The sequence below is a fragment of the Myripristis murdjan genome, chromosome 13 (genome assembly GCF_902150065.1).
Source record: "Myripristis murdjan chromosome 13, fMyrMur1.1, whole genome shotgun sequence".
NCBI classification, from domain to species: Eukaryota; Metazoa; Chordata; class Actinopteri; order Holocentriformes; family Holocentridae; genus Myripristis; species Myripristis murdjan.
In genome coordinates, this window is record NC_043992.1 from 18,626,291 (window position 1) to 18,698,379 (window position 72,089).

General features: G+C 39.7%; 1 long non-coding RNA gene across 3 annotated transcripts; it reads right to left on the bottom strand.

Moving 5' to 3' along the window:
• Nucleotides 1–25,596: 25,596 nt before the first annotated feature.
• Nucleotides 25,597–28,314, bottom strand: LOC115370583 (uncharacterized). Of its 3 annotated transcripts, none has more exons than XR_003929259.1 (4): nucleotides 28,208–28,314; nucleotides 27,655–27,796; nucleotides 26,086–26,176; nucleotides 25,597–25,873 (listed from the first exon to the last, which is right to left on the bottom strand). It is a non-coding gene; the product is annotated as an uncharacterized LOC115370583 (long non-coding RNA). The 3 variants fall into 3 exon arrangements; XR_003929258.1 differs by having other exon boundaries at nucleotides 28,184–28,227; XR_003929260.1 differs by lacking the exon at nucleotides 28,208–28,314 and adding an exon at nucleotides 28,184–28,198 and having other exon boundaries at nucleotides 27,655–27,834.
• Between the last annotated feature and the right edge of the window lie 43,775 nt (nucleotides 28,315–72,089).

Sequence of the window (72,089 nt, forward strand, 5' to 3'; positions counted from 1 at the left end):
TTTATTTGTGATACACGTTTTATCTATTTTTGTGACTCAAGACACAGGCCACAGTGCAAGCTCATGATTATATTTCATGTTTTTGGGTAACTTTATGACCAGAGGCTGAACCATTGACACAGTGGTGAAAGGGGCTGGATTAGGAAAAATACATGATCAATAGGGGTGGGGTGGCTGGCATCAGCCATGACAAATCTCCTTTACAAGCAATGCACTCCCTGAAATGACATACTGGCATTTTTGTAATGACTGCAGATTGGCTTTTGTAAAGATAAACTGATAATCTTGTCCAGGTGGAGCAAAAATATGGCACCCCATACATGAAAACAGAGCATCGCAAATATGAATATATAGTGCCCATGGCAAATGGTATCTCCTTTTAGAGTGAATTTATGGGGAAAGCCCAGTCACTGTGTTTTCCATGTGTAATGATGCTGATGTCATATTTTGGAAGACAATTATTCAGGAGATTTCAGCCTTAGGCCATCACCAGAGCATCGTGAAAAATGTGCCAAACACAAGCTAAGGCAATCCCTACTCCCCACACAAGTGAAGACAATCAGTACATGAACCAGTCAGGTCATCACCTTAGGAGTCATCAGTACTGGTTAACAAATGGCTTCCATCAATACAAAGCAACATATATGTGAAGGTACATTCAGGTACATAAGAGATGACCAATCAACCAATCACACCATTAAGCCCGTTTCCATTGAAGAAGTTCCTGGTAGTATTTGGGGGGCAGGAACTACTACCGGAACATCCTCTTGCTCGGCCCTCTCGACTGCCGTGTCTCCACTGAGAAGGCGAAGTAGGAGGAAGGCTCCTGTAAAGTTACCGGGCTCTGTAATGTAATCATTGCGCAACCATTTTGACTGGGGCGTCAAAATGCATGTTGTTAAAAAAAAGCGTGTTGTTAGCATTAGCTAACATTAGCTAAAGCTAACACTAGCGTCCCTAAAAATGTCACTTTCTGCTGGCACCACATCCCGCTGTGAGTATATCCAATCAGCACCAACTAAACCCCAAGCCCCACCGAGGAGTTTTTCGGGGCCGTTCAGAGTACCTACTCCGAGGCAGGCGCGTAGAATCGGGTAGGGACGCCAGGGACACGTCCCTACCAATATCCAGCCACTACTGTACAGTCCCTATCAATATAAACACTATCCGTCAGTGTCTAGTCAATGCATATGGTACACAAAGGGTTAACAGTCGGTCTCTGCTAGAAGTCCCGCCTCTAACCTAATATCGCTCATCGATTGGCTCTGCCGTGTCTTGCAAATGTGTGATTGGCCATCCCTGGAGTTTCTTTCGCTGGCTGGCCAGCAGCTACAGTCCGTGTGCATAGGGTGGCCATTTCCACAGCACCAAAAAGGAGGACACTTTGGGGCATTTATTGAGGAAAGCGGGTCGGGGGGTGGGGGTGGGGGTGGAGGGGGATACCACTGTTAAATTCAATTTAGTTTTAGTCTTAGTCTTGTGTCAAATGACTAGTTTTAGTCATATTTAGTCAACTTGTATTCTTTTTTGTCTAGTCACATTTTAGTTGGCGAAAAGTCTTGGCATTTTAGTCTAGTTTTAGCCAAAGAAAATCCAAAGTATTTTAGTCTAGTTTTAGTCGACTAAATTACAAAGTATTTTAGTCTAGTTTTAGTCAATAGTCTTTTTGTAGTCTTTGACCTGCATCATGTTGGCTTTTTTTATTTAACAATATGCTAAATTATTATTATTATTTTAAAAATGTAAATTGCTTATCAAACAGACCTAGCAATTCAGCTACCAATGAATGAGCAGTAGCCTAGCCTAGTATGCATGTGATAACATAGATTGAAAACTAAGCCGAAGTGATAACTCTTCTCTGAATAGACAAGCTAAGCCAATGTGCTGCTGTTAGCCAGGGAAAATAGACCCGAGTGGCAACTCTTCACTTTGTTACACAATCTATGTCAGTGCGCCGCTGTTTTAACTTTGTTCTTGCCGTGCTACGCTTCAGACAGCGCCGGTGTGTGTGTGCTCCTCACACACACACGCACGCACGGATGCACACACGCGCACACACACACACACACACACACACACACATGCACCGGCATGAGCACACAGCAGCACAGGAGGAGAAATACGCGCATCCAATTAATGCACTTTTTGGATTGTAATTTAGAAGTCTATGACGAAAAAGAAAAATCTCCCGGTTCTCCTGATGTACAGTCCAGGACTGCGCCGGACGCCGGACAAGGCATTTAAATTCCGGACTGTCCAGCCTAAATCCGGACGTATGGCCACCCTACGTGTGCATCTGCAACTGTAAGCTGTTCCATGTTGGGCGTTTGTTCTGCCTGAGTCACGTCAGCTGGATGGATTGGTATGGTATATATTGGTATATCAGTGGTTGCATTTACATTCACATTTGTGTCTGTGTGTGTGTGTGTTTGGTATACGGCACAGCCAGGATGGGTCCCAAAAAAAGAAAAGTGGACGTAGGAAGTTTCTTTAGAAGTCAAAGTGGAAGTTACTCAAAGAAGTAGGCAGACTTTATGTATTATATTGCTGATGGGTAGTTGAAAATAATGGTGATAACAATAATAGTCAACTAAGCTACTGATGTTTTTCTTCACTGTTTATTTTGTCAGGTAGCAGTTATAACAATAGTTCAGCATGCTTCTTTGAAATGAGAGCTTTTATCAGGCACATTGGCCTGTTGTGTCTAGGGAAGCAGGAATGATCCATTTTTACTAACCATGATTTAAAATGTCAAGCTTATATAACTGTAGAGCCTCAACAACACAGAGATTTTTCAAATAAGATTTTTTCAAATAAGAGCACCAAGAACACCAAGCTGTTTGTATTTAGGTATTTAGTGTCAAATATTAATATTAATTATTTATTTTATTTATATTTATGTATGATGTTGTTGATATACAGTATGATGCACAGTTGCAGTAAAGACGAGAACTCTGTTAAATTGCTTGCTTGTCTTTCTTTAGTTGCCTTTAACTTACAACATTACAGAATTATTAAATACTTGTAGTCAGTATAGATATTCAGATATGCAGGATAAACATTGACATAAACGTCAATCCCTGAATAATTTTTATTTTTTTCTGATTATGATCGTTTGCTTGTTTATTTGATCAGCTCTACATGACGTGAAATTGCAGTCATAAATGCAGAGCATCAACTGTCAGTGGTGCCGCCTTGGAGCACTTTTATGTCCCAATCAATGTCAAAATCAAACCTACACCCTTGAGTTCATACATAGTGCTTTGCCTCTGTGGAGGCTGGACCTTTTCAGTGCTGCAAAATTGAAAAGGTTTTGATCATGTTTTGAATCATACAATGCTATACACAACAGTGCAGTACCACAGTGCCATGCTTCAGGCGCTACTTTTTGGACACCTGTTTTTGAAGTTGCATTCCAGCAACTGGGCATTCTTGGGTGAAGATGTGGAAGGAAGATTAATCATGATTGGCACTATAGAAACTTGGAAACTGTGGATTAGAAATGAGAAATTAGAGAGTACAGCTGGAATGGCAAACCGGCAGTCCTTGGCTTTAAGCATTAAACTACAAGGGAAGCCTGTCACAAGCTGTTGAAGACAGATACTGGTAAAATCAGCTTTCCATCTATCCAAGAGTCCATCTTACTGGAATTACTGCCTTAATCAAAATAAAAAATATATATATTTTTGACATGCAAAATACCATGTAAAAAAGGCAAGAATAACACAGGCTATTTAAAGGGATTTTTTTAATTTATTATTATTTTTTTTATTTATTTTGGAGAGGTCTTCAAGAGTGTGCCTTTACCACAGGTTCAGGAGTCTGCTGATTTTCATTGCAACCAAAAATTACACAAGGTGATTTTACTGATTACCTCACTTCCAAGCAGAAAGTGGGAACTAATCAGTGAAATCATCAGGTGTAGTTTTTGGTTGGAATGAAAACTTTCAGACTCTTTTATGAGGTGCTAATGGCAGGTATTCAGTAGGCAACGCTCTGATTGATGGCTATGAGTGTTAGAGGGCTCCACCTATGCCTATAGAACTAGGGTAACAAAATTGTAACCTTCATTGTCACTGCAGACTGGCTTAACTTGACTTGGCTTATTTGATTTTGACATGACATGATTCTATGCAATGAATAAATAAATAACTCTCACTAGGAAAAATGTCGGCTCAACTTTGTTGTACAGAATAATAACATACATTATAGATGTGTGTACACTACCAAAAATAGCATATAAGCAATTAAATTGAAAATTATTTTCAAAATTAAATTATTAAATTAAAACGATATACCAGTAAATAAATTAAGCTGCCTAAAGCTCTCTTATTCAAACATGGCTTGTTGACCCTGCACTACCAGTATCCCTTCCCTTAAATGACACGTCATTATCACTTTTAATTACTTCAGATGCTTTCTTTTTCATCCACTTGCACATTTCAAGAGGAAAAGTACATAGGAATGAAAAGAAGCAGAGATAAACTGAGAAGGAGAGACAATCCCCTGCTGCTCATTGGTTCTTTATGTCCTCCATAGTCCAGGAGGAGCTCTGTCACATTTTTGCCTAAGAAGACAAGTGCTCCCGCAGCTCCCTCTCCTGGGTTTTCAACCCCATCCCTCTCTTTGAAGATTCTTTTTTCTGCAGCATCTGCTCTTTTTCTCCTTCCCCCAGCCCACTGCTACTTGCCTCCCTGCCTCTTTTCACACTTTGATTGCATGTATCTCTCATCGGAGTCCTCTGGCTAATTGCATCATTCTAATGGTCTTTTTCATGATCATACTCTGTGGTAAGTTGACGTTTTATGCAGCTTATTAATTAAAATTAGCTAGAACAAGAGAGAAAAGTGAAGAGAAAGTGCTGATCAGTAGTTTGGGTGTAGAAATCACAATTGTCTTGGTTCAGGGTATTGGGAGCACAAGGGGATCAGGAAATGAGGCTCAGATCCAAAAAGTTTACATCATTCTTGGCTAACCCCTTTATTTTAATCCCTTAACATTCCCAGTATAAATACCTGCTCATCTGTACACTCATACCAGTAAACAACTAAGTGTAGTGGTGCTATAATGTCTATTGACATCTTATCTCATTTGGCTGCATCCATTATCAGTGGTAGCCATGCAGCAATAGGACTTGGCCTGCTAGTGAAGAGAGTAGGTGTCTCCATCCTCATCTCCTCCTGGCACACATACACAGCAGTGGCAGTGAGGATCTTGGAAGCCTCCTCCTTTAGCTGGAGGGCTCACCTCTCTCTTCCTCTTCCTCTCTCTCTCTCTCTCTCTCTCTCTCTCTCTCTCTTTCACCCCTCCCCTCTCTCTCTCTCTTTTCCCACCCCCCCTTCTCTCTGTGTCTCTCAGTGTCTCCTTCCACTCTCAGTCACTCCTAGATGCTGCCACGTCAGTGCAATTTAACAGTTCTTTGATCCATGTCCTGAGAGTGAATGGCAACAAATTAAGCAAATTATCTGAACCACCCACGGGCCTAAGGCAAGAGAGTGGAGAGAGTGGAAGGGACTGGGTGTATGTGTGTGTGTGTGTGTGTGTCTTAATGTATGTGTGGGGGGTTGGCCAATACAATTGTTAAAAGGAGGGTCGAGTGTGACTGCCAACCTAGAGGGAGAGGGGGAGAAATTATGTGTGTGTGTGTGTGTGTGTGTATACATACACACACACACACACACACACACACACACACACACACACACACATACACACACACACACACACACACACACACACACACACACACACACACACACACACACATACATATATATACATATATATATACTCTCCACCTGTTTTCAGCCTGGTGCAGTAGTCAACTGAGAGCCAGCTGAGCTATTTGCACTGACTGCCTGTTGTGGCTGCATGAATACTGGATTTCTGTGAGCACTATCAGAGAACACCATCATCGCCACTTCTTATCTTTTGGTTGAAATCAATTGGGTGTGAAAGGAATTCCTGTCTTTTTCTCTTTCCTTTTCATTGCCTGAGCAAAACTTACTCCCTGATGTCTCACAGTGTTTTTAGACATATTGTAATCATAGTCCTGCAGGGATGTTGACAGTGCCTTTTAGGAAAAAGGGAGAAAAAAACGCAAAGAAAATCAATTCAATTGCAATGCCCCAAGTGTTGAATGAGGGACAATGTGTTTCAAAAAGCGCTTGTTTTCCCTGTGCCCCATTAGATAAGGTCAGAGATTGTCTTTTCAATCTAAGTGCAGACAAAATGTTGTTTCAAGGAAGATTTTGCTGCATCTCTACGTTTGATACGTGCCAGTGACAGAGATTGTGCCGAAGCCACTACAAACTTGTTAAATTGCTTGTAACTTCTTCTTGCGAAATAAAATAATGAAGGTGATGTAAATCCAAGTCAATTTTTCAGGGACCAGAACTCTTTCTCACTAAAGCAAACTGAGTGCACCCCGCGAGACGTCAATCATTCCCTACCATTACCTCTCTTCCAGTGCTTCCACTCCTGAAATAACTGAGCTCCATTATATTCACCATTCTAGCAGTCACGATTATGTCGCTCTCAGCTCTCAAAACTCTGAGAGCCTCCTGCACCATATCCCTCTACTCAGTCATCAAAATTTAACTTAGATAACTTGTCCTAACCCTCAGTGTCCTCTGCTCGGTTTCTCAGCATTAATAGGAGGCACTGGGAGGACTGGAGCTCTAGATTCTCTATACATAATGTAATTTCACAGTTCATTATGGTCCAAAGACCATTTCCTTCAGCTGGTCTCAGTAATGATACTGGATATGCACTACCTGCCAGATCTGGGTCATGGAGTATTTTTCAAATAATATGTCCAAACGTTAAGATAATCAAGGAAATATTGTCAGAAAGTTTAGAAAAGTTGAAAGTTAATTTATTTCACTTTTCTGTGATGGACAGTTGTCCCGCTGTATCAGCCTGGTGCTCAAAGAAGGTCAAAATCAACGCTACAATTATTTACAAACAATTTATTAACCAGGTTCTCTGATATATAGCTTACTCTCTTCCCTTTTAATGCAATCCAGAGCATTTTGTTTTTTGTCTGAGAGTAAATCTGACAATCCACAATGGTAAACTAATTAATGCTTAATGCACCACATTATTGTAATGAGCCTTAATGAAGCATTTTCCCAGAGCCATTAAGATAAAGATCATAATGGATTCAGCCACACAGGTGTGCTAACATTTATCTTCAAATCAATGGATTCACACTGCCTGAGCTGTAATTAGACTTCCAGACTCTGATACGCCTCTGATCAACGCTCTTTCATTCTTTATTCTTTATTCTAGGACCGTATGTATATTGGCGAGTGAGTGCATACAAATACAATGTGATTGTGTACATATGAGTGTTGGTGTGTGTGTACACATGAATACACTCTATGCATGCTCATGTTTAGGTATACTGTAAATGTCACCATCTGCAAATGCTTAACTGTAGATAATGCATCACTGGTCTTGGAATTACAATACACCAAACCAGTTTATTCTCCTGCTTTACCCTTTAGCCTGATATTTTCCAGTCCTGGCAGACAGGCACAAAACCCACACTATGCCATCCTCAGGGGGTTTGATCTTTACAACTTCTGCTTGTGCATGCACACACACCTGCTCAAATACAAACACACACACACAGACACACAAACACGTATGCACACACGGTCTCACACACACTCACTCACATACACACACACACACACACACACACACACACACACACACACACAGTTCCTTGTACCCACATTCTCCAAGTCCTGCTGGCGTTGCATGTCTGATTGCCTCCAAAGGGATCTCTCTATTATCCTCTCGCCAGATTTTTCTGGAGCAATTCTGCATGTCATGGCACAGGCTTTCAGCAGAGGTGGCTTTGCATCAGCCTATTGTAAAAATTATCCTATTAACCTTGGGAGACAAGGAGCAACCCTTGGTTTTTGCTCCACATGTTTGGGAACAATCGCTTCATTACACAGCATAACAATGAATTGAGAGCAGCGTCATATAAACCAGGGACAGCATGCTTGCCAGTGTAATTTGGTGAGGTTAAGGTATGTCAATAAGACATTCCTGATATTTGACTGGCTTCGTCTCTTTTAATATGCGGCCTGAAAGGAACCGCTGAATTAGTAAGGAAAGCTTGACTGATCTATTGATCTTGTGAGTGAAGTAAATCATATGCGCCACTGACAACAATACACCACTTGTGTCAAGACTAATACTTAAGAGAGTCCTTCTCAAACAGCTCAGCTGCAAAGTGAGGCAGCTCCATAGAGAATGCTATGATCAATGCTAAGATACTGAGGATGATACTGACATGTAACGGGCCAGACAAAAAGGATTTGTTCCATTACAAGAAATTCACCATTTGAGAAACAGTTGCAAACAAAAACATTACCGTAACTCTCTCACCTTCATCACTGAATATTGGATGTTTCATTTAACGACACCCTTCAAATGCTATTTTTTTGTCACTGGAAAATAAATTGGAGCAATAAGCATATTACAATCCATAAATTAATAAGATCAAATCTAAATGCTTAAAACACCTGAGGGTTTTATTTTAGAAACGTGGAAACAAGGAATGTGCCCCCAGTTTAGATTACTAAGGTTTCAATATCTATGTTTCCTTCAAACGCTCCAGCCAAGTTTATGCAAACTTCTGGAATGTTGCAAACAATACTTATAAATTATGTTGAAGCAAATAAACACATCCACAAGAGAAGACTTGATTGGTGTTGTTATTGTGCTACAGTGTCAGATATTGTTCACAATATTTCATGCTTTCCTCTGAAAACAAAAACTAAGAAATAGACTTGGCAATATTCTAATGCACCAACTAACAGCTACAGCAACAATGGACACATAGGAGTACATCTTGAGTTTGTATCCTGTTTTTGCTACAAGTAATAATGCATTTAAATTTTATATGACCATCTATAAATTAGGCTGGAAGGAGGGCTTACGTGACTCAAACAGGAGGTACTTTCCAATTTAAAAAAAAAAAAAAAAAAAATGCAGCACAAAGTCAGAGTGTGGAGGTTAGGGTGGTGGTTCTTCTTCTTCTTCTTCTTCTTCTTCTTCTTCTTCTTCTTCTTCTTCTTCTTCTTCCTGGAAGTAGAGGTAGTATTAGTAGTAGCAGTAGTAGTTGTCCTATTCCCTAATTGGTTACACTGATGCTTTCCTGTCTAAGATCATGCCAACACCTGCACATGTGCATTAACTCCAAAATTAGCCTATAAAAAATAGATGTGCAAGTACAATCAGATAACAAAACAGTAGAGCAAGTGAGCATTCAAATCCAAAACCAAACTTTCGGTTGGCACCATGGTTGGCGCATTTGGCGAGAGATAGTCCTACCTTCTGGTTGTTGCCAAGGTTTTGTGCCAAGAATACCAACATGTTCACCTTGTCTGGTTGATCCAGTGGGTCCTCTGTGGTGCCCAGGAGTCACTCTTGTAAAAAACTCCTTAACTTGTTGCCAATGCAAAATCTAAGCAGCAGTGAGGCAGGATTTGGTGCTGTTTTTTTTTTGTTTTTTTTACTTTTTACAAGTTCACAGTATGTCTGATTTTTAGCTAGAGGGGATGCTGCAGGAGCAGCTGCTGCTGCTGTGCAAATATTCCCACCATCGTCCCTGTTGAGACTAATAACCTCCTGTGTAAGCGCTTCCTTAATTTCTTCAAGGTCTTCTCTGCTGTTTCCACAGTACCTGGGGTCAAGTAAGGTTGCCTTAGAGAGAAGTTTCTGTGTTGCATCTACCTCATAAGCGAAGCGACTGCGGGGGCAGAGTGGGTGACTGCCCCGGGGCCCATGCTCAGTGTTTCAGGACCAAAAAAAAGAAAAAAAGAAAAAGCACCATAACACTTTACAACATGGCAAATGAATGCGATTTTTGATTTCATCATATCCTAGAATGGATCTGAGCTGTTGCTTTTATCAAGCTACAGTACATACAGCTGTGTCTTTCCCCTTGCTAATTTACATGTATCTATGAATGTCATGTTGTCACACACTGTCAACAATCAAGGTGATGTGCTTTTTATTTTTAATTTAGGTAAAATGGGGAGAAAGAATAACTCAGGTGCAAGAAAAAGAGAGGGAGAGAGAGAAGGAGAGGGAGAGAGAGAGAGAGTTTTATTGCATAGAATTTACAAAACCATTCCCATCAGCAGCACCAGTGTTGAACACAGTTTAAGCCGCCTGAGGCTCATTAATGTGTCTATCATTAAGCTATCTGCATTTGTGCATAGATGAGGCCAGACTATCCAACCTCACTTTTCTGTGTGTTGACTAGGATATGTAAACAAGGACAAAGACCGTCAAATGGCTGGGAGGTTTGCCACCACAAAGGAGAGCAGGGTGACGTTTTTAAACGGAATCGTGAAATGTGATGTTTTAAAAGGGAATGTTTGTATCATTTTGATCTATAAAAAAAATGCTGGAATACACAAATGGGTTACACTAAACTCCAGTAGGCTGAGCAGGGACAACAACTGGGGAGTGAAACATCCATAATCAGTCTTTATTAACTTAAATTTTGCTTATGAAGAAATCTGTCAGGGTGTTGAAGACCATATAGTATTGTAGACCATCATGTCTATTTTAGGTTTATGTTATTCCCGTGTAAGAAAGACATGGTACAGAGACAGCGCACTGTTTATTGGTGATGTTGGTGAACCACTCTTCAATCGATGCACATATAGCGCCGTGTGTCCTCAGTGCTAAAACATTTGAACACAACTGGCAAGCTGTCTTCGTATTTTGTTCTTCAGAACAAGCTTGTCTGACAAAGTGCCTTCACTGTGTGTTATCTTAGACATAGGGTTGCTTTGCTCGGTGACAATTTACATTTATGGATAGGATAGGACATATCAGCTAGTTCATAGCTGTGAATTTTAAAATGACTTTATCAGAGGGGCCCCATGAGAATGCTCTTCCCCGTCTATTTCTGAGAGCCTAGCTCCGCCCCTGATGTAACTGGGACTTCTCCTTCAACACTGACAGCATTTTAGACCTGATGATGGCTGTCAGCTCGCAGTCACTTTCACATGGCACCAAAATGTTCTCTTTGAAAAATCTGAGGACCAGTTTAACTGTTGAAATAGTAACGTAAGCCTCTCCTGACAGCACTTCAGGACAGCATTTGCTGATTCTAAAACATGTATGTCCTACTATGATGGGATGAGGCGGTGATGCTCATCACAGCTCGCAAGCGCCTCTTCCAAGACATGGTCAGTCATTTTCTACTTTGATCCCCACTGAGCAGGGCGATCCTGTACAAAATAAATATACCACATATAAATAATAAATAAAAAGAATCATCTGTGGAAATACTATACTTGTCTATTTAACCAAGAACAGAGGACTAATTGATGTTAGTTATGTTGGTAACTAATTTAGACTATGTTTTGTTACTATTATTTATATCTTCATTTTCTGTGAAAGGCATTGCTGCTTGGCTTTTGCTGGATACCTTTTCTTTTGTCAGTTTTGGGAGAAAGTGTTCACAAGATCTCTGCTCCCTTTTGTAAAAGCCAAGTACAGATTATGTCTGAAGCGTTTAAGCCACACTCATCGTAACTGTCTAATTGTGGACACAGTGTTTGACAAATTCCTTCTCATTTAGTCTTGAAATTGTGAAAACAGATCAGAGGTCATGTGCCGTTGTCGGGATTGTGGCAATCAGAGAAGTAGACCGTGTCCACGCATTGAGTGTTTATTTACTAGTTCAGTGTCACTGTCATGTGATGAATGGTCAAATTCATGAATGGAGTTATATTCATGTGAAGACAAAAATTAACCACCACACACTGAAATAACTTTACTGTAGCTTTATTAGGAACAAATACAGTTATATTTATGCATGCCCATTGGTTTGTTGTTGCAGATATAAAATATGCCATTTATAGGTTTCAGAATTTCCTCTCTGACTTTATTGCCATATTGGAAAAACATTTCTCACTCTCCCTATCTTTTTAAGTTGCATTTGTGATGTACATGTGATTTACATTGAAAAGTATATTTGTATTTTGTGCATATAAAGCCCCTTTCAACTGAACTTAACTTTATTCTCTGAGGAACCGTGTGCTGCTTATCAAAAGGTAGCATTCCTTGACCCCATTCTTTAAGGAGTCAGTTAATGTCCTGCACCGCACTCTGTTTTTCCTGTATTAGTTGGATTTTGCAAATGCCTCTGAAATTGTCATTTGACACAGCTCTACTGTTGATAAGGCCGACCTGGCTGACCTCAGGTAGATGACGGTGTAAGCGGAGAGGGTTTATTATATTTTTAAATGATTCTGAAGATTGGTTGTGCCTCCATATTTAGTGAAGTTTGCATGGTCTGCATTTGCATCATGCAACTCATTTGTGCTTTCCTGCCTTGAATTTAAAGGGAATGGCTCAACCATTTTGTAATAGCTTGGGTATCATACAAATTACATACTTTAAGGTTAGCCTATTTTGAGGACTTTTAAAGGCATGTACACAGATGTATTTATTTTTAATATTACATCTACATTTTTTTTAAATTAAATTTATTGTAATGCAGCTCACATACTATACTACTTCTTAGACCTTGACCATTTTTGTTTATGCCTGTGCCACGGCTTCAGCAGTGTCTCCTCCCGCCATTCACCCACCAAGCCCAAAAGCAAAGCCACATTTCTAAAATAAATATACTGTTAATTTAGTCCTGTGCAGGAGTAATAGCTTCTGTGCAAGTGAATAGCCATGGCTTAATTGGTTGCAATGTGTATAGTGCAGCAGTTGTAATTGTAGTTTCAATTATTAGCGAATGAAATGTGCAATCCTAGATGAAAACCGAGATTGGGTTCTATATCATACCAATACCTATAATATAAGACAATTTATGTTATGTGTGTGTGTGTGTGTGTGTGTGTGTGTGTGTGTGTATTTTTGCAATAATGAGGAAATATTTAGATTTTGCATTTCCATTCAGTTTTTTTTTATTTTTTTATTTTATTTTTTATTTTTTTTTCCAATTACTTGGATGAAAACCTAGCTACTACCCTGACTGAAGTTGAGACAAAACTTGGGAGAAAAAGAAAGACATCTGCCTACTCTTAGATGCCAGAGACACAGATACCCTCAGTTTGCTTTGGCCTTGATATTTCACTAAACCTATTTGTGTAGAAAAGGTGGGGATAAAAGGAGAGATGGCTGTCGGGGGAAACGAGTGCTGCAAAAGTGGACCTCAGACATTTTTTGAGTAGTTGTTTATCACTTCTAGAGACCATAAACTTTCTCTGGGTTCAACCCGGTCTCAGAAAATAATCCCCGATTCCTCCTCCCAGGCTCTTCAAATGCTAGCACCACAGGCATACTGCAGCTCATTGAAGTGAGAAGAAAAACAGAATCTGAAAAATCACATTCAAATTCCACATAGCTTTGAAGGAGCAGCAGTACCACTTCACTGGGTTGAATTTCGAGTGGCTTAATAAAGCAGCAGTGTTCACTCAGAAACGAGTTAGAAAGTATCACTACATGCATCACTTAGTGATCAAAGTACTTAAATGAGTTTTAAACCATTACAGTAATTTGTTTTTGTTGGGGGCAAACAAACTCAAACCTTCCAAGCTCCTCTCTTCGTTAACACTCACTGAGGCTTAGTCAAGCATTATGGGAATGGTAGTAATTACTGGCACCCATAATGAAGGCGTGCTAAAATATTCATTTGAATTCATCTTTACAACTACTGTAGCACCCAACGCTGCAGCCCCCCGTTTCCCCGTGGGGTTAAATGATGCAGTATTGTCCGTTTACCGACAGTGGCCACAGGTACAGTTGCATGCCAATGAGTGAGTTTCTGAGTAACAAAGCATCTCTAATTGTTCGTGACAGGAACTTCTGCTTGCCAGATTTGATCCATACAGCCCATACAGAAAATATTTATTGTTTATCCCACACTGCACTGGCACTGAAAAGTACACTGGCTTTAGACCTACTAGGAGGCAACCACCACTTGGCATCAGAACTGAATAAATGAAATAAATGAATTAAAGAATAAACAGATAAATACTCTAAACACATTTGATCTACTGGCTGGTGGAAAAAGTTCAATCCTGCCACATTGCTTTGTTTCTTCCTGTTTTATCTACTGGACTGAAGTCAGTAAATATACTGAAACACAAAGTTAGAAAAGCTTGCAGTGTGTGTGTGTGTGTGTGTGTGTGTGTGTGTGTGTGTGTGGGTGGGTGGGTGTGGGTGTGTGTGTCTGCAATGGGAGGAAGTCATCTTATTATTAGTAGTAATTATCTTACAAAAAAAAAAAAAAAAAAACACTTAATTTAACAGATGGGTCATGGTATGCTGGCATATTTTTAATGACTCACGAGACTAAACTTCATTAAATAGAGGGCCAGCCTACAATGAACTTACTTTATCACTTACATAGTATACATGGGGGATATTTACCATTACACAGACTGTAATGCAACTCGTCATTGTTTTATAATACAAGACAACTATTCATTCAGAAGCCTGGTTCAGTTTTTATATATTTCACTGATGACTTAATGACAAATCTATTATTTCAATTCCGATCTCATCCTCACTCATCCTTATATCAATGGTTGGATCAACTGCTGCATAATAATACATTCTGACATCTGGCCTCTCTTTAATTAGTCCTCACAGGCTAATATGCTGTAAAAAGTGAATTCTGAAAATTGACGTTTGAACATGGAAATGTGGCATTACATGGAGGAAAAGGTGGCATTTGAAACAGACACAACCTGAATAGGTAATAACTTCATTAGGAAAGTCAAATAATAGCTTTTTGAGAGACAGGAATTTTGGGAAACGAAATCAGCTCAGATAATGTAATGTCAGAGAATCCCTATCATTAGTGGAGATCTGGTGATTCCCCGTCTTGGCTGTACTTCCCACCACAGTTTGAGTGGCAGAAAGTATGTTGCAGTATGACAAAAGTTGTGTTCAAGGAAGGACTGGGATTTCACTCAGTGTTAGATGGAGGAATTGTATTTTTCACTGAAGTCCAGATATGCCCATATCTCAAGACTGAAATATCAGTCAATTAAATTTTTATATTCTTAGATGTGTTGTTCTCTTGACTTGCGAAATTGAGAATGATCAAGACATTTGTTTATTTATGGCCCTCATACATTTGTCATTGCCTATCATGCACTGTTTGTTATTGTTGCTGTAGGAGCTAGAATAAATTTTTCTCTTGGAGCTTCCAATCTCTTTCATTGTTTGTGAATGATCAAGCGAGCAACAACAACTGGGAGGCATGGTGGAAAGAATAAGCAAACTTTACGGTGTGTGAGGTTTGTGTATCTATCTATCTATCTATCTATCTATCTATCTATCTATCTATCTATCTATATGCCATACATATTTAGCCTCATTTTAAGTATTTTTGTGATTTTTAAAATGAAATCAACACACTAACTTTTCATCAAGCACACACGATGATTTTAGACACACTTCAGTCTGAACTACATGCATTTAATGATCCAGTGTGGCAAGTAGGGTAATAGGACCCTGCACTGAATGCTGCTTTACTCCAAATCAAGAAACAAAACATTCTTTGTTTAGCCACTGTGGCTATATTTATTTAGCTGCTTCACATGTTTGAAAAATGCAAATACAGTGATTTTAATACTGACAAATGATCACAACAACACGGTCTGTCAAACAGCAGCAAAGAACATTTATTCTCCTCTGTTACTGTTGTGCGTTTTATTCTCTACAGCATTATCAGTAAAGTCTGTCCACAGATCTATTCTTTTTTTTTTTTTTTTTTTCAAACAAAGCCAGTTACCTTGAACTGACTGCTGTTTGAATCACAGTGAACAGTGGCTGTGGCTGGGGATCAGGGTCAGAGGCTCCGCCCTCTTTCAACCAGTTCAACCATTGACAGGGATGCACGCTGACCTTCAACCAATGACAGGACGGCACACTATATGGATATATTTTGAGAGATGCACAATGTCTGAGAGTCTACTAAGACATCTCTGGTGATGTCTTGTCAATGATAACCAAACATACATGTCGTCATAGTTGTTATTATCTATGATCTATTTTTAGCTTGTTTCATCTTGTCTTAGTCATGGAAAAAAAAAAAGGTCGATGCTGATCGTTTATCGTCATTTTCTTCATTGATGAAATTAACACTGTCTACCTATCTATACATATGTATCTATCTATTTTTTTTTTTTTTTCTTCATTAAGAAAATGGATTAGAAAATGCCAAACATTTTGCCTGATGTCAGCGCTTTACTTCCTGCAGGCCCCTGAGCAGCATCATACTGCAGCAGAGAGGGGTTTCAATTCCCAGGAAGCAAAGAGATAGAGTGAGGGGAGTTTCGAGATGATGAGCTCTTGCAAATTGATGACTACTGAAGATCACTGACACAGAACTTCAAAGCCATGTGGATCCAGGTCACCTGCGAGACAGCTTATGCATTAATGTGTCCTGATTAAAGAAGAACCTGCATTGATCCCCATCCATCCAGTCAATCTGTCATTCCCCACTGTTAATATTATTAATAAAATTGTCTCTCCGAAACAAAACGCAGAGAATCACCCATTGAACATTAATTGATTGCTCCGAGATCAGACGTCAACAACCAGCCTGATTAGACAACACTTTGTTCTCCAAATTCAGATAACCAAAGCCTCTCTCCGTGACTCTCAGCGTCTTACTTTGCATAGTAGATGCAAATATATTTGTTTGCTCTGATGTCTGTCTTGCACTGGGAGTCCCATGATCCATCTAGTAAGCACTGGAGCAAGTGGCATGTAGTTTTGCTCTCATCTCACTTTCCAACAAGCCCTTGTACTTGGACCACTGACATTCTCCTACTGACACACAGCGGGAGGAGTTGTCATCTCATTGAAGTGGCGCAGAAGTGCAGCAGTGCAATTAGCATGACAGGGGGCTTCATTCCCCGGCTTTATAGAGTAGTCAATCTAAGCGTGACAGAAATTTTAAGAGCTGTTTCTCCTTCATCTACCTCCTCTACCTAGCATCCGATTTCAATGGAAAAGTAGGGAAGATAAGTTTGTGTTGTGATGCTGTGCTGCTGTGTCGTCAGTCAAGAATGACCACAGTTTGTGATAACTGTGGTCTATGAAGCTGTGCTTGATTTCTTCATTTTCCAGCAGTGTTTCAGTATAAAGGTTTTATTTAGATAATTTATGAGAGCAAGTTCTACAGCACCTCTGACATGACTGATATTGTTTAATCTGGTCTTTCATAAAGTTACAACATATTGGGAGTTTTAACCCTTGGTCAATTTACCCACCATGGAATGGCTTACTGGAATGCATCTAAACCTTCCAGGCTTCCAGTGATTATTTTAGCAATTAGTACAATATAAATTCAACATACTGCACCATTTTCACTGACCAGAAACAATACAAATGGCAGAATATGTGGGCTATATGTCTAGATGTCTGTAGTAGATTGTAGACTTCAAATTTGAAAAACAGAACAGAAAAAAGCACCAGAAATATGTATATCAACTTTTTTTTGTTTGTTTGGTTTTTTTTGTGTGTGTGGGTGTATTTTTACTTTTTATGAACTTCTTCTTTTCCTGTTGCCCTATGAGATGGTAGAGATGTTCCCATCAATGAGAAATGATTGGCTTATTTAAAATTTTCAAGGTGGGGGTAGCTCCTCCATGTCCACTATGTGCTGCACTGTGGGACAATAGCTGGGTTTCAGTCACGTGGTTATGATGACGCGCGAAGGCAGCGCGATTTCAGATGGAGGGCAGGAAGTAAAAATGGAGAGAACATCTATGGAGGAAACCGTTGCAGAGAGTCTGTATTGTACGGATTTAGATCCAGTTTCAAGACAAAGATACAAGCAATTAATTAACAAATATGCTGGACATGACCCGAATCTCATGAAGATGAGTGAGTTTTCGACAGAACTTAAAGATTTTCCGACAATCAAGGCTGTTGATATCACAAACTATCTGGTCCTTCAGACATCATACTACTCCAGACAGCAGATGAAAGCCTATAAAAGTCTGGAGGCATATAACTTTTTTGTCAGCGGGTGGGTCCACAACCTCGGTACCAAACGGCTCCACGATGATTATCGTTTGGTCTTCGCCAGGGTGAGTGTTTGTTCTTATATTGTTTTATGTGTTAAGATGCTAGCAGTAGCGGCTATAATGTCAACAAATCTTAACGACGACGTTAGCCTGACAGTCGTTTTAGTTTTTTGGTAACCGAGGTTGACCGTCGGAGTCTACCGACTCAATGTCACCCAAAGCGCTAGGGCAGCCTAAAAAGACCCAATGAAGTCCATATTAGACTACCGGTAACTTAATAATCATTACTAAGTAAATGAGCATTTACTGGCATCCCCCTTTTCACACCGTCTCAACCAGAGGTCAGTTTTCCTCATGAATGCTGAAACCTTATCATACATTTGAAGAACCGTTTTGTCATTTCCTTGCAAGCTCGTGTTCAACTCATTCAGACGGCCAAAAACATCAGCAAGGTAAGCCAGGTGAGCCAACCAGGTCTGGTCTTCAAGTTTAGCAGCCAGAGGATGTCCATGCTCTGAGAGGAAATTGCACACCTGCTCTCTCAGTTCGAATAGTCTCTGAGTAGTCTCTATGTAGCAGCAGCTGATGATGGTCACTGCCCGTTTCGTCACACAGCTTGTGGAACAGTCTTGCGTTGAGAGGTTGTGATTTAATGAAGTTAATCACTTTCACAGCGTCAGTCAAAACACTGTCCAGTTCTGGGCTCGTGCGTTTTGAAGCCAACGCCTCTCTGTGAATTATGCAGTGCATGCTTTGGATGTCGGGGTTTACCTGCCTGATGCGAGAGACAAGTCCGCGGTGCCGCCCTGTCATAGACGCTGCCCCGTCTGTGCATACATGTGAGCAGAGCTTCCAGTCCAATTCGTGCTCCGTGAAAAAACAGTCAATCAAATTAAAAATGTCCTCACCCGTGGTTTTTTCAGCTAGTGGCTTGCAGAAGACGATGTGTTCAACTATATCGTCGACTGTGTCATCTTTGAAACGAGCAAACATAACCAACTGGGCTTCTCCATTCACATCAGTAGACTCGTCTAACTGTACTGCAAAAGAACCCGCTCTTTTCAGTTTATCGGTCACCTGCTGAGCAATGTCACTAGCCATCTCATCCACCCTGTGGCATATAGTGTCGTTAGACAGCGGTACTGACCGGACTGCATCTGCAGCTTTTTTATCCACCATGATTTCAGCTAGCGCCGCTGCCGCTGGTGCAATTAGCTCCTCTGCTATTGTATATGGCTTTTTAGCTTTGGCGACTAGCAAAGCTACTTGGTAGGAAGCATGAAGGGCAGTTGCTGAAGTTTGACTTGCGGCACACATGTGATTTTGCGCTCCCCTGAACTCGGACAATTTACTTGTAAAGAAGTCAGCAGTCTTGCCCACTGATGATTGGTGTCTGGTGCTTTGATGTCGCTGCATGTGTGCCGGTTTCATGGCATGGTTTGAGAGTACCTCTCCACACAAGAAACACAGAGGCTGCTGAGGGTCCGAATCAGTTGATGTAAATCCATACATCATGTATTCTTCTTTGTATAGTCTCTTTTTGCTCTCTGTTTTCTTTTTCTTTTCTCGTGGCCCAGAGTCTGCTTCTTCCGAAAAAGGCGTTTTGTTTTTTTTTAATTTGAGCCATCTCTCCATGTTGTCAGCGTTTAAATGTCGCAGTCGTCGTCTTCTTCTTCTTCTTGTAACTGTACTTATCATTCTTCTTCTTTGTTTATTTGTAACATTAACTTAATTTCAAATGCTAACCTGAACCTTGCAAGTTCATGAGTTAGGGTTAGGGTTAGGGTTAGGGTTAGTACACTTCCCTGCAGATGTTTCACAATAAAAGCATTATTAAGAAATGAATAGCGTATGCCCACTGAAACGCTAGGGGGCTCATAATTTGAAAAGGATGCAGATCAAGTTAAGTTTGTATTAACAGCGTCATGCAGTTACGTTAACAATGCAAATGGGAGTGAGATCTCTTATTAAAATACAATGAATTACACTTGTGAAACAGATGGAATTAGAGAAAAAAAAGTCCTGTTACCCTCTGTAGTTTAAGTAGATAAAGTTCTCAGTCACATTTGAGTAAAATAATCTTATTTCTATAAATGTCATAGAAGATATTTTATTTTCACGGACCCCTTGCAATTACACCACGGACCACTAGGGGTCCGCGGACCCCCGGTTGAGAAACACTGCTCTATAAAACCCCTTTTCCTTTTCTCGGTTAGAACGTTTGGAGCAGCCGTAAACTACACAAAACATGGGCATTTTTTCAGACAGCAGATCCTCAGTAATTAAGCTACTTCAGTTCCTGCCCTCCATCTGAATTTCGCGCTCTCACGATGCAGCAATGTGACGTCATGTGAAAGCAACCTATTGATGTTTTTCACGGCAGCCATTTTGACAAGAAATAGCAAGATAGACACAGGTGTTACTAACGACTTTAATAAAGGTTTCACTCTATTTAAGTGCACCAGAGCCCTCCGGTGAACCAGCATGTACAATAGCACACATAGCCTTTTTTCCCCAACTGCCACTGCCTTTTTTTAATTTAAATGGAATGCTAGGAAAGTGATCACAGTAGCCACACCAAAAAGGACTGGACCTGGTGTTTTATTAAGTTGAAAACTCTTATTAGATATTACTAATACAGCTTTTTTTATCAACCAGCCAACTACTGCAAAGAGTGCCAACACGACACCATTGCAAACAAGAACTGAATGGAGCAGAAAATGCCATGAGATAGACTTGTTTTGTTAGTATGTGAATATCCCAAGTTGTATGACATATTAACAAAGAGGCAGAGTGGGAGATTGCTATGAATATCTGGTAAATGTTTAACAATAAAGTCTACTGTTTCATAAAAATGCAATTAACATTACTTCAGTGTCCACCTCAAATGCCAGCACTTAACTTTGAAGCCTTTTCCTTGCCATGTCTATATATGATTAACAGAAAACATAAACAATATAGCTAAGCCAATAAACCAATTATGTCAGCTGAGCCAAGGATACAGTGTGAAGGCAGGCTTCATCACTCAACCCAATGTCAAAAAAGCACTCTAGGTAGCACTTTTTCTATTTAAAACAACACAATGTGTCTTAATGTCATTAGCATCACATGAGTTTACCCTACTATTCATGTCAAAATGGCTGCTGTGGAAAAGGTCTATAGTGTAGAGCAGGGCACTTTAACTTCAGCTACAAGTGGGCCAGATTTGAACTTCACATGGGGTTTGTGGGCCACACAGAATAATTTGTCAAAGAACAGATACAGGTAATTTGAGTCACAGTCCACATCTACCCAGTCATTCCCTCAACCATACTCTGGCTTTCCACCTTTTTGTCTTTGTGTGTGTGTGTGTGTGTGTGTGTGTGTGTGTGTGTGTGTGTGTGTGTGTGTTTTTTTCCAGCACAAAATAGTGTAAACATGACAAGAATGGCAAGCTGCTCCTTGTTGCAAGGGTACATTTTCATCATCAACAACAACAGTCACTTAGTGTTTCAGCTTCATGCATGAAGTTTCGTGAGTAGAAATCTCAGATTCTGGCAGATCATGTAATTAGTGCACCTCATCACAATAATGAGAAGATGTAAAACACATAGTTTATTGCATAGTTTGAGCACAACAGCAATGTTGGGATTGCTGGAGCCGTACAGTCTGAGCCTGGCATAAGTGGCCAAACTCCTAAAATGTAGTTCTTTAAGTTTGGAACCATATGTTCAAGCCTCCCACACCTACCTGTACCACCGTCACAGCACTGCAGACTGGAGCAGTTGACACAGTGAAAATGAACAATATCTCTCATATGAGGTATGGACACTAAGGCTGTTTTTAGTGGTGTTTTTCATTGGAAGACACCCACTATTGGCTACTGTTTTTTGAAGTAATATGTGCAACAGAATCAATCATCACTGAGTTGTTGCTCATCAATAATTATCTGAAAAAAGTCATCTTCTCTCTTTAAAGTCCCCATGAAATGACCTTGCGTGACCTCTACATCCTGTAAAATAGAGTGTTTTAAATGGTGACATCATGCTGCACTAGTGGGTGTAAATTAAAATTTCAGCCTTCACAAATCTTTAAACATCCTCTCTCATCCACCTACCCCTTCAAATAAAATTGTTTCTCTGTCAAACTGATATGCTGTTGGTTTGCACTCGAGAATGACCCTTCCCTGCACCATGTCCCACCCAAACATGCAGTTTCAACTAGAAAAACATAAAATCAAGAAAGTAAGAGCCCATTTCATGGGGTCTTTAAACCTAAAACTCTGGTGTCCTCTCTGAATCATCGCTTTAAAGTATAAACTTATGAAGCTCTTCGCCCTGCAGACATTAATTTGATACAGAAAAAATAAATAAATAAATAAATAAATAATATCTTCTCAATTCTTGATTCGGAACCAATGTAGAGTGAAGAGCATTTTATGTGTGTCTTTTTGCAGCATGTTGCCTTTACCTAAGATCGTTGTGTTTTACTACTCAGGCTTGCTACGGGCTACTTTAACTGTACACTATGAAAAGTAGCCTGTGCAGACACAAAGATACACACACTCACACACACACTGTAAGAGAGAACGGGAGAGACACACACAGAGAGAAAGAGAGAGATGGCAGTTGTTCAGCTGGGTTGAGGAGTGGGACACTGAGAACAAAGCAGGCCTCAGCACAGATTCTGCCATGGGAGTTCACATTGTGAAAGGGAAGGAACGGTTAGTGTTTCCTTTTCCCCCATTACCCAGAGGTCTTAATTAGTTTAGGTTAATCATGCACCAATGTAATTGACTACTGTTGTTTCTCCTTTTCATCTATCACTTCACTGCCTGGAACCAACCTGCAATGGGGGACCTCATTTCACGTAACAGCGGTGATACACCCCAATTCCCTAATATGATTGTTGTATAGCTCTCTCTCTATCTGTCTTTTTGCCTGCCTTTCTCTCTGTCTCTTCTTGCTTGTTCTTTTTTTTTTTCCAAAATCGTGTGTCCTTATTTTGCTTTTTCCACCATGCACACCTATACACACACACACACACAATACTTTTCTTTTGCAGGTTCCACAATCACTCCGTCTCTGCCTGAGAAGAACAAGCTAAAATGGGGGTCTATGGCATGAGTCACATTGTATCATGGCCCAAAAATCAGTGCACTCTATAGTCTTTGCCAACAACTATTTGAAGAGTAAATGCACTACTGAATTGTGACTGTTATGTAGTAGTGAAATTTTGTACCACATCTTATTACATATTTTTTGTTTTATTAATTTACTCAGACATTCACATAGCTTTAACTCTAACCTTTTGTCTCTGTGCTCACGATTCTTGCTAAAACCATTTTCGCACACAGACCAATTTAGCAGAAGGCATTTGCAGTCACAAGGAGCATCTGAACAGTAATCAGATGTTAATTGCACTCAGATTTTGTTCTCTATTTGTTCCTTTGTTATTTTTCTTGTACAGCTCCTTCTTTGAGATTAATTTGATCTGTTTGGGGAGGGTGCAATTTTAAGGCTGTGTTATTAGTTGGCATTAAAGACAAGGGCATATTATCCTTTTTCCACCAGTAGGCTGCTGTTTCAATGAATTTTTTTTTTTGTTTTTTTTTTTTTTGTTTAATTGCAAAGTATTCCCCATGTGAATTTAGTATAGTTCAAAAGTAGCTGTCGCTGAAGTTGTTGAGACTGTGTTTGGTAAAACACACATACACAAACACACACACACACACACACACACACACACACACACACACACACACACACACACTTAAGGAAAGTCATTTTAGAGGACGGAATCATCCCAAATCAGCAAACATTTAATTTAGCATATGCTAAATTTAAAAAAAAAAAAAAAATGTGCGTCTTTCTTATATATTGTGCCCATATATGTTTATTTGTTTGTTTGTTTGGGGGGGATTTATTTATTTATTTATTGTAATGTGCAGTTTGCAGTTGTATCCACAGGCACCGCAGGTAAGAAACAGATCAGGCGGGTCGGCTGGGTCATAAAAATGTAAATTCTGATTAATAGTGGACGGGTTGCGGGTGGGAGAAATAATGCATCATTAATGAGGAAAATATTAATTACATTCTCTCTGCATTGTGAACACAATCAAGAAATCACCTGGAAAGCTTGTGCTTCTTGACATAATTTAAAAAGCAACATAGCCTGCAGGGACAGGTAGAGGTGCAGTGAAACGTCCAGGCAGGTGTGGGTCTCTAAATCAGAGCAGAACCAATCTGTCAGCCTAGAGCCGATCCACACATCACCGATATACACATATACATATGTATGTATGTATGTATAGATAGATAGATTTTTGTATTAGCAGTCCTATGAGTTGATCTCACTGGCTCGCCTGCCTCTTCATGAAATAAATTGCAGACTTCAGCATACTTATCTGTTAGATACATATTGCAGCTGCCATGCTCAAATACTACTTCTGCTGTTCAGATTTCTCCCATGCCACATCTCACTTATGTTGCCGCCCTTGCATCAGCTTCTAAAAAATGTGACCAGAGTGTCCACGTTGTGGCTGGACTCTAGTCTCCCATCAGAGGGAGAGGGCAGACATGTCTTGCAGTGTGTTCGACTCATGAGAGCCATCTGGCTTGTCAGGGTAATGTATATTGCATTTATGTGCATATTAACACATTTTAATTCATGTTTGATCATGCAAGTTCTTGTGAGATTAGAAGTCATGGCATTAATCATATATAAGGAGTCAGAAGGATTATCTCTGCTGTATCATTAGGTCTGTGATACCTCATCCTTTTCTAATCTCTGTTAAATCTGGTGTTATGTGTGTAATGCAATGTGATTTTCAACATGAGTTATGTTTAGTAATTAATCTTGAAAGCCTACTTTGTCCCTAACTTGTGTAGTTTTTTTTTTTTTTTTTTTTTTTAAGATTTACTACATCAAAATGTCGCTGCTAATTCTGAAAAGAATGCCAGGGAAAGCTAATGAACTGTTTATTTCCACAAGCTGAGGTTTAAGTATAGCTACAGAGAGAAATGCCACTGCCAGAAATATAATGGATGACATTTTCAAGCAGATTTTATCCAGTCTGCACATATAAGTCATTTTTGTATGAACCACAACACAATGCTGGGGAGAGCTTGCAAAGACAAGCTGCTGCCACGAGTCAGGAGCACCCCTGGAATAAGTGTCACTGCGATGGACAGACTTAGTGTAAACAACAGCTACACATCAGGCAGTTATGGATTCCTTTTGACAGCTAACTACAGTAAGTCTAGTCTGGGGAAAATTTACAGAAAGAAAGAAAAAAGAAAAAAGTTTGGAGCTGTCGAGGTTTATGTGGAGAATCAATAATATATTTCAATAATGTTTGCATTTATTAGTCTCACTCCAGTATCCTATGAGCATTTGCTCAAGGTATCTGGTGGATGATTTTGAATAAGGGCACCCTTGCCATCACTGTGCTGTTGTTGCTTTGGCATGCACTTTAAATGATCAAAAAGATAACCTGCACATTCTGAGCTCACCTAGTGCTGATACTAAATAAATAAAGGCATTTCACACCAACTGTGCAAAGCAAATGTGTTTATTTGTTGTTCTGTCATATTTTAATGGTCTCTATCCCTCAAGAGGAAGTCCTGCTGTGGGAACTTGTTTTCTGATTGAGGCATATCTTGGCAAGTTGTCATATCCCAGTTCAGTTGCGCCCCCAAAATGTGCACGTCTAATTTTGTTGTGCCACTTTCTGTCTGAATGAAGAGCTAACAGCTAGCCTTGGTCTTGAAATGGATGGCAAATCAAAGAGGTTGACACTGGACTGTCAGGGTGATGCCAGACCATCTGCTCCTCTGGTGCTTCCAAGGCAGAGCGAGTGGGAAGGATGAGAGGAAGAAAAGAAAATGATGAGACAAAAGGTAAAATTGTCTTTGGTGTTACAGTGTATGGGTGGATGCTATGTCTATTTGCACCATCCCTAGAAACTAATAAATAATAAAGATGAACATTCAAGTTATTTTCCTGGAGAAAAAGAAAAAGAAAAAAAAAAACATGAGGAAAGGATTTTTACCAAGTGAGGAACTGCAAATGTTGAATTACATTTCTTCTGGAGAAACGGAGGCCACTTGAACTGGAAGAAACTTTCAGCTGCTCTCGGCACCCTGCAGTGTATCCCAGATGGCAGCATGTCAGACTTTGGGAACAATGGTCATGTGTCATTTGGTGTGGGATGCAGGTCAGTTCACAAGGAGAAGAAAACAAACAGATCAAGAACAACAAACATACCCCATGGAGCCAATGGTTTGACAGTGAAACTACTGTGTAACCTTGATGTTTCATTTTGGTGATTTGTAAATTCAATAATTCTGTCAGTAAAATGGTGTGTAAGTCACTCCTGGGGAATTAGGCTCAGAAGGGGCTATGTTTTGAGTGCAATAACCATAAACAACACAAGTGAATTCAGTTACCTGCAACTACAGTTTGCCTATGAGCAGCAAAACAATGCAACTTGCAGTACATTTACAGTTCATGGATATGGAAAATAAAAAAAAATGGCCCCTACCCAAAGAAAATTGCCCTTAGTTGTATCAATTCTCAAATCATCTCTTTAAAGAAGCTTGGTTTGGTTATGTATTTTATATACCCTATATTTATTATATTCTATGTTTAGCACATTTTACATTTACATCTGCATATTTATGGTCGTGTTATTTTTTTTATCCTGCATCCTGTTTATCATCTATATTGCTATTTATTGACCTGCTGCTGTATCTAAGCAGTGCCTCCTACGGTGGCTGACCACTGTACCACTGTACTCGGGTGTGTGTTGTTTGTCTGTGTGGTTGTCATGTTGCAAAACAAATTGCCCCTTTGGGGACATATAACAAATAAAGTTGAAAGTTGAAGTTGAAAGTTTAGGTCAGTATGCGCATTTGTCCTTACGTCGAATTTCTCCATAGATTCAAGTTATTTCCAAGTCAGTGTCTGATGACTTGGTCAAAAATCAGCTTTGTTTGAGATCAGATCAGATCAGATCAGATCAGTCAGGCTCTGATGGGCCAGCATGCACACTTTAAGTATTATGTGTGTTTGAGTTGGTACCAATTCAGGTGACTGGCATGATTGTACCACAAGACAGATAGTTCTGTTTCAGTGGCGATGTAGATCTGGGTTCCTGGAAATCAAGCTGGGAGGCTCAACATCCACTGGAATCTTTGAATCTCTTCCCTGGATCTTCTCACTCAATAAAAGATCCAACTGAATCATGTGACGTGCAGCTAATTAAGATAAAACCGGTGGTCTCATGGCTTCTGTAGGGAACTTTTTACTCTACCATCTGATAACTGCTCGATTTCAGTCACCATTTTGAAAGAATAACCATTTTTTTAAACAAAAGATTTCATAGTTATCACAACTGTAGAATATATATAACATAAAGAAAAGCATTAACTTAAAACATAAGTCAGTAGTTCAGTTGTTTCTAACTTTATTCATTTTGTATTTTAACTAGTTTTTCTATAGGAAGAGGTATTTAGGAATTATGACTCATGTATCTGCAACATAAGAATATTGTAAACATAAAAACAATGACCTACAATGAATTGTTAATTTTACATTTTCCATAACCTGAGTCACATACACTTTCTGTCGCAGTGTCTCTCCCTCTCATAGCCATGGTGTGGTGTCCACAGAGAAGTAGAGACCCTGAGGACTTGCTTTGGTGTGCTGGGCTTTGTCCGTTGGTTTTAAGGCCTTCTCCACTAAGGCCTTCTTTTCATTCCCTGTGAGGAAAAGCAGCACTGGATGTTTTCCTCAGTCGCTGCAACAGATCATCATAGTGATGGAGGACCTGCAACACCTGGTTCCACTCTTGCCAAGACTGATTCATAATCAAACATTTATTTAATCAGGGATCGCCCTTGAAAGCAGGTTCTCTTGTGTGAGGACACCCAAAATACACTAAGCATAACATACTACAAATATGTATACAACACATAAATGACATTTTAAAAAATAATAAAATGCAATAGTAGTTTGGACTGATGTTGCACATTTCAATAATTATATCTGTTTCTTATGTCTTTACTACTGTCATGGACTGAGCTGGAACCTCCAGCTCCTCCTAAAGCTCTCTCCATGCGCTGTGTGTCCCTGCACAGAAACCTTACCTCCACACCTTCCTGTCTGCTCACCTGTCATCTGCTGCCAGCTGTTCCCTCCAAAACACCTGCCACGCCCACCTACACACCCTCTGCACCGCTCATCAGCCAATCATCTGTCAGCCCTCCAGGTTTTGTACACACCTGGTCCCCATCAGCTCATTAGTTTCACTTGTATTTATACCGCTCTCTGTATGACAGTAATCTGCTAGATTGTACTCTGTGCTTTGCCTGCTTCTGTCTGTTTGTTGACTGCCAATTATGACCTCTGCTTGTAAGTGTTATTCTGAACCTGCCTCAAGATTCTGCACCTCTGCTTGATTGGACTGACCTTTGGCATGGATTGTTTGGACTTGTCTGCCTGCTGCTCCCAATAAACTAGCTGATCTTAACATACTCCTGCCTGTTTCTGTACTTGAGTCCTTTCTGAGACAACTGCTGACATATCTCTTAAGTCATTTCTATGATATAGCTAAAAATACTAAGCTTCAGTGTTTACTTCTTCCACCAAGGGGTAGAAAATCAGGATTGTAATGGAAGGTAATTCATTTCCCCCTCTTTCAGCCAATTGGCATGAACACAAACACACCTTCACACACACTTGACCTCCATGCTAAGTTTCAGCTTCCTACAGTGAAAACTGTGGCTGCCGAAGGGTGGGGAAATTTTTGTGGACTGACTGACAGAGCGATCTATAGAGCAATTTGTTGCAGCTAATAAAAGAAGTTCTTTCTCCCAGCCCTCATCCCATTCTCTAATATACCTTCTCAATCTAGGCTCTGAGAGTGCCCGAAAGCCTCTCTCAACAACCCCTTTGCACTTCCTTTCCAGTAATTCCCATGATATCCGAAAACTTTCTCGCTGCATCAACAACTATCTCCATTCTTTTGGCTTTCCTTTCTGCCTCAGCAACACATTTAATCACTATGGCCAGAAATGCTAAGAATCTAATCTTGTCCTTACAAAAATAATATTCATCATGCTTCCTTCCTAATTTTCTCTATACCTTACTTCTTCAGTCTTGACTTTTCTAGCTGCTTCCTCATTGCTTAGCCTTCTCTTGGACCTGATCTGTCTTTCTCTTTGGACAGTCTGCTCACCGTGCCTCATGACTCCCCCCACAATGATTACACTTGGGTTCTTTTCTACACTTTCTGCCGTTGCACGTCTCATCTCCAAATTTACCACGTATCCCCCAATCAAGTCTACACTCAAGCATGCTGTGTCCAGATTTCCCACAGTGTCTGTACTGAATGGGTATGAGAACAAAATGTTTCACTAGGTAACAGTTATGATTCAAGAATACTTTACCAGGCATACTGATTCAAAATTCAACAAAACAAATCTTGTTGCTCACCATTCCCCATCACACATCCCGAGCATTCTGATTGTCAACAACTCTGTTTAACTCTGTTTAAATGCACTTGCGTCGACCATATACGATACTTTATCAACAACGCCCTTCACTGGAACTCTTCCATTACATGGGGAAGCACGACCAACTAACGAAGATATTTTCAATGCCTTCTTCAGTTGTGGCTGTGACACACATCCAACAATGATCAATCCACTTTTTTACCATCAGCTAAGTTGAAGTTGTTTTATTTTCAGACCGATACTGGTTTAAAGGGTCACCAAAAGCATCAGAAAAAAGAGCTCCAGCCCTAGATGAGGTTCATTTCCTTGGATAGCTTAAGTGGATGGATACAGGACCTGACTTACCTGTCAGTCAAAGCGAATACACCCCTAATTAGGCATAATTTTAAGCCATAATTTAAATAAATGGATCACTTCTATGAATATTCACCCCACACTCAGTCATCACTGTTCTGTAAAGTTGGACATTTTAACATGGGGGTCTATGTGAGCAGGCTTCTTTTTGCAGCCAGCGTCTCGTGGCTGGCTGCAGAACTTCATTTTTTTGGCACTTCTGCATTGGCTTCACTTTTCATAGCCAAAGGTTGCTGCCTATAAAACTATCAATGAAAAAAGTATATGGTTCACATAAAAAGTGGGTAAAGAAGAAAACTGAGGGATGACATCGCTAATTTTAATTGAGAAATGGCATTTTTTTTTTTTATCACAATCCTAAAAAAAACAAAAAAAAAATGTACTTGAAAAATGCTTGAGATGTTGACTGATTTCATTTGTACTGTTTAAAACTGTTGAGAGAATTTTCATTATTGCTCATTGCATTTGTCACTGCAGTATCTGAGGTCCTCCTGCAGTTGAAAGGTAGCAGGTTTCACTCTTGTAACAACCAGTATCTGTCTGTCAACAGCCATGTGTGTTGTTGGAGTCGAATCCCTATCTGCTCACTCGTTGCATGTTGTGCTGGATCATACTGTCAGCTATGAGTGGGAACATTTTATTTTTCAGGAGTAAATGTTAAAATTTAAATGAAACATTAAACATAAGGATGAGGTTGCTTTGAAATAGCACTGAGCAGTGGCAGACGTGGGGAAAGACATCACACATGAACACCATCAGCATTACTGGAAAAACAACAACAACAACAACAACAACAACAACAACAGAACAAACAGAACAAAAAGACCATTCTGGTAGGACAGAGAATTGCACTTAAATAATACTTACACCTTGTGTTACCCCTCTTGTTTGCAAAGAAACAACCATGCATGCTAACATCCCAGGTAGCTAGACATAAACAAGACTTGTTCAAGTGTATAGGCGGTCTTGTGGTTCTATTTTGGTTGCCGGTTTGTTGATGTGTACAAAGACTTGCACTTTCATTTCCTTAATGTCCTGAAAGCCAGTCACTGGCATGCAAAGCTTGGTATCAATTACCTCCATTGCACTCATGTCACTCTCTCCTCTCAGTTTCTTGCCTTTCAGAGGGAACAAACACTGACTTTCAGGCATCTGAAGTCCTGGTTCAATGATAGAGTGGATGACAGGCAATAACAGGTATAAAACAAATGCGGCAGAGTGGAACAATAGCAGACAGCGAACAGAGAATGTGACTACTGGCTTACACAGAGGAACTTTTTTCCATTGTTAAATATAATCATCCTCTGTTCTGCATGCACACTCAAGAAAAAAAATCCTTTGGGAGTTCATTTACATGAAACTTGGCAAATTTAGCAACTCCTCTTACACACTGTTTTTTTTTTTTTTTTTTTTTTTTTTTTTAAACAACCTAATACATCCTGCTGTAAGCGAGCCATCCCAAAGTTTTGAGAGAGTAACTATGTGAATATTGAGGTTATCACAGTTTTCAACAGGAAGTGTTTATATAATTTATACCTGATTGGTATTCATAATTATTGTTTATAGTCATCCCAATTGCAAATGGAGGCTGATAAAGTACATAGCCTATGTTTTAATGAATGAATAAAGTTATTAAATTAGAAATTTTGCATGAATGGCACCGCGCTCTGGTAACATGTGGACATTTTTCTTAAGAATAAGAATAAGAATACTTCTGTATATCTACACATAGTGAGGGAATGCATTGCAGGGAATGCAACACATTGATCTCTGACAAAATACTCTGCAGCAAGTGTTATCTGTCAGACACTTCTTTCCCCTGAGCACTCTCAAATGGCATGATGAGTAAACTTGTCCCATTTGCGCCAGTCTCAATTAATGCAAAGTCAAAGAATATAATAAACAGTTGTGACAACGAGATAAAGAATGTCCTCAGTGAAAATCTCCTGCTTCTTATGGATGCTGACAACAGAGAATAGAAATGTTATTATATGGCTTGTCTTTTTTCTATTCATGGAGCAGTAATGCAAAAGTAATAAATAAAAACATAAGGCATATTGAAGAGCATTTAATCTTGAAGGATATTCTGTGGTATTTGACAAGTTGTGGGAGTGCCATTTGCATCATTTGTCATATTACTCTAATTCAGTTAATTCATGTTCAAACATTTATGGATTATTCAAAATATATTTAATCCACATGACTGCAGGAGCCAACAGGTTGATAGGCATGTATGTGTCAAATTTATGTTTGTTTATGTCCACATAGAGTCTTTATAGTAAGCACTATCCAACTGCATTGATTTATACTATTTAATGCATACAGGGAGTCAATGTTAAATAGCACTACATGCGAGTTTATGATCAAATTTCAACATATAAACCACTACACTGAATTAACCTACTGAGTAGTTGGCAGTACATGATGGGAGAAGGCATCTTCTGCCCATGTGTTGAGTTTGTAAAGCTGTAAACAAGTCCGAAATCATGGTGCTTGCAGTGAAGTTAAGCGATACTGAATAAGGCGGAAATTTGTTGTGTAACATTTGTAATTTCCAGTACAAAGTTGTATAAAGTACAAACTTTTCATTTTACAACTCTATTTCATTAGCCACTCTCTCGCAGCTACGAAAATAAAGACATTGTCAGCCATCAGATACCTTTAATTAAAATGATAAGCATTGTTCTGTTGAGAGAATGCCCCCACTTGTTCATTTTGCATCCTAAGTACCTACTGTATAAGAGCAAAGAATAAATAAATAAATAAAACACACTCAAACACACACACGCACACACTCATGCACATGCACATGCACACACACACACACACACACACACACACACACACACCCTACTCGACTGATAAATAAAGGAATGCATAGGGTCATTACAATCATTGCCAGTATTGCATTAGTAAAATACAGTTGGGGTGAATCAAGGCTGTTTTGGTCATTTTGCTGTGCATCATGGGAAAAGAAATTAAATGAGAACACAGTCAAGGTGAACAGGAAGAAGTGTACTCCTGTTAAGTGGTGTGCTACAGCGATGAGGGGTGATGTGAAAAGCAATGCTTTTATCTTTCCCTCCCTCTTAATCTCATGTCTATCCTTGAAGAGATTAAAACAATTGATTCAGTAATTGAAAAACCAAAATAAAATGAGGGCAAAAGATTGCCCTTTGAGGTATAATGATTTTACCTCCCCGCCCGCTCCTCCAAATTGATGAAAAATGTACATTAAACAGGCTTTTTTTACACAGCATTGGAAAGCAGCGATTGCTGTTTATGTACAGGTGAAGGAGCGTGCACCACACAGCAAATTCACTAAGATGGAAAAATAATCTTTTCATGTTCTTGTTCAGTGTTCGATATTTTGAACAAACTGTCAACAAACTTAGCTGCCGTGACGTTATTTTTTCTCGAAATATTGTTTGTGTGGGGTATCATAGAAAAACATGGATCCAGGCAGTTTGTGCATTGTGTACTCATCCCCCTGTCTCTCACTCTGACTCACACACAGACACACACACACACACACACACACACACACACACACACACACACACACACACACACACAGCCCAAATGCATCCAGATCCAACTTTGCTTTTAACTCATGTGGCTTGACACAAAGGGGATCCATCCTTCCCCACACATCATCTGAAAGGAGAGGAAATCAAAATGACACAAAGAGCCTTCTCCGTATTCAATAGGGAGAAAACTCATTCTGTCATTGCTGCCATTCTCTGTGAGATTACAGAGGGGACCCATGGCCCATGCTGCCTTTTTATCCCTCTTACATTCCCTCATTGGTGGTTTGTGTGTCTGCATGATGAATGCTTTTTTAAAGGATGTGACAACACATATGTGCATGCTTACATTACTTTTCCAACACAAAATACAATATGTTGTGTCAGAGTGTTGCTCTTGACACACTTTGCTTAAAAGTAACAAAATGTGTTATGCCGTACAACACTCCAGTGTGCTCAAAATTATGCATCCTTTTTAAAGGCTCATTCCACTGATGAGCATTATTTTCAAGTTTCAACTGCTGCCATAAGGGATGTGGGAAATTAATTGAAAATTAGGCATATTGTTACCTACATATGTCACAAACCTATATGACCAGAACTTGTGGCATGGTATTAGTCTTAATGTATTTTTCAACAAGAACTGCAAAATTAGAACTGCAAACAGTCATGAATGGGGCTGGCCATTCATGACATTCATGTACTTTTACTGACTACAATTGTAAACGAACAATTGTAGTAAGTATAAGTAAGTAAGTAACTGAATAAGGAAGGTCAAGAAAGTAAATATAAGTCAGTAAGTTTAAGTAAGTGTGACTAAATAATATAAGTAACAAGTGTACATACCTGTATGTATAAATTAACAGGTACACAACTATGAGTAAGTACGTAAATATGAGTAAGTTAAAGTAAGTACAAGTATTAAGTAAGTAAGAGAAAGTGAAAAGGCAATTTTTTCCTGTATTTATTGGTTTAGGTGTTGATGAATGTTCAGAGTCCTTTGCTAAGTTTGCAGTGCTGTGATGATTATTGTAAAGTGAAAACAGTTGCTAAGTCACCACCAAAAGATACTTTTTTTAAACTTAGAAGCCACTAGCCTAGCCACAAGCCACAAGCCACTGGCTCTCTGCTACATGGTACAGCTCACTTGCATAGCCAAAATACACTGTATTTATGAAAGCAAAGATGTTTTCATTCAATTTGCTGCATTTATAAAGTAATTTGTCAATGGTATAAAGTGGAATTAATTCAAAGTAATAGGCAAAAAATGCACAGCTCTACTATCTTCCTTAGCATCTTGAAATGGAGCAGTCAGCTCCAAATATCCACATTTGCATGCACAGCACACAGTGTTGACAGTCATCATTCTGTGCATGGAATATATAATGAAGTAAGGAACAATTGTGTAAATGCATGGCATGTGAGTGTACTGTACATGGCAGCCATACTGAAGAGGCACAGTGCTGAAAGGGTAGACCCCTTCTTTGTTGTTGATCTCTCAGTTTCATGTACTAAAAAGTCTAGGTGACGGGTTTTTTGATAATTTATATAGCTTGCTTGATAACTAATATTTTGTGTATTTTCTATGCACAACATTTAATTACCAGGTCCACCTTTGAATTTATATCAATTAACTTTATGGTCCCTCTGTACAGAAGGTGAATCTGGGCCGCCTTCCACTTTCCTCTCACCTCTTCACCACATTAATTACTGACACAAATCTATTTCTACAGATCCATGACTCAGATGCACACCTACACATTCTTTTACTGATACATTAATGGACACATACCTAATTAAAATGATGCTTTCAAGCACCATCTAATTCATACTTTTGCCTCTTCAAAATCCTTCTCTGGAGGATGATTTTGTTTCATTCTGCCCATAAAATCCCTAGCCAAGTTTAGTTTTACGTTTATTTTTTTGTTTTGTTTTGTTTTTGTTTTTGTTTTTGTTTTTTTTTTTCAATTTGTGTGTTATTCGTTTACAGGATTGTTATTATTATTCAAAAAACAAACAAACAAACAAAAAAACAGCAGTGTGGCATACGCCTACATTTTTTTAAAATTTGTTTTTTGGAAATATAGGGGCAAAAAAAGGAACAGAACAGTTCATGCGCCTGGTCAAGGTACAAGGCATACAGGGGTCCGGCGGGCAACCGGCGTGCTAGGCTAACTGGCAGATGTCCAGCATATGGCTAAAGAGCTGAGTGAGCCGTCACAGGGCCGTTGGATGGCTGGATTGCAGGTGATCACTGGGAAGACGTTTGAGTGGGCGGCCAGAACACGGAGAGTCAGGGAGGCGACACTCAGGTGGGTGGCCAGAGTGCAGAGAGGTGAGATTGTACAGTGAGGACTCCAGGACGTTGGGCAGTGGTGACTCCAGGATGCCGGTCTGTCTGCCCTTTTGAACTACAATAGCAGTCACTCATTCATTTCTACAGCTGTTAACTGGAGCTGATAGTGAGGCTGGTGGAGCTTGTAGCTTGGCTGCAGGGCCATAACAGGGAGCTGAGGAGTCTCTGACGGAGCTGGCAGCTGCAGGCTGTGACCACTGGGCTGGGGGGAGCAGGCCAGTTTGACACCAGCACACTGAAGAATAGAGATCTGCAGCATGAAGCCCATGCATGTCCATGTCCAGTGTAGTAGCTTCAGCTGATTATAATGGACGCATTCTACTACAGAAGCCGTGTCTGTGCCTGGTGTATTTCAACTGTTAAACAAATGTTTCCTGCTCCCCTCTTTATTGTTAGCATTTATTTTTCATACAGCATGAGGAAACATTCATTAGTAAAGTCTGTCCTATTGGGATTTATACAACCTTGGGATCAGTAGACTAACATAACATAAAACAACCAATCAGGAAAGAGAAACTGTCAGATGGAGACATGCAGGTGGACGCAAACCAGGGGACCAGAACTGAAGCGTAGAGCCTTTCTTAACAAAAGGCAGCTTTGCACAGGAACTCTGGCACTCGGGAACAAGGCTAGACAGAACAATGGACCAACAACAGAAGTGAGACCAGGGGCTCTAGTTTCCCGGCGCAGCGCGGGGTGGCGCAGTGAGGCGAACCCCGCGCAGAGCTAGTTTCGACCGGCGAAGCGGGAGAGGCAGACAGTGTCCAAGTTTCGCAGGCGGAGGTTCGCCGAGATGGGAGTGGTGGCGCAGCGGGGGGAGGTGCCGACAGATTCGGCTTGGCGCAGTGACAGATTCGTGCCAAAAGGCTTCGCCGAGGTGCGCCAAAAGCTCGCCGTCTGAAACCACGTCTACTTTCAGCGCAAGGCGGAGCGGAGCTGGCGCAGTGGAAGTTTGGCTGTCTGGCGCACATCACCAAAACCTCACAATCAGCACAAACGGTGCCACTCTCCTTTGATCTGACATCAGCTGTGACGGGACAGTTGATATGGAGATATATGTATGTGCTGATTGTGATCGTAGCATTGAATAGTGTTTTTTTCGGTATTTATTGCATCGTTCATGTGCCTGACATTCCGGAAGCCTGCCTGTGAGGTTTTGGTGACGTGTCCGCACTGCTCGCCGGCCTCCGCTCCGCGCCTGTCTCCTGAGCTCCGCTCCGCCCGCGGCAATAGACCTCCATGTCAGCTGTGTAAACTTTCATTACGCCTTCACACAGCGCATTTTAAAGGCGAGGACAGGGGCTCATTTGATTGGTTATATGTGAATCGGCTGTGTCAAACCCACTCCATGCCTTCTCTCCTCCCCTCCGCCGGTAGGAGGGACGGCGGAGTACTTGCGCCACCGAGAACGGCGTGCCAAACTTGGAAAATCCGCCTGGCCACACCCAGTTGGCGAAGCGCATCTGCGCTACGCCCCCGCCTCGCCTGGTCTGCGAAACTAGAGCCCCAGGACTTAAATGCTACTGAAACTAAAAGCTAACAGGGTACAGGTGACGAGACAAGAGAACAAGCAAGCAGCTCAAAGGCTGAAAGAACAATGGGAACAGGGCAGGATGAGACTAACACAGGCCCAATCTCAATGTCCCCCCTAAGGCCTAAGCCCTGAACCCTCACAGACTTCACTGAGGTCACCTAAGTGACTGAGTGTGAGAGGATGCCAGGGCTCGAATGGTATAAATAGGAACAGGACAGCACGTTGCGACACATCACGTTACCTTGACGAAGAAATGGTTGATGAATATGTGATATAGCATATGCTTGCATTCCTCTGATTTCATATATATATATATATATATATATATATATATGTAACATCTTAAATGTTAATTTAGTATTTCTTTGTAAATTTAGGCATACATGTTGTATGGCATACATGTTGTTTTTTCTTGTGACATTAGTGCTAAGGTTGGTTGCTCCTTCCATGCTTATTTGTTTACTGTTTGGTTGTTGGAAGTTGTTTACTTTTCTCGTCACAACACTATGAACTGTGGGTAATTCCCTCAGGCAAAGTCTGATGAAACCCGGACCCATGGAAAGTGTGCATAAAGTGCTCAAAATGTCTGCGAGAGCGCCCTCATGCACCTGACGATTTGACAGCGGGACAGCCTTAAGCCCGCACGGATTTAGCGGGAACGTACCTCCAAATCCATGAGTCTGTGAGTGTGGACGTTGGGATTGGGCCACAGAGTAGGTGTATAGGGAATAGGAGGAAGGGCAGGGCTACAGGAACACAAGAGGGACACACAGAACAAGCAGACAAAACCAAACTACCAAAAACACAAGTGGAAAACAGGAAATAAACAGAGAGGATGGTGACAGAGTAATTAATGACATCAACAGCAATTTTCTCCTGAGTCCAATTAGCAATCATTTATCTCACCGCGACTTTGAGACAAACAGAAATAGGTGATCAAAAAAACAGTCTTGAAAGGCAGAGGTGCTTCAGTGATATCAGCAACTGACAAGAGTCAAATGAGTAATGAATGTTTTATTTGTGGCTTTATTTATTAGTTTTCAACATTTACAGGTTTGGGGTCTAAATTATTTCTCTAAGTATGGATTAGGAACTGAATATTTATGAAAGCCATAAACCAAAATATTTTATGCACTATTATGTTTACGATAGGTGTTGGAAGAACATTCACTTTAACACTTTCATATCCTAAACGAGTGTAATAACAAACAAATAAATAAATAATTCAGGACTGCTACATTGTTTTAGCAGAACACAATCCCCTACTTCCAATTCAAATCACATTTTTACTTTTATCCAAATACAAACACAAATATAAACAATTTTACTGCCTCAACAAATGCCAAACCATAGCAGCATCCCTGCACAAATAGATTGGAACAGATTTATTTATTTATTTATTTATTTATTTATTCATTCATTCATTCATTCATTCATTCATTCATTCATTCATTCATTCATTCATTTGCACAGACCAACTGATAATGGATGGCTGATGGATGATGACATAAAAAGTTAGTTGGTTAAGCAGGATGGCACTGAATGACAGTAATATGTATATTTGTTTGTTTTGTTTTGTTTTGTTTTGTTTTGTTTTGTTTTGTTTTGTTTTGTTTTGTTTTGTTTTGTTTTGTTTTGCTTGTTGTTTTGCTGTTTCTTTTTTTGAATGGAGCAAAGCACTAACAGCCTGTTAATGCCAAAAAAAAAAAAAAAACAGAAAGCATATTTTATACAACAGCAGCACACAAATCCAAAACAGCCATTAAAAAGCAAATTTTTCAGTTTGATTCCCAGAGTCTTGTGAGAAGTAATGGGAGGAAATTTCATAATGCTCATTTGCCAGGTCTACAAAGAAAAATGCAATGCAAGTTTATGTGTTAATGTGAAAGCATGCAGAAAATTATCAGTTGGTAACAAAGGGAGGACTTGCATTCAGTGATTGTCCACAGCTGTGCCAGTTCTTCCCTCTGTGTGTATGTATCTTTTTGATTAGATCCAGGCCATGCACCGCCACACTCATAACAAGGGGAACAAGGAAATATTTCAATCTTTCAATAGTAAAATTATAAAAGTATATCTATTAGAGACAAAATTAACAAGGTCAATTTTGCAACATGAGACAAAATAGCTTGCGGTGTGTAATTTGTATTTTTTTTTTTTTTTTTCTTATTCCATTCGGAGCAGTATAAAAGGAGATGAAGGCTCACAGCATGCCCTTTCAAGGCAAGAAAATGCTCTGCAGTACACATCTACATTGAGAAAATGCACACAGGTGGTGGCTTAACCATTTGTTGAGGCAAAGGTTACAAGCATCAAGAAAGAAGAGGAAATTTCCCTCAGTCATATGTAAGTTGATGTGATATGTGGAAGAAGTTTACTCCTGTGGCAAATATCCAATTCCTAACTTCTAATGTCGCACTCATGTTATATGAGATGTAAACATAAGTTGCCACATGAGAAAAAAATCTTTCATCTCAGCCTCCTAGTGGTAATTACAAATAGGACATATGGAAATTTTGTGGTAAGCTCCAACATCTTCCAATTGCTGTTATGAACTGCAGAAGTGTGTCAACACAGGTGCAAAACATGGCAGAAAAACTATAAATGACAGCTGTCCAAGGCAATCAAAATCCAAATTATATATTATTTAAACTAATATAAACAACTCTAATTGTGAAAATTGAGAAACATCTGCTCCAGTTTGTCATTGCCATGTGGTAGTGGTAATGACATGTCATCCCACTCTTCTTGGTCTTCCGATAGGACATAATCAGGGGATTGGCACAGAGCATACCATATCTTCACAGTACAACATATGAGATGCATTTGAAATGAAGACAAACTGGAAGAATCCATGTGAAAAGTGAAAGAAGAAGAAATCTAGATGAAGAGCAACATACTAATTTAAGTGGATTTTTTTTTTTTTTTTTGCCTTAGCCTTAGCCTTAGCCCAAATCACAAATGTTTAATGGCCTTTAAGGAGGCCACTTAATATTAGCAAGACAAGTTATATTTTGTACAGTCAGTGTATACTGGCTGGGACATGCTGATGTGTTGAAGTGATGAAATTAGAGCACTGAAACACTGAATGTAATAGAGAGAGAGAGAGAGAGAGAGAGAGAGAGAGAGAGGGAGAGAGAAACGTAGTAATGTACACTGATAAATAGGTCAGACCATACAGCACTAATATGTTTTTTGACTGTTTGTTCTTTTAACTTCGTAAGTGAGCGTAAGGCAGAAAATAGCATGTTATCACAGCCCCAAAATCCTCTGGATCTAGAATTAAACACCATGGAATGAACACCAGCCCAGCCTAAGCCATTTATAAGCCTGTTTACAAGTTTCATGTCCCCAGAACAACTATAATGTACAGCAGAAAATGAATGAAAAGTAATTTCCCTGAGAAATCCTTAGCCAGAAACTGAGCAAAGGGATTCACTTACTAATCCTCTTTCAAAATGTCCATAAATGCTTTGGCAATGCTGACAGTGGTCATGTATGTCTAATCTAAATGATACTCCTGCTGCTTGTTTTACAGGGCCCGCCCTACTCTCCTTCTCTGTCCCCACAGCAACATTTCCTCACTGGTAATCCCTCTAAATCTCACCGCCTGGTTATGCTCTGACCACGTGGTCAGAGCATAACCTGGTCTGCGCTGCGGTTATCAGCCATGGCCACATTGCACTGGATGTTCGCCACTGTATTCACTGTGCCAGAAACAAAACCTAGATCTCGGTTAGAACCATCCCACACAATCACCACGCAATATAACCTCTACCCATCCGAACAAACTCAAATAGGGACAAAATTGTTGTTTCAGGTAATCCTTAGTGTTTTTTTTTTTTTTTTTTTTTCAATCCACTTGTAGTAACGGCTGTTCCGTTTAACACATCAAGATAATTCAGATGGTTATCAGACATAGAAATGACCATTGCACCACCATGACTTTCAGATTATTTCCTAGGATGATTTGCTGGCATTCATTGTTTTGTCCAATAACTGGAAACACCGAATACTATTTGGGCTAGATCTGAATACAAGCCCCCTTTCCTGTTTAACTGCTATGCTTTTCTGCAAGTTCCATCCAGCCATCAATCCATCCGACCATTTTCCTCTCCCATCTACTCTTACTTAGGATCACTGTGGGCGGCTGAAGCCTGTCCCAGCATTCAGTGGGCAGAAGGTGAGGAAACACCCTGAACAGGTCACTGGTCAATCACAGGGCTAACACCTCAACAGACAAACACACTCACGCTCACATTCACAGCCATGGCTAACTCAGAGGTTTTAATCCACCGGGTCACTATCCAAGTTTCCAATTCTAACAACAACAACAACAAAATACCCTTCTCTGTGTATCTGTTAATTTGAGTCACTGTGTCACCTCAGAGGAAACAAAGGTTCATTACCACAGTGATATGAACTAATGCATCACTATCCATATGTACACCACTGTGTAAAAAGTACAAACCAACAAAATAGAAATATGATTGGGTTAATGCAATTATGGGTAAGTCTAACCTAGATGATATCACAAAATTGTCATATTTTATGGCTTTCAATATACCTATGAATAGGGCAAGAGTGGAAGGGAAGGCTGTTCTTTGATGTTGGTAGAGGGGGCCATCAATGATTTTCATTTCACAGCCTGGTGAACACATTCAGTGAAGTCTTGATAAGGATGGGGGGGTGGGGGACGAGGAGTGGAAGGGGTCAGTGTCACCCTCTGCATCTGATAAGACTGGAGACACCCGACATCCAGTTTGAGCCGACAACAACTGAAGTGAGGCTACACTAAAGTAGCTTAACCCTTTGTATGAAGCATCACACACAGCACACAGTTATTACATGCCACAAAACCTTCAGCTGATGTGTTTGTTATAAAAATGTGTGTGTTATAAAAGTGTTTATGTGAGGGGGGAAATTATTAGGGATATCTTTTTTGTTGTAGAGCTACATCAAGCTAAGGTGCCCCAAATGAATGCTGCAAATTGGAGACCAATTTATGGTTGAATACTATACAAACACCTTAATACAGTCTTGTTTCAACAACATACATTTGTCAAACCTGCCAGGAAAACAAACAAACAAACAAAAAAACACAATATAATTTACTTTGTGATCATCCTGTTACTGAAAGAATGACTTACTGGCCTGCTATTCCTAAGTAATTATGTTAACATTTGCTTTGATTGGGCCAACAAGGTAAGAGCCGTATCTCTTCAAATGGGAAGTTGCCGATGTTGGATATTCTGGCATATGTATTATCATTTGTTTGTTTTTTTGTTTGTTTTTTTGCTTTTCATATTTAGGAACACTGTTGAATTGTATACAAAGTGGAGTCAAAAGTCATGCGGTTGTACATATATATATATTTTTTTTTCTTACCACCAATGCTTGTGCAAAATCATGACATTCTGCTTTGTGGCAGCCCAGGTCATTTCCATGGTGACTAAACTGTCATGTCAGGTCTGTAATTGAACCATGGAGATACATTTGTTTTTTCCCCTGTTATCACCTCCTTCAAGCAGACCAACACTTGTCTTGCCTGTGTTTGTCTGGATTTGCAGCATTGCTGTCACTGAGCTGCTGCTGCCCCTAACAATTTGTCTCCATCTAGTATCAAACTGTCTCTGTGAGGAGCCGTGGTTTAAAGCGTTCTGACCAGGTAGACTTACAGTCACTCAGACAGCTGGTGGGATCCAAATAAAGACTAAAGAATTAGACATTATTTGGTGTTACATAATGCATTCAATCATTGAGCTTTGAGCTTTTTACAAAAAAACAATAACAAAAAAGTAAAGTAAATTTTGAAATTACCTGTGCCAAAAACAAAATCAAAGACACTAGTTAAGCCTTACAGAAATATACAATAACAGTATATACACTTAACTGTATATCTTTGAATGTTACAAATCCGTCTGAATAATAACCACAAAATGATTGAATTTGCCAATCTCAGTTGACTCTGCAATTCAAATGAACAGCCAGTTTTTCTACCCAGTAGTGGCTTTTGCTAGTGCAATGGCATGGTTATTCACTCTAATGAACTTTTGACCATAGTAGGAAAACATGATGTATTTGTTTATTATGGCCAAAAATGACAAAAAAAAAAAAAAAAAATGTCAGTGGCGCACATGTTGCCTTGAAACCGTGGATGGGGTGGTGGCGTGGGTTTCATCATCTTTCAGTGGATACTCATCATGTTTCACGATTTGTCTTGAGACTGTGTTGCAATTTGATAATGCTGATGTCACCGCCTCAAGTTTGCTTCTTACACTTCCTCAAAATGGGACACTGACCTCATACCACTGATGGCAGATGAATTACATTGTTTTCAACAATTTGTATTAATTTGTAGTGTTCAGAAACAGCTCTCATTCATTTGTCCATATGACTGGCTTTGTCATCCAACTTTGTATTCCACACTTTTGAAGATTATTATTTATCACATTATGCTCTGACCACGTGGTCAGATTATCGGGTCGGGTCGGCCTAAAATTTACGTTAATTGGGCGGGTCGGTTCGGGCTTCGGGTTCTGTGGGGATTTTTTTTTTTTTTAAATAAAAAATAGAATTATGTGTTGTGTTATTGATTATGACGTTTCATTTTATGTGTGTGTGTGTGTGTGTGTGTGTGTGTTTACCAGAGTGATATTTAGTTTGTAGTTTGCCAGTATTTATTTTGTTTACAAGACTGCACTGCTGCTGGCCAATATATTTTTAATAAAGTGTTGGATTATTATGGAGTTAAAGTATCGTTTGCTGTGTGATATCTGATACATTGCTTAATATTCAATCAATAATAATGACTTAGGAAAAACAAAGTTTCAAACAAAGCCTTTATAGTATTTATTTATTCCCAATACTGTCCGACTGAAGACGTGCAGAGTTCTGCTGGCCCTGGAGGACAAGAGGTGAGTTGGAAACTCAGAATGATGTTATGTAGGCTCAGGGGTTAGAATAAAATCTCTAATTTATACAGCGCTTTTCTGAGTACCCAAAGACACTGTACAACAGAGAAGTACAGAACGGAGAAATTAATAGCCTACTTTTATGTTTTATGAACAACTGAACATTTGAAGCTGCCTTTCACCAACTATTATGTCCGTTCTCTCACTGCAACTAGAATTTGAGCCACCGGCGCTGCTAAATAATGGCGAATTTGGCGATTTTTTTTTTGGGGGGGGGGGGCTTTATCGGGCTGTCGGGCCTAAAGTTCGGCTAATTAGTCGGGTCGGGTAGGGCCTCGGGCTGGCCCAGTCGGGCCCGGTTCGGGTCGGGTCTTAATTTTCAGGCCCGATGAGAACTCTAGGCCCAGGTAGTTCAGCCCAAGCCTTCTGCTTTTTCTTCTCTTGTCTATCTAAGAATCAGAATCAGAGGCCTTTATTGTCATTGTAAACAAAACGCATACAACGAAATTCGAGGTGCTACTCCTGCTTGATGTTTTTAAGAATATTTACATTTAAATACAATTAGATAAAAATAAGTATATTACAAATAGATAAAATAGTGCAAAAATAAAGTAAACTAAGAAAAGTAAAATAAATTTTTTAAAAAAGTAAAAGAAGAATAGTGCAGTGTACAATAGTGCAGTGTACATAAATAACAGGAGAGGATGTAAACAGTTATTGCGCTTGTGAATTCAATTGCACAGGAAGTCAGCTTATTGCACAGGTCCGGCCTACCTAAGAAAGTCCTATCTAATCTGGAGATTTTGCACAAAATGCAGCAGCACGCATGTTTACCAAGACCAGAAGAAGAGCATAAATTACTCTTGGGTTAACATCTCTTCACTGGTTGCCTGTTAGTTTCTTCCATTAGTTCTTAAGTCACAAGTCAGGTACGCACCCCTCCAGATCCCTCCGTTCCTCCAACACTGACCTTTTTAGCGTGGCTAACTTTCTCTCCAGACTCCTGCTTCACCAGCTCACCTGCCTTCAATCATCTCCTCAACCAAACAGTACAAGAACCACAGCACTCCCTCCCCTCAGCAGAGTTTTCTCTAAGCTATCTCTACATGTTGCCTTTGTGTCTCCTGTGTTAAGTCCATGTCTCCCTGTGCCCGGGATCCCTCCTGCCTTCTGGCCATGCCACTCCAGCCTGCCTGACTGCCTGCATAACCCTCTCCCTGGACAACCTGCCCTTCTGCTCAGTCTCTAACAGTTATCATACACCAGGACACCAACCCCTGCTTCTTCAGCCTTGCCATATTTCATTCTACAATAAATCATTCATCCTCACCAACTACTCAGTGTCTGTGTCTGCATTTGAGTCCAGCCAAAACCAATCTGTAGCAGTGTGTTCAGTTCCAAGAGTTAAGCTAGACTGGTAATAATGTTGCTTTTTCTACTACACTGAGTAAACTTTTTTTTTTTTTTTTTTTTTTAAACTGTGACGCAGATTACATTGTATTTGATTGTACAAAATGTACTAAACAGAGTTTGCCTTATTTTAGCTGTATTCAGTTTTCAAAGCAGTTTCTGCAGACCTGCCTGCTGCCTCACCACTGGCACAATATTGAATAGAATTTTAACACAAGCGATAGCCGGACTTAACTTTGTCAGCTCAGGAACACCTTCTCCAGTTTCAAGTTGGTGCCTTCTTTTATCCAGGAGTTTTTGTCACTTGACTGTAATAGAGAGACATATAGAGGCCCATACAGGTGTCACACAATGTTACAATCATGTTTCAGTTTCTCTGTCTCCAAGAGTCACATGTCATCTTCCTCACTTGCGGAGGCACTTGTGAACCAGAGGAACTTTTTCATAGGTCTAAGAAAAGTCAGAGGGACTACTCCCTTTTTAATGTGTCCATACTGCAGGAACTGGGAGCAATCGCAGCTCTCAGAAAGCTGTTTTGACTACTATTACTACTACTACTACTACCACTAGTACTACTTTCAGAGTAAGTACCCTGCGTTCCAAATCGCATACTTATACTTTTTACTTTTAGTATGTACTGCAGCTGCCCTTACAAAGTATGTAGTTTAGTATGAAATATGCATGCGTATGCATACTATTGGGACACACTACATACATCGTCCCTGAAGTCCGCCCCTCTTGCTCACTTCCGCCGTCGTCCGTAGCGCCACATTTGAATGTTGTTGTCAAAATGCCGGTGCTGTTTCACACTGCGCTGTCATCTGTCATATTTCTTATTTTCTGTCTTCCAGTCGCTGCTGCTGTCACTGAGCGAGTTTTGTGCGATATGTGTGTTTTGTTGTCGTCCATATGTGGGTGTGGCTTGTACACGCAACTCAGTCAGTGCAACGTAACATTCGCTGCGCAAAGGTTTGTGGGTAAGAATGGCCAGAGCAGCATGCTGAAATCCATACTGCAAAATCTGACCGGATGTAGTAGAACATCCTGGTACTCTTGGCATACTGCATCTGACATACTATGTATTGGGACATACTAAATCTTTTTTTTTCCCTACTAAATAGTATGGTAGTATGATTATTGGAACGCAGGGGTAGTCTCCAAACACAAGAGGGACCTTGAGTAATGTAAGTGTACGGTGATTGGTCCAGATGAAAGTGTACATTGATTGGTTAAATGCATGAGCCAATACAATACCAGCAACTACCATTTTTAAAACCTGTGTAAACAACAGCTCAACGTTAGCCTTTTGCTTGCACAATAGAACCAGCACAAAACACAGACAAATAGACAGTGAAGTCCTGGCTTATATGTGACAAAGGAAACAAAACACGATTTTGACTCAAACCAAAAAATAAAAACTATAGTTTTATACTACCATACCTTTGTGATGAATGGTCATTTCAAAGTGCCAAATGTCATATAGTGGGGCGGCATAGCTAAACTATCGTTCATTTTGTGATAAAAGCACCAAATTTGGTAGATGTGTTGGTGGATATATTTCAAACAAATCTGGATATTGGGCCATCACAAAAGCGCCCCCTAGTGGCCATAGCAGGCATTTGACTTGTTAAAATGAATAAAAAATATAAAAATGATTCATTAAAATATTTAAAAAATGTAAATACACATTAAATTAAGAAAAAATACAGTTATACACACTCAGTTTCTCAAACACTTTCTGCCCCCCCCCACCACAACCACCACTGCAAGCCAGCTAGCCAATGAGCTGGCTAGCATATAGTCAGGACCGAAAATTGAAAAAGCCCCTTAGAAAACAACATGGTAGGCATTTTTGAGGAAAAGCACTTTATCTGTTGTTTCTGTATGATTATTTAATGCTGAATCCATTTCTGCTGTATGCCAAGCTGTAAAAGTTACAATTTAGTCATAATTATTGATTAATTAGCATAATTATCGATTAGTCGCCCAAAGTCAGAAATGGCTATCAGTTTCCTATTTGTCAATATTCTATATATGATGTTTGGTATCATTGTAAAGGGGACCTTCTCAGCTTTCATTTAAGCCCATGGGTGTCTCTTTCTGACAAACACAGAGGTCACATGACCTCCTTAAATCATAAATTACACACATTTTCCCACATTTTTCGTCTAAACTATATAGTTTCTTTTATCCCTGTGGGATCAAGGGATATCAAGGACCCAAAAGACAACAACCACAATACCTAATGGACTTTGAGGATTCAGGAAATGTATGATATACCCATACTATTTCTTTGTGAGAGGTTATTGTGAGCCTTAAAATAGCAGTAATCGACTCAGGCCCATTCACCTCCATTCATTCTTTGGACCAGCATTACGTAAAAACGACCTCACCAATTGTTTACTGTAGATATAATGATATTATTACTAATACAAATGTAATAATAATCAAAGGCCAGGTAGACATTTTTCATCAATTTAATTAATTAGTAAAAATTAACTGAACGTGGCCACTAATTATTACAAATATGGATGATAATGATTGGATCAAAACAGTAGTGCATTACAATTTTTTTGTGATCACATTTTTTCTTCTTCAGTGCATTACATATTCATGCAAAGGTCACTTGACTTTCGGCACTGACAAGACCTGCTGGAATGTGTTTAGGCAGCCCAGTGATCTACTCAACAGGCTTGGTGAAGGTCCGGAGGTGAATGACTCCACCATCATGGATGCAGAAGTGTTCTTCTGCAAATTATATGGTGCAGTCAACACAAACAACATCAGTGAAGTCCGTTTGGGCATGTTTGTCAAGAGCATGACCATAGAGAGACTGCCACCCACCAGAGATGCTCTGAACTTTCACATCCAGCGTGTTCACTTCCAGACTTTGGTCTGGCGGCAGGCCCACTTACAGTACCCGGTGCTCCCACCCCCTGAAAATATGGGATGGAAGATGGAGGACAATGCGCTTGTTCCTGAACTCATGTCACTGCCTGCAGTTCCAGATGCCTGTGAGGAGCTAGTGACCTAATTAATTAAATTGATGAAAAATGTCTACCTGGCCTTTAATTATTATTACATTTGTATTAGTAATAATATCATTATATCTACAGTAAACAATTGGTGAGGTCGTTTTTATGTAATGCTGGTCCAAAGAATGAATGGAGGTGAATGGGCCTGAGTCGATTACTGCTATTTTAAGGCTCACAATAACCTCTCACAAAGAAATAGTATGGGTATATCATACATTTCCTGAATCCTCAAAGTCCATTAGGTATTGTGGTTGTTGTCTTTTGGGTCCTTGATATCCCTTGATCCCACAGGGATAAAAGAAACTATATAGTTTAGACGAAAAATGTGGGAAAATGTGTGTAATTTATGATTTAAGGAGGTCATGTGACCTCTGTGTTTGTCAGAAAGAGACACCCATGGGCTTAAATGAAAGCTGAGAAGGTCCCCTTTACAATGATACCAAACAATCATATATAGAATATTGACAAATAGGAAACTGATAGCCATTTCTGACTTTGGGCGACTAATCAATAATTATGCTAATTAATCAATAATTATGACTAAATTGTAACTTTTACAGCTTGGCATACAGCAGAAATGGATTCAGCATTAAATAATCATACAGAAACAACAGATAAAGTGCTTTTCCTCAAAAATGCCTACCATGTTGTTTTCTAAGGGGCTTTTTTCAATTTTCGGTCCTGAATATATGCTAGCCAGCTCGTTGGCTAGCTGGCTTGCAGTGGTGGTTGTGGTGGTGGGGGCAGAAAGTGTTTGAGAAACTGAGTGTGTATAACTGTATTTTTTCTTAATTTAATGTGTATTTACATTTTTTAAATATTTTAATGAATCATTTTTATATTTTCATTCATTTTAACAAATCAAATGCCTGCTATGGCCACTAGGGGGCGCTTTTGTGATGGCCCAATATCCAGATTTGTTTGAAATATATCCACCAACACATCTACCAAATTTGGTGCTTTTATCACAAAATGAACGATTGTTGTGATATATTGAGCTAAGCCGCCCCACTAATAGAGGCTTTGACTTTTAAGAAGTATTTGTCTGTGGTCCAGGTGTTGCTTCGTCTAACTAATTCACTATTGGGTGGTTTAACTCAGAAATACATGGGCAGCTGAACATTAGGCAAGCAGCTTTTTTTAACTGTTTTGAGCAGACTGGCTATTCCCCAGAAAAATCACTGAATGGGTAATGTTTTGATGCCTAAGGCTATATTGTCAGTAACACTTTTTAAACGTTGGGCAGTGGGCAATAAATTTATATTTTATCTTAGGTACTGACATTATTTGTTTTCATAATTAACCAAATGAACTGCTCCTACTAATTTGGTTATGTGTGCATACAATGGAGTTAAGCCACATGTTTAGTAGGACAGATTTTATGTAGGATAGGCTACATGAGCTGCAGTGTTGATATAATGCAATAAATGGTGTATTTTCTTGTGCTTGGTTGTTCTTTCCACAATGGTAGCAAACAAAGCTTCACATCCACCAGCTGATGTCTGCTAGGTCATGGGATGGCTGAACAAGCATGTCATGGAAGCTGAAATGAAAGTCGTCTACTCCCCATCAGCTCCACTTGCTGTCTGTAGCGGCCTTAAGAATGCATCATATTTTATCTATTTATTGTATATTTTGCATGTGAAAACATCCTTCAGCAATGTAACTAATAACTGCAGTTGTCAGATAAGTGTAACAAAGTAAAACAACATTTCCTGCCCAAATAGGGGGAATAATGGTGGAGTAAATTTATAAGTTATAAACTTATAAAGTTTATAAGTTACTTTACACCTCTGAAGGCTAGACACATGTTTCTGTCTTCTTAAACTGCAATGTATAAACCACTGGTTAGCTAAAACTTGAGGACCACCTGGGATGCTCAAAGAGGTTTGCTCATTGTTCAAGGCCAGGCATTTACTGTACAGGATTTTATAATATGACCTGTCTCCTTGAGATAGACATTTCTAAAATAGCACACAAACACATTACAGATATGAAAAATGAAACCATCAAGGATAACACAGTGCAACCAGAGAGGTTATTTCTGTTGTAGATAACACAGCCTGCAGTGAAATGTTTACTTTAGTGTCAAATACTTGAAGTGTGTGTGCGTCTGGTCTGTACTGATACTGGATGGTAAAAGGAGAAGAAGCCATGGATTGGTTTGAAAATAAATAAATAAATAAAAAGATATTGACACTTTGCTCATTACATTATACATTATAACACATACAATTTATATGAAATTATTGCCAAAAATCACCCAGAGACACATGCATACATATACACTCAGAAATGGAGGTGAATATATATAAATACACTCACAAATGGGCACATGCAAAGCCACACAGACACACAATCACACTTTTTTTTTTTCATTGAATATTTAACATCTTTGGCCCAATTAGTACCGCCCTCTTGCTGCATCAAATCATTTGTGCCATCTGTGTGTACTGTTAATGATTAAACAAAACAACCACCTACATCGCTCCAAAAATGGAATCTGGTCATGGATGATAGCTCACTTGCTCACAGTGGATCTCCAAGGAACTCTTAACCCCAGTTGCAGCAATCTGTAAATAAAACCTCCGTCCAGCGTTAATAATGTCAAAAATGGATGAAAAAGTAGAAAGAAAAAAAAAGGTATTTTCCTAACATAGTTGGATAATGTCTAGGGCCTTATGCTTCTGTGGTCCCTCTAGGATGGGTTGTAGTTATCTGCTGTTTACCGTGCTTAATTAGCCAAATTCCCCTGTCTTCCTCTCCTTAACAGCCACCTGTACAACACACCTAAGAACAGACGCAGATTACGGTAGCGGCTCCCGAGAGCCACTCAAATCAACAGCCTGTAATGCCTTCTCAGCTGGGACATACTGATATTTGCTCTGAACACAGGCAAAAACAACAGCAAACATCCACTGACTGTCACACGGCCACAGATATGAGTATGTGATGCACATTCCCACACAGGCACAGACAGGCACTCAAACACAGATATCCACACATTTTTAATGGGTGCCCATACACAAACACTCTAAACATACACACCTGCACTTTGGCGTACATACATACACATGCACAGAACTGTGCACTCACACACATAAAAAAAAAAAAAAAAATCAGCAACAGAATAGAATATAATTTTATTGCATAATTTTTGTAGCATCATAATCAAAATCAAACATAGTACTACACTGTGTGTAATGTTCATCACTGTGTAATCATTCATCGAACCTTTTTTTATACTTCACTCAGATTATACGGTTTTCAGAATTATAATTATAGTGCAACTGTAAACAACATGAAAGAAAGGTTTTTCTTCTTGGAGGATGAGGGAAAAGAGACTCATATGATATATAATTTGGTACTTAGTGCTTGGAAGAGTCACCAGTGCTGTAATATAGTCAGATTACCATCTGTTTATTTGATTTTCCTTGCCCTATAAACCGGGGGCGGCAAAGGCAGATTAAAGAGTGGCTAAGCAGCCTAAATTGCACGTCAAGGAGTCCATTAATGGGCAGGAAGGAGGCTTGGGGGCGAGTTATATACATGGCTGTGAATGGATCCATAACCAAAGGACATGTTTACATCCATCTTAATGGATCTCTATTATAACGTCATTGTAACTTCAGGGGACACCTTTGCCTTCCTGTCTACATCTTGTATTACGATCACATTGTCACTTAAGATGTGTGTTCTGTAATTACATGAAATTGCTCATCATGCGAATGGGAATGCCTCTGATGAAGATTTGTAGAAATAATGATGTCTAAGTGTATTGGATTCACTTGGATACACAAGTTTTAATTACATTACATTACAGATTGCAGAATCTTTAGCCATTCAAAATGATCAAAGTTGTCTTGAAATTCATTGTGCTTTATTAAACAATAACTAACTACATGCAAACCTTACATTTGTGTCCATCTTTGAACTGAATGTGTCCATTTGGTATCCACTCCATTGACCTGCTAATGCCCTCTACTGGTGCTGCCAGTGCTATACTGTCTCTGGCCATTTAGATTAAAATAAATAAAAAAAAAGTGTCCAATTTATCCGTCTGCTGTAGATTATTCTCAAAACAAGCTGAAACTTTGATGTACCTTGCAGCCTTGAGGCTCTACATGCACCACCTGACTGCCTTTTGCTTTGTCTGCACCACTTTTTCAGCATGGAACACAAAATAAGTTACTTTTTGTTTTATTGTCAGTGTGCTCTGTAATGCCAAAACAGTGTGTACTTGTGTGAAGTTTCTGTTCATGTGTGTCATTTTCTGTTTCAGAGTCTGGCCTGTGCAATTTAGGGAAGAAAATGCAACATCTTTTATAGTAGCAAAGTCAACCTGGTAGCTAATACAATTCAATCTGATTTCCTGTCTTTTCAAGGCCTATCAAATGTTATTTTCTCAGAGCCCATTATAACCTTGCATTCATATTTATTTATCATAACTGTGCTTGCTCTGAATGCGCAAAAGTGAATAATTTCTTGACTCTGGCACTTCCTTTGAAAGAGACTGAAATATCTAAAAGAATATCTCAAAATGGCATTGAGAACTGTTTAGGGAACGAAGGACAGAAGATGGGAAGCAGTGAGGTTCTTTTGCTCATTTTTTCCCCCGTCTTTACTCTCCTTTAGTATGAAAGATAGTGTCCCACATAACCATGAAACTATGCATGTGATGTTTGAGATGCAGTTCTGCAATTATTAGCCCAGACGTGCCAAATCCCTCATTAATGCACGGGTGTGTAAATGCATATGAGTAAATGCATACACCCACTGAGTATGTCAGTGGGTGTATTTGGATGTGTGGGGTGGTGGAGCTAATGTATACAACATGTATAAATGTATTTGAGGCAGAAGCCCTAAAGATAGATATTCTCTTAAAATCATATTGACTGTAATGCTTTATTTCCTAGTATTGGACAAACTACTGTGCAAACAGTTCAATACAGCTTCATCTCATCTGGCCTTGGCACTAAACCCTCCTGAGGTGCACAGGAGACACAGCAGAGCTAGAGTTCCTGCTCCAGTCTCCTTCTGCAGGCCTGCTGCCAGCCATAGAGTTGAGTTAGCGGGAGGGAGTGTTTGTCTTGTGAGGACCGCACACAGCAAGTCATTTGTTCCTTTTGCCACCTAATCAATGCGCCCTGATCCACAGATAAACCAATGGGCTTGCTCCCAAAAGGTCATTGCAACCGTTACAGATCTCTGTGTTTACGGACTTAAAGAGCAGAGACATTTTTTGCCATCCAATCATCCACCTGTGAATACAAAATGATCATACCTGCTGTATACAGCATGCAGTAGGAATATATGTATGCACACAAACACATGCAAACATACACTTAACCACAATTCAAAATTCCTGTGCAAACATGCTGCCAAGAAACGTTATCAGCGGCCACATCTATCTTGTTAAAGGTGATATGGGCAGACCAGGCGGGTTGCTGTCAGCTTATTTTTCTTAAGCCATAAATTCAGTGCATAAAATTCAGTGGAGTAAAACTCACAAAGGGAAAAGTACAATTTCCCTGCAACCACCAAGATTATGGCTTGGCAGACAACAGAATTTTAAGTGTCAATAAATGTTAGAAATAAAGCCTCTCTCTCGCCTGTCTTCAGCTTCCAATATGGAAAGATTAATCTGCATTTAATGTTCATGCCAGCACTGCAAAGCAAACACTAAATGAATATGGCAGGAAGAACACACCATTTGATTCTGTTTACAGTAAATAAGTCATTCAGCTTCCAGCAAGCTTCCTGTCAGGGTGTCAGGACCCCAGCCCTTACATTTGTCAGTTTTTTCAACAAAATTCAGAACTTCCTATTTGAACTTTTCTCAAGGTGACATACCAAAACAATCTGAAAACACCTCTTTTTTTTTCCCTTGCACATTTTGGGATTTTTAATCTGCTAGTATACGATGGATTTAAGTGTCAGGAGCTAATTCCCCTCTGTGACACACTGTAATAGATTACTTGGGGCTAGCAGTATGATGTCAGCAGCCAGAGTGATGGAGTGTTATCATTCGTCCATGACCTGTGATCAATCACCACATTCAATTTGTGGCTGATAGTTGAGGAGGGGCCAGTGAGCCAACAATGAGACAAGGTAAATTTAGGACACCTGTCCCTGTTGGGTGAATACAGATGACCTGAAGAGGATAATGTTAGAATCAATGTTTAGATAACAACTATAGATTATTTCTGTTACCACAGGGGAAATGGTCAGCTGAGACATGTTTTTGCCTTATTGAATACCAATACACAGTCTGAGTTGTGAGGCTGTAACTTTTGTTTCATAATGCAACTATTTCCTAACTTGGGACTTTGTTAGTGACAAAGTATTGACAGTATTCTCATTTTAATTCTACAGTGCATTCCTTCAGGTGATATGTTCACATAGAATGTATTGGATGGAGATGGGATACATGCAGCCCCGGCAACAATTAGTGTAGAGTAAATGGTGATCATCGAACGCAGCCCTTGCAGCACAATTAAGCCGGGAGGTAATGAAAGGCGTGGTCTAGGACAAGAAGATGGAGTGCTAATAGAAGGCCCACAGGGCCTCATCTACCACATGACATCTCTCTCACTCTCCCTCTTCTCCTTGCTCCGTCTCCCTCTCTTTCTCTTTTTGTCTGTCTGTCTCTCTTCCTCTTTTTCTCCAACCGAGCACGGTGTAATCTCCCACTCCCCTGTGGGTGCGGGGAGTAAATCAGCACAGCTGGATCACAGGCATCAATCTCAGCCAGCCCTCAGGATGGGCCACTTGTGAGCCCCCAGGGAAGCATTTCCTCTTCCTTCCAAATGAGAGACAAATGTTGGTAGGAGAAAGCGGTGCGGCGCAGTGGGGGTGGGTGCAGGGGGTGGGCAGACAGGCGGAGGGGTTGGGGTGTATGGAGTAAGAGTGGCAGTGAGTAAAAGTGAGAGTTTGGATAGGAGAAGAGCAGGTGAAACAGGAGAGTGAGCATACAAACTGAAAAAGTAAATTTAAAATACCTTAAATCTAAGATTGCAGTCTTAAAAACAAATGAAAAGATAATTTCCTCTGTTACTATTGCCATAGATTTTCCGATAAGTGACAAAATCTTATTTTTTTTTTAACAAGGTGAAATTACATTGTCAAAGAGTGACATGACTTCATTCTGCCAGCAGGTTTGTTTAATCAAAAATGAGATTTAAAAAAAAAAAAAAAAGATAGAAGAACAAAGTGGTAATTGAGAGATAGAGGTGATGATGGTAGGATGGTTGAGAAGAGTGAAGTAGTGTGTGTATATGTACAGCTGTACCTGCTAATCACAGTGGTAAAAATATAATGTCTTGTGTTGTTGCCCTTTTAAGCATTGTATTAAGTAAATGTAATACAACAACAGATGTTAATTTCATGTTAATTTTATAAAGTCATATAGTATGACTTGAACGTCGTTCTTTTTAGATGTCGCTAACGCTGCACCTCATAATTAACTCTTAATAGCCTTGTTTATAATTAATAGCACCCCAAAGCAAACTGACATGCTGACATTACACTGTTTTCCCAGGTTGCAGCTATGTCAACTTCATTTGCACTGATTTGGAAAGGCAGCACAGGCTTATTTTCAGCATTTATAAAATATTCTCTGAGTCCAAAGGAAGGAAAAGTAAAAGGAAGGAAAATTATAATTGACTTTTTATACATACAAATCTATATATTTATAGATATATACATATGATGATAGATAGATAGGCGAGAGTGGTACCAAGCAAATCCTCAAATGCACATGCCCAATCCCTCACACTGACTGAGTTTGGTTGAGTAATCCTGAAATAACCTCAGTGCACCCAGGTCATTTAATAATTTTCTGCTGCTCTTCACTTCAAAATATCTGAAAGTGACACATTCTTACAATCAGATTTTGCATCAGGTGTCACGTCAGCCGCAAGCATATGAAGTCAAAATGATTTCAAATCAAAATGAAAAAGGGATGCATACCGTACAGTCCAGGTGGGACATTCAGTGCTGTTGCATTCAGTTCTGAAGTCTGAGCCTCTGTGTCATCATTGCTACCCCCACATCCAGCAGGTACCTCTGGATGGCTCTCAGCATTAGTGTCAGACTCTCCAGCACAGTGTGGCTCACATGACAGTTGAAGCAATACAGAGATAAACACTTGCATCAGTTAATTTGTTTAAATACACATATTTAGCATTTTTACCTATTTGTTCAGATACATTTCGCTTTGCTCACAATGACAGCAAACTGTAGCCTGGATGAGAAGTTGCTCCATGGTATTATAGATATCTTTACCTCTAGATACATGCAGCCAATAGTTTTACAGAGGTCAAGTACATATTTTAGGTCTGGCATGCATGAGATGAGGCTGCTGATTCACCCCCATTAACTTTGTCTGAGTCTGAGAAATATATATGAGAAGATGATGAAAAAATTATCCTTTTTATATAACCAAGAGCCATATTAAAAATAGCTTTGACTAAAAAGACTTGCATGTAGCCTAGTTTTAATGCAAATCATGTATACTGAATCTGAATCAACAGTAGAGTTGTACAATCAATCCTTAAAATATATGCACTATAGGTTTCAATAACAATCACAATTACAACCAACACTTATAATATCATAAACACAGTGAGTGCTTACTGTAGAATCACCTGAAGCTATTTGGGTTACTATTATTTGTTACAAAGCCAGGTGTGTAGCTGAAGCTGCGGGCTCTAGTGGCTCACCAAGTGAAGGTAAAATGAGATCAGATAGCATTAGATCTGAACAGTCGCCCTAAGCACAGCCACTTCAGGCAAGTTCAAACCTCTGTAACATTAAGGCTCTTGACCAAAGCTAAGAACGGCTAAAACTTCTGAAACACTGTTACATGTAGCTGTATGCATGTTTCTAAAAAGTCATCAGACGTTAGTTGAGTAGTTAGGCTGCTCAAAACATTGGTTGTTGCTGCATTCATAGAAAGTGGTGCCTGGGGTGGCCAATTAAATTTCAAATGGTCACCCTGGCCACCCTGAACCCACCACTGCACCTATCCTTAATATGACTAACCATAAAATAAATAACAATATATTGCAGTATGCTCATATAGAAAAGGTAGATAGTGCAAACAAAGGTGAAAAATACAAAGATAATAGTATGTAGTTTATCTTGGCTCCCAGGGCTTTATATGAGGGCTTGTTATCCATGTACTACATGTGTTAGTACTGTGAAACTCAAAAGATCTCTACAAAATGTCATCAAGACAATTTCTTGTTCTTCCAATGCATTTGGTGTTTATAGTTATTCTGATTGTGGCTCTCTAAGGTGTGCATGGTGGATATTAAAATTTTAGACCGGCAAGAAACTTTTAACATGATTTGTTCTTTTATAAATATGCATGGTCATAATGTAGTTGTCCAAAACTTCAAGTCATAAAGTATATATGTATATATATATTTTGCTTCCCTCCTTATTAGGCTTTGGTAACAGTGTTTTTATTTCCCAGCTGACCATGCAAAATAAGGAAAGCTCCTCTGTCCAAATATGCGGTGGTTTATAACACCAAAGGTAATATGAATCACACGGGTAGATTTCAATACAGTGCTGAAAATAGCATTGAAACAAAATAACAACAACAACGATAAGAAAAATATTGCAAAAATTATATTTGGAACTAAAAGAGCATTAATTTCCCAAATGGAGATGTCATTGACATCAATTGCAATTGCTCAAGTGCAGTCACACCGCAAAGCATGACATGTAGCCTATTTGTTTAGTTGATAAACATGAAATAAAAAACAGAAAGTAAGATTTAGGTTAATGCGGTTAAGTTAAGGTTTATTGGGGGATGAAAACATAGGAAAAATCATATATATATATATATATATATATATATATATATATATATATTAGAGGTCAGAATAAAAGAAAAATGGTTCCACTTGAACATTTATTCATGACATTCCCATTTCAGGAGTTCCTTCCTTCACGCGTGTTGAGTTGCACCACAAGACAAATGATGAGAGTAGCGCGGCGGAGGATGGACAGACTTGAGTATATTACAGTGGTAAATACCCATCTGTTGTCCAAAAGTCCTGAATTGGCAGTCAAGAGCTGTTCCATTTTGTTGATTAAGAGGCTCAGTATTTTATGGATTGTCATCAGAAAGTGTAAATCTGTTCAGTGCTGTCATGACTGGATTGTATGTGTACAGTGAGAAGATGTAGTGGTGCACTTTATGCCATATTTTTCATGTAAAATGCAATTGCTACAATTCTTTCAGCTGAATCTAAGTGCATTGACCACAGCCTTTCAAAATGCAGTAAAGGCATTTTCTGGTGTCTTTACAGCCTTTTTTGATGTAGAGAATTCTCAGTTCTTTCTTTCTTTCTTTCTTTCTTTCTTTCTTTCTTTCTTTCTTTCTTTCTTTCCCCTCACACAGTGCATGCTTCCTCTTGATGTTTGTATTTATAGAAAAAGACACAAATAATTTGGTTATAAATAGCTGAAGAAAATCCCCAATCAAATAAATCCTGGTATTCAGCGATCATCAAACTCTTTCATTCACTCCACGGATTGTATGGTTACACCATTATTGAAACTGTCAACATTTGCTCTTCAAACCTACTAGTGCATACTGTAACTGCAAAGCCACAAAGTCCTGCAGTAACAATGGGGGAACATACAGTACATACTCACACTAACTAGCTCATTAACCATGCAATGTGTTTGGCGGACAAAAGCCTTCCATTGATATTCATGCACAGTGTTATTTTTACATTAAAATATGCAGCGTTGCCTCTTTACAAAACCCATAATAAGAGAGGCAACACTGGTCTTTACAGTCCCTGGATACAGAAAACAGCCTTCCTCTGATATCTATAGATTTCTTTATTCCACGTCAAAGGCACTGTTAGCCTTGGGTTATGCTTGTAAATCACCCAAATGACACTTGTGTCTGGATGTCTGACACTCGTCAGAGGCTCAGGCTTGGCAAAGTCTATTTTATTTTGTGAGGGAATTCATTCTCTGTGTTGTGAAGCTGTCTCACAAGGGTTGAAGTGCTCTAGCAAAACAGCCACAGGAAGAGTTGACAAATCATACAAAGAACATACCTGTGTGTGGGAGATTAGACTCTTCAGCTATACCCAAACTGTAGAGGAATGACAGTAAGCAAACCATTGTTCTAATAGCTACATAAGCATATGTCCCTGGAACTGGAGTGTCTCCATGCATATGGAGGGCTCTGACCTGCAATAAATCAATCTGGAAAGCCATGATGCCATGTATTATTTTCCGCTTTTCATCTTCAACAGGTAGTGATAGGCTCAAAGGACTGTCGAGCCACCATTAGCAACATATTACATTGACATTGTCATTTCTGATACTGTGATTTATGTATTATGGGAGCCGGTTCCTCACAGAACAGAATGATACTTCAAGAGGAGGCTGATTCAGAGCCAAGCCAAACTGGCGCAGTGGCTGATGCCCTGCAATCAGCCATTAGTCATATTTTCCAAAAGATATGATGGATGTGTGTTTGTTAAATGCTGCCACTGTACTGATATTAATCTGTCAGTTCCCCTGAAGCCTTGCCTCAATATAAATTCCAGTCAGGGGATTGTGTGTTGTGTGGTGTGATGCTTTGAGGGCTCTCAGAGGAATCACAACAGGAAAGCTGCGGATTCTGCGCTGAATTAATCGGCTGGTACAATCTGTGAATGAATAGTCATTTTGGTTGGGAGGGGCCGTAAGCAGAAAAAGCCCATTAAGAAACATTCAATTTCCCTTTTGTCAGTACATTTTAATGCCTTGGCTATATCTCAATAAAACATATCCTCCAAAAAACCCTCCATAAAACAGTTTCCCAAAGAGATCAAACTCTGCCTCTGTGAGTGATATTTACCAGTCACCCAATTATTTTTAGCATGCTGTCGATGTGTGCTACACACCCACGTAGAGGGAGACAAGGTTGTGGAGGGTGTTTGATTGCGGCCTTTATAGAGGAACCTTTGCGTCAGATGCAACAGCTGTCAAAGGAGCAGCTCCCTTCATTAGCAGTCCTACCAGAGTGTTCCAGCAGCTCGGCGCCAAAAGCCAAGAGTTGTGCTGGAAAACGCTCTAATCTTACAGCAAGGAATGATGGGGAGGGAGAAAGAAATAGAAGATTTGGAAAGGATTTAGGCAGGGAAAAGATTAGAAACCCATATCGGCCTTATCGTGCTGCCTCCACACTGGGGAGTTGAATGAAGCAGCTGTCAAATTTGAAACATACAAAAGCAGTAATCCTACAGTAAACAGAATGCTGGGTTTTAAATACAGCAAAAAGTAGAGAGACCGAAAGAGAGAGACAGAGAGAGAGAGAGAGCAAAGAATCTATCAGCGTCTGAACAGCCTGCCTATGGAGAGAGCGCTCTGGGAGGGTCTGTCAGCGCATGGGCCCGACTGCCAACACTGGCAAAGGAGCCTCGGCCACATGGGGAGTGGGTGAAAGTGAGAGCGTGCAAAGACGCTGACAAAGTCTCCCACAGAACGGGGTATTTGGAGAGTATTGGTGTGTCATCTTGAAAGGGAGAAGGGTCTGTGGTCAAGTGAACGAGAGCGTTTTACATGACACGCCGGCGGAGATTAGGAAAGCATTCACCTCCTGCTGGGACCTCAACAGAGCTTGTGTCTTTCTTCTGCTACTTGAACCAAGCAGAATAGGTATTATTTGTGTGACAGGGAAGATTTGGCTGGATTAGGGCAGCCATGTTGGACTGAGCCAGCAGTCTAGATGCTCTGTTGTTCCTCCAGGACTGCTGGAGGACTATTTGAAGTGGCCATTAGCAGAGACCAACTAAGTGCATGCATTTCCATATGTGTATGCCTATGTGCTTGAAATAAATCAGAGAACATGGACAAGTTGTTTTCTCATGGATTTATCAATAATGGACACACAGAATGACACTGAATTACACCAAAGGCCTTATGCAGGAGACACAGCAAAGAAACTTGGGACTTAAACTCTATGTATATTCTCATAGTTGTTAAGTTGTTCATCTTTCTCATCTTCAATTTCTCCCACGTCCAATGAGTCATCACCCATAGCTGATATCATCATGTTTTTCTGCCACAGATATTAAAGGAATGAATATTAAAGGCAGCACAAATATTCAGCATGTTCTTTAATTATTTTTAGCCAGTTTTCCAAGTCTTTGGCCTTGAGCACCTTTGTATTTTTGGCAGCATAAGGAGTCCTTGGAGGACCATTATCTGAAGAAGTCAGCAGTGGAGACTTTGAATTGATTTTGAATTTCTGCACTGAAAATGACCAGGGCTTGAAGACAGGAAAACAATGGGAAAAAATAACAGACAAAGGAAAAGGCATTTAATCTAATGTTGAACAGTGTGAAACCTTTCTTGCCCCCTTGGAAGCGGGTACCTAAAAATCAAAAATTAGGTCCAGAGCGCCATATCTGTAATTCTGTTTGGTGGCTCTGAAATTTGGTGACAGTATTCATGTTGCCAAGAGGATGAAACCTGGCAATTTTGGTGACCCCATGACCTTCTTTCTAGCGCCAAAAGCATGCCCAGCAGGGCATCTGCATTTGGCACAAGGGAAGCATAACATGCTTATTAGTCCAATATCCACGCAAGCTGTGCCCATGTCCCATAAAAATTATATTATAAATATTCCGAAGAATTAAAAAAAAAAAAAAAAAAAAAAAAATGTAAAGCTTTCCTGTAGCGAAGAAGATGATTCCACCAGTGGGAATGTAGTAGAAAAAAAGACCAATAGCAGCTTAAGAGATGGCCAGTTTGCCACTGGGAAGAGGCTGCACATGTTTACTATGTTTGCTCCACAACACAGAGTGAGAAGATGGGGTTTCCTTTGTGGCTCTGAGTTATGCCCAGACATCTACTTCTGTATGCATAATTATGTACCTTATGTATATTTTCTGCTGTAAAGCAATCTGATTCTGATTCTTATTTATTTGTCCCTTGCGGAGATTTGCTGTGAAGGAATTCCCTGCCAGTGCACAGCTGAAAAGCAACATAACTCTTGTCCTTTAGCCATGCATTTTTTCAGTCTCACTGCCTAGCCAACAACCAGGCAACCAATCAAACCTGGCATTCCAAAGGCACAGCCACAACTGTTGAACTGTATGATACCATTGCACAGGCAGAATATTAAATTGTGATAAGTGTTGGTGACCCTTTGAGGAAACAAACTGTACCAAATACATATGCAAGAATGATGCATTTTGCTCACTGAACACAATCTGGTTTTACTCCGCATATATACAGGAATGCCTCCAAACTACTGATTTGAAAGACATATTTATGGGACAAATGGGGCTGTGGCCCAGCGATGTAAAAACAGCCCCCAGAAAAGCTACTGTGTGGTTGTTCGTGATTACTGAACAGGTCATTTATATATGCATATTCAGCAGCGCGTTTGATACCCCCGCTGACTTCTTTGGCCGCTTGTTTTTAAAGCAGTCTTCTGCTGCTTGGTATGCAACCCACACAGGCTCTCCTTCAGGGCATCATCAGTGGAGGCTGAAGTCTGATGAGGAAAAAAGAGGGTGAAGAGAGGGAGGGAAAAAAAATGAAAGAGTTTTTTTTTTTTTTTTTTTTTTATACACAGTATACGAGAAAAAGGCACAGCATATCCAAAAGGCATCAACGTTTTGATTTTATGAACTACAGCTCAAGGGCTACGGATCCATGGTCCCCCATCATACAAATCCCAGCATCGATTGGCAAGAAAGTTCAGCCACCAAAGTTTCTGACAACAGCTTGACTGGTACACAACATACAGTATCTCTGTGATGTATGAAAGCTGCTCAATATAAGATTACTTTAATGTCAGATAAAGACAGAGGCTGAAAATGGGCACCTTGGTTGCCTTTACCCTTCCTAACTTCTCCTCATAACTCCTCTGGGAAATGAAGCAAGTTGATTTGCCATTCTTGAGCCAGGGCCTTAATTACGTACTAAGTCATGCCTGGCACAGAATTCTCATCCCCTTCTGCTGTATTTGGCCGGCACCATGCACTTTGCGTGCAGATTGAGGATTGGGTGCAGTCTGGGAGCAGTTTGGACTTGGCCCTTGATGGTTCTTCTTTCCCATCAGCCCTGATGAGAGAAATCTGAGGTCATTTCATTGCTCATTTTCAGTTCCTCTACAGTGTATATATTCATATAGGGAAAAATCTTTAAAACTTATACATGTATTATGACTGATTATACTGAACTAATAGAGTCAATCTGTTTTGTAAATCCCACTTGTGCTATTCCAAAATTAAAGGAGAATTAGGGTGAAGAAATAGAAGGAGAGAAAGCAAGGAGGGAAAAAAGAAATGAGATTGCCTCCCATTGCCGGAAGCTTTCCAAAATCCTTTCTTTCCCTCTCTCTCTCTCTCTCTCTCTCTCTCTCTCTCTCTCTCTCTCTCTCTCTCTCTCTCTCCCTCTCTCTCTCTCTGAGCTTATTGCTATCTTATTAGATATGTCTCTGCCATACACAGTTATTGTGCTGGGAGTCTTTTCAAGGCCCAAATCCCAGCAAAGCCTGTAATAATCTGTCAGCTGAGGGAGATGCCCCCACAGACAAGGGCTTCCTAATCCACAGAGATCAATAGCACACTGGAGCTGGCTCCCCAGCCCCCTGTGTACCACTGTCCACCCGGTGACAGCAGCTTCCTTTGTGGCTTGTGCCTCCCGCTCTGCCACTAATCACATTTCCAAAGTCCCCCATGGGCCGTCATGAGGTTAATGAGTGAGATAATGGAGGCATATTAGAGTCAATATCTGACCTTTGGATGAGGGTCAATGAGAGCGACGGCCAAACTGCGTCACAAAACCTAATGGGTCTTTTATAGAATACAGACGATCCAATTACCCTGCACGCTTCATCACACGGCCACGTACAGTTGGCTCCACTTGTCAAAACACAGAGGATGTTCTAGGAGATCTAGCAATTGAGGTTTAATTTTCATCTGAGGAGAAAAGCCTATGGCAGGTTCCATATTTTACCCCTGACAAGACTGTCTGGACTGGCAGAATTGCATCAGATTCAACTAGCAGGAGGTATACTCTCTTTCTCCCTCTGTGTCTCTCACCCCCCGCCCTCCCCAAAACAGGATTTTTCTGCCTGTCCTTCTCCCTTTATTTCCCTCAGCTTGAGGGCCAAGCAGACAGTGTGGGCCATAAGGGATGGACTTAGACCACAATGAATGACGTTGACTTGATTCATTAGATTGGCTGAGAACAATGCTAGATCATAGAGTTGGACAACAGGGTGTCATCTCTGACTAGAGGGGCCCACTGGTATTTTAGTCCCTAATGTGGTTGTCTCCAGGGATGTCCAAGTCAATCATGGCTCTAATGAGGGAGAGAGAGGTGAGGAGCAATTCAGGATATTGCTCTTCTAAGATAGTTCGCCTGTTTTATATGAATCAGTTACCTGGTGAGGTAAGGCACATATCAAATACATGCAATGTTGTGTTTTGTTTATCACACCTTATTCCTGTTGTCAGTGGTCTAGTCAAAACATGGGATTGAGCCAACACAGTCTCCTTCCAATTATGTTCCCATACAACTAAACTGCATTCTGAATTATGTTTAGGGGGAAACTCATTTTGTTGTGGATTATGTTTGATTCTGATGTAACTTTCTTTCTGGCTTTTGTAGCATTTCACTGTCATGTGGTTAAGTTCTAACACTTCTTAAACACTCACTTCTTGTGATACAGTACAAAAAAGCATAATCCACGACAAAATATGTTACCCTTGAAATGTAATTGAGAAGGGAGCTTTGATTCTCTACCTGAACCCAACTGGGCAGAATTTGGACAGAATTTATATTGCAATTTATTAATAATGTATGAGTGTTGCCGCTAACCTGTTAACTACTGAAAATGTTGAGATTTAGAATTTTTTTGAAAAACATAACAATTAGGCAGTAGTGATGCATGGATTTACTCTGATGTCATCTGAGTCTGCTTCATCCACCAGCCACCTAGCCCTCATTTTGTAAAAAACACTCACATTTTGTTTTTCTTAAAAATAGAAAATACACAAAAAAGACACACCAAGACCCTTCCAAGACACACCCACGGCAGCCCAAGACATCCCAGCAGAGAAATGTAAAGGTCAAGGAAAAGTCAAGGCAATGGTTATAATACATAATTCACTCCACAGCAAAGATCCCCTATTTTATTGTTGCAAAAAGTGGGAGAATTTATTATGTTTTGAATTCAAGGTTTTTATTACAAATTGTGGCAAGTTATTATAAGATGTTATTACAAAATCACCATAATGGATTGTTGCACATCCCTAACTGTTCCTTGATTGCTGTGTGCAAGCGCAGTTGTTCATAACCGAGTTATCCTCTCCATAGATGTAGCTATAGACATTTCCCCACCCCGTGAAGTAAAGGAAAACTTGCACAAAAAGGCAAAGAACACAACTACATTATGTATCTAAACCACTGCCCCAAAGCCATGTCAATCAGAGCCTTGGGAACTGTGATATTTTTAATAACTTTTACAGTTACCTTATCTCCTGCTGATCCGTCAGCTCCGAGGCTCAGTCAAAATTGTCTCAGTAATGAAGATGAGTGGGAGTCGGCTTGGTGTGCCATATAGAGAAAAAGACAGTCTGCTACGCCAAACCCAGTTATTTTTTTTTCTTTTTCAAACTTTGACTGTCCGTCTATCTATCTATCTATCTATCAAAAGAAAAAAGAAAAAAATATGCTGAGTTAACAGCAGAATTGCAAACATGAGGAATGGTAGGGACTGAGTAGCAGAATTAATAATGGTGGGAATTTTGAAGGAGGTGTACTTTTTTGTACACATACACAAACAAACATGCAGACATGCATGCACAAATATACAGGGAACGAGGGTTAGAAAGAGATAACCAATGCATAAATACATGTTAAGATACATGGTTAACTGGGAGAAAAGTCTCAAGAAAAACAAGAAGTAAATTACTGTATTCCACACAAGCTACTGAACATGCACTACTGTTGATATATACATGTGAAGCCCTTGGTGTTCTCATGCTAGAAAATCTCAGCTTTTCAGCTTTTCAGTCTTACTGAAAACTACAGGTCTAAGAAGTTTTAACCAGAGAAACATTATCAGTGTCTTACAAGATTGCACTGCACACCAAATAGAATGGGAATACTTTTACTGTTTTATTGTGCTGTAATTCCATCCTGAATAGACATTATACCGTCTTAAACAGCAGCAACAGCAACAGCAAACATCGTAAACAGCTTATTTTTGCATCATGCGAGGAGATACAATCCTTCTTCCTCTATCTGTTTCTCTATCTGCAGCGCATGATGCAGAGAGGACATTTTAGTGAGTTCTCTACTCAGCATTGTGGAGCACAGCCACAGTATACACAGACAGCTCTCTAGGGAAGGAGTTAACAATGCAAATGGGACTGGAGTGGAACTGCATCTTGCCTTAAGTGTATCTACTCTAAATTACCCTGCCCTAAGGACATGTAGTCCTACAGGCTGTTGGAAAAAACGAGAGAGATAGAGAGAGAGATGAATAGATATACATAGAGGGAGATATAGATATAGATGTAAATGTAGGCTTTGTGCGTGCGTGCGTACATGCGTGCGTGCGTGCGTGCGTGCGTGTGTGTGGGTGTGCATGTGTGTGAATCCACAAAGATGTTCCAGACAGCAACATTAATTATTTGTAACCTGCTTTAAACATGGTAAACACAGGCAGAGCGAACACGGGAATAATTCTCAAACCCAGCCTTCTATTACCCTTTTTGGCAAGCCTATGCTACATTCCTGACTTGGTGTAGATGTACATTTGTAAAAATGTTGAGATGTGATTTTTTGATTTGTGGCTGGAGGCAATGGATTTTACATGCAAGCCCTGTTGCTGATTATTTTAGAATAATCACTCCATTACAAGAACATGTCTCCGAGGCATAGTGTGTATAGTGTGCGTTTCCTCAAAATAAATGTGTTTTCTCAAAGCAATAGTTGTTTCATCTGGAGTAAAATATGAATTTCCTCCCAGCACTGGCAGGAGGAAAAAAAGTCAGCTAAATGATAGGGCAACCAGAGGAAATGCCCATACCATATTGTCTGTATTTTTCTCGCAGATAAAAACACTGCGTTAATAATCATTTTATAGCTTCTGTGAAACGTTGATTAATGACAATAAATTGAAAATGGTCCCACTTAAACTACAAAAATTGTTTGAGTGTGACAAGCGTTGCTCAATAGTAACAATGTAACTCTCATAATAACATCATAAACCAAGACTTCAGTGCTTATGAGCAACTTTTATGTTATTTCAACATAAAAAGCATCTATTTACTTATTCCTTTTTTATTAGACCCGACATAGCCATTGTCCTAATGCATTTATATTATTCCTCAGAGAAAATGCAGAGGAAATGTGATCAAACAGTATACATTCTTCATATGCACAAGAAGGAAGCTCTTTGTGTTCTACACCCGGGGCACAAACAACAAATGTATGCAGAGGTGATTCCAGAGAGAAAAACACAGCACAGTGCAAGCAGGTGTGATCAAGGAATACCAATGCATATAACCTTCTGCTAACCTGCATGTACACAAGGGTAAACAACGGAGGGCATATGCTCTATTTTGTCATGTTTTTTTTCTCCTTTTTTTTTCCAGATTGCATGTCTGTTGCGCACTTCATCTGTTCATAAATTGATTTGTTCCACCGTTCCTTCTTTAGCATGTCAATCTGCTTTTTTTTTGACACTGTCCATTTATAGAACCTTGTTTCCACTACGATTCGTGCACGAACGAATACCAAGTAAGGTACATTTGATACTCTTTCTATTTTTAACATAAGTCTACTCTGGTTTGTGACTTCAGTATGATAATGAATGTCTTAATATATATATATATATATATATATATATATATATATATATATTTTTTTTTTTTTTTTTTTTTTTTTTTTTTCATTATTATTTTTTTAGATGACTGTTCACCATACAACAGTAGCATGGTAAGTTTGAATGGTGAGCTTGTGACTGAAAGGTCACCAGTTTGAAAGCAGCCTACATCTTCAGTGGACCTGCTCAAAGGCCAGCAGTTTCTGATGTTGTAGTGCACATATTGTAATTTTGCAACCTGATCTCATCAAATAACACATACAAAGTTTCACACTTCCAAATTAGCCTGTGACTTTAACTACTTAGTTAAGGTTAGAGAAAGACTAGAGTTAGGGTTATGGAAAGGTTAAGCCTAAGGATTAGGTGACTAACATTAAAAACAAAACAGGTGTTGCAGTGGGCTCCCATTGGTGACCAGAGCACCAATGACAAAGTCAATGTGTTTCACCCATCCGTGACCCCAACTGTTTCCTTACGTGGCATTTGTAGCTCCATTTAGACTATGGCATGTTATCAACAGCTTTAATACATACTTTGGCATTCTAACTAGACTGGCATATCAGCTGCACACCAAACTGGACTTTGGTGTTTTTATAAAATTGTAAAGTTGTGTTACTTGGATGCAGATTGGAGAGACTGGGCTGGTATTTGTATAAAAAGGGGAATGGTGATTTATACTTCCCTGTGTAAATAAAAAATAAATTTATGATATGTACAGTAGACAACAAATTCCTGCAGTATAGACACATTATACATGTTGTGATCAAATAAAGCTGGATAATGGCTCTCCCTTCCAGTTTAATCCTATTGTCAGTCCCTGTGGAGGTAAACAAACTCCCCATTTCTTCATTAATGAATTAAAACTTACTTCTCTTCCACCCTCTTTCCTCCTGTCTCACATTGAAGGCTAGATGATGAATTGGCCAAGTGTGAGCTAGCGACGGGAACTGCATTGTTCATGGACGATCAACCCTTGCAGAGAAGTCTGGGGCAATGATGTGTTAGCACATCCTCCTGAGATGAGTCACCCTGATGCCTTCTGACAGGCTTCATTCCACTAGTGAGAGAGGCTAACCAAGAGTGCCGCTTTGCCCCAAACACATGCTTCAGGGCAGACTCCATCTGGCCCAAATGAGACCAAGGGAAAGGAGGTTAAAAATAACCAACAGGGAAGGTATGGCAGACAGACAAGCCTGGGATGAGATGAAAGCTTGCAAGCACTACAGCAGCCTGCTACTGAAGCAGAAGTACTGTAGAAGACTTGCATGGGTAAAGAGGCTTCATTGATTTGTGTTTTGTTTATCAAATGGAATAAGGTTTACATAAAAACACAATCCTGTCAGTTAAGCCTATTGACAAAAAAATATAAGAATTGTGTATTAAACGCTAAGCCACAACTTAATCCACATACTGCTGAAACTAATAGCCCAATACATTATATTCTTTCAGCATTCATTCCTCTTGTTTCCAGGCAGTGCTCAGACAATATCATCATGTTGGATGAAAGCGTGTGAATGACAGATTCATAAAGCATCCCGGATTAACATCTAATCTGTCATTTTGGATTTTTAGACGGATCACAGACAATCTCATCATATGAGTCTGTGTTGGTGGTAGAAAAATATTGCCTTTTTACAGAGTTTTGGTCAACTGGTATTGATGCCGAAATAAAATAAACAAAACTGAGTCTGTACTACTGGAGAGAAACAGATTATTACTGACAGTGATTGATCAGATATCACAAATAAAATTTAATATTTATATTACTGAGTTTGGGTCACGATCCCAGGGGATGTTATGTTAATCTACAGTGAGAAAGAGACAAGGAGAGTGAGAGAGAGTGAATGACACAACTCGCATCTCATCTTGTGGATTATATTTTGTAGGAAGACTCATAGGTTTTGGACTTGTGCTGCACCTATCAGTAGACGTGTTAAGCCTGATTTCCTTTTGTGCTCCCATGTCAAAGCTGTTTCCGTTACCACCAATTGTGCTCCGGAGCACCCAAACACTGCTCCGCCCCGGCCTTTTCTCTGAGCCGAGTTCTTATCAGCTCGCCAGACTGTAGGCACAAAACGAACATCAGACAGAATCCTCGTTTGAAGACCTGCTCTCTGCCGTCATGGTTCATTGTGGAAAGATATCTGTCCATTTCCTGTAAAAGGTTCACGGTTCAGCTCAGATGCACGGCCCGGTGCCTCGAGCCTGGCATTACCCCCGCACTTCTCCCTCTTTTTTACCCCCTGGCTTTCTTCTGCAGTTTGGTATCGTACTGGACGGTTAGTGGGACTTGGACAGGGGTAGTAGGAGGGGTGGGGGCTGGAGGGTTGGCTGGGGATGAACTGACAGGTTATTACTGGCTTTGTGGGGGATTAGTCCATAAAAGCCCCCTCAGCCCCATGGCCAGCATGGCCAGAACCCCAGCAAATAAGATAAAATAATCTCTGTAAAAATGGTCTGAGAGAGAGACAGAGACAGAGAGAGTGAGGGAGAGAGGCACAGAGAGAGAGAGAAAGAGAGAGAGAGCGAGATACCCAAATACCCCAGCGCTCTTGAAGAGAGAGAGAAAAAAATCCTCTTCAATCTGTCCTAATTTTGTTGTTTCAGATTTTTTTTTTTTTTCCTCTGAAAAACCGTGCCTGGGGATGTGTCAGTTGGAATGAGATTAAACTCCCACAGTATAGAGATGGGAAACCGGAGTGGAACACATCTAAAATGCTTAAAGCTCCTGTTTAGAAAAGCTCTGTTCTCTTCTCTGGTTCAGTAGATGAGGATCTGACTCATGTGGGCTGTTGCATAAGCAGGTACAATCATCATCAGGGACCCAGTTTGGTTGGAGAACTCTGGTTTCTGCTGTAGTTCACTCACCACATAATCATTTTCTCTAGGTAATCACATTCTCTCATTACCTCATAATATTTGTATGAGCAAAGGGCTGGTTTTAACTCGTAAGCTGCTGGAGTGGTAGAATTGTAGTATTCATCAGATTATGAAATGTGAAATATGAAATTTGATTATGGAACACATAGTAACCCTGCCTAAGACACCACCAGTTCAAGTATTTACTTTAGCCAGGGGGAATTCTTCTTAGTTTAACTGATGTACAATTTTTATTTTCTCAAACCAGGAATTCAAATCTTTTACATGGGGATGTATCCTGCATGATATGGCCAAATTACAAACTACTGAAAATAAATAAGTAAATAAATAAATAATAATAATAAAAAAAAAAAAATCTTAAAATGAGGGCAGGTGCCTCATTGATGCATGTGGTAGCCATAAAATAACTGTACCAAAATAAAACCAGCCTTAATGCACAACAGATTTCCAAAAGAATGGTCTAATTGTTTTAATGAACTCCCTCCAAAGTCAATCTTCAAGATAATTTTAATTACCTTGGACTGGGCCCAAATTCATTGTCTGCAAAATTCATTTTCAGACAAAACAAAACTCTTCCTTTCAGGCAGTGCTGAACAATATCATTAACTTCCAGGGAGGTTTATTTTATTTTATTTTATTTTATTTTATT